Source organism: Podarcis gaigeae, assembly GCF_964106915.1.
Source record: "Podarcis gaigeae genome assembly, chromosome: 3".
Taxonomy (NCBI): domain Eukaryota; kingdom Metazoa; phylum Chordata; class Lepidosauria; order Squamata; family Lacertidae; genus Podarcis; species Podarcis gaigeae.
In genome coordinates, this window is record NC_139680.1 from 6468285 (window position 1) to 6540373 (window position 72089).

Consider the following 72089-nt stretch of genomic DNA (forward strand, 5'->3'; position numbering starts at 1 on the left):
CCCCCTCACTACCAATTGCTGTGGGAGGCAGTTTTTGTCAGGTTTGCAGCTGAAGAGGGAAGGTTAAAATTTTCTTCCCTACATGCCGCAGTCTTGGTGAAAATCACCCACATACTAATAAATGCTGATGCCACTACATGTTACATATTTAACATAACATGAATCTAGGCCCTCGGTTGCAGGCCCATAAGGTTCTCCTGGTGAAGCCTATGGTAAAGGTAAAGAACTCCTGACAGTTAAGTCCAGTCGCAGACGATTCTGGGGTTGCAGCGCTCGTCTCACTTTACAGGCCGAGGGAGCTGGCGTTTGTCTGCAGACAGTTTTTCCGGGTCATGTGGCCAGCATGACTAAGCCGCTTCTGGCGCAACCAGAGCAGCACACTCTATGGTGGACACTTGCTTTTATGGGGGAAAGTGAAAGGGCTGCAATTGAAGGCACAGAAAAGGAGAATCTGTTCTCCCTTCAAATGCACAGCTATTGACTTCTGCAGGAGAAAGACAGAGAGAGTGATTTACTCAAAGGTTCCTCACCTCTCTGGAGTTCTGATGTATGTAAACTTTATACAGAGGATATACTGCTCAGAAAACTCAGCATGATCCTCAGTCTTTCTGTACTCTGCTTTATAAAACCCTAGGCTCTGTACCCAATCTGTACTGTAGAGCCTTCAGGATCCATCAGTCATTTCCACTTGAATCCATTTGTTCGGGTTCTGCCCTCCAGAGCAGGAGAAAACAAGCTTGCTCCATCTTCCACGTGGCAGCCCTTCAGATATTGGAAGATGTTTATCACATCTCCTCTCAGTCTCTTTACATCCCCAATTCCCTCAACCATTCCTCATAAGACTTGGTTTCTAGACCCTTGATCATCTTGGTTGCCCTCCTCTGCACACCTTCCAGCTTGTCAATATCCTTCTTAAATTGTGGTGCTGCTGCATCACACCAAGACCCCTAAATCCTTTTCACATGTACTGCTAGTAAGCCAGGTGCTCCTCATCTTATATTTGTGCATCTGATTCTTCCTGCCTTAGTGCAGAACCTTACATTTGTCCCTACTGAAAGTCATGTTGCTAATTTTGGCCCAGTTCCCCCATCTGTTAAGGTCACCTTGAATCCCGATTCTGGTCACAAAGCAGTATACACAACCATCAATAAAACAAAAGCACAGTGATGTTGCTTTTTTAAAAAATAAAGCCCATCGTAAGTCCAGGCGCAGTACTAAAACAAACATGTAGCTTGTATTTCTGTAAAAATAATTTTAATAAGCTCAGAAGGCTGCTTAGCAGAATTCCATATCAATGGGGGCAAGAGCCCAGGGGTGTGATTTCCTGAAAGAGGAGTGACTAAAGGTGCATTCACAAACAATGAATGGAATGCCGCCCTTTTTGAAATTAACATTGAAAGTTGGTGTGAATTACCGTGGTAACAATACAGGTAAGTGCTGGTGTGACATTCAACGTAATATTTTAGACTGGGTTACTTAGACCACTTTGAACAGACATAGGCAGTATGATCCTTGGAATCCTTTGCAACTCTACAATTCTATGATTCTGTGTACAGCCTAGCAGACAGAGCAGCAAACTAGCAGCTGGTCAGAAATATAATTACTACTACTACTACTAATAGTAGTACTAGTAGTAGTAGTAGTAGTAGTAATAATAATAATAATAATAATAATAATAATAATAATAATAATAGCAAATAGCACAGCCTAGCAGACATAGCAGCAAACTAGCAGCTGGTCAGAAATATAATTACTACTACTACTACTACTACTACTAATAATAATAATAATAATAATAGCAAATAGTACAGCCTAGCAGACATAGCAGCAAACTAGCTGCTGGTCAGAAATATAATTACTAATAATAACAATAATAGCAATAATAATAATAATAGCAAATAGTACAGCCTAGCAGACATAGCAGCAAACTAGCAACTGGTCAGAAATATAATTACTACTACTACTAATAGTAATAATAATAATAATAATAATAGCAAATAGTACAGCCTAGCAGACATAGCAGCAAACTAGCAACTGGTCAGAAATATAATTACTACTACTACTAATAGTAATAATAATAATAATAATAATAATAATAGCAAATAGTACAGCCTAGCAGACATAGCAGCAAACTAGCTGCTGGTCAGGAATATAATTACTAATAATAACAATCATAGCAATAATAATAATAATAATAGCAAACTAGCTGGTCAGAAATATAATTACTAGTGCTGAAGCACTTGGAAATCTACCACTTGCAGCAAGACATTCCACATAAAAACTTTGGCTTGCCAATATTTCTGGGTGGAAAGAAAACCACTTAAGGTCAGAAATAATAGAGATTTTAGAACCTTAAGTACAATGCCAGATGCAACGGGCTGATTCAAGGTTTTTCTTTGTTTTAAGTGCAACACGTAATAGTATTCCCCCTTAGGTTCAATGGGACTTGATCCCATGTATGTGTGTAAATGAGTGCTGCTTGAAAGAGCCTATAGTGTGATTTTAAAGAGTCAAAAAGAAATAAAACCACTTAAAGAAATGAAGAAAACTATAAAGGACTTTGTTGCTAGTAGGAGAATAAAATCAACAATTTAGAAGGCAGGGGCAAATGGAAAAGGGAACCCCTACTGGTATGAATGGGAAAGACCAGCATTGTTCCCCATACACAAATTAAAAATAAATAAATGTGGATGTGGATTTCTGCACACTAAGTCAAATGGATGTGTGTACCTCAATCAACTTATATACAAATGCCTACTAGCTTCTCAAGATCTATGAAGGTAAATGCCACAGTGCTCTTAATCTTCATACTAAAGCCCACGCTATGCCAGACGCAGCCGTTTACCATAGTTCCACTTATTTCAGTGAAATGCAGCCCGATTGATCCACTTCTAAAGAGAATGTTTTATGTGCAGACTGACATCATCCAAGGCAATAAAATATTGCACTGAGGAAAAAATGGCAGAAACTGGTCACAGATTATTCCCCCATCAGCCTCCAACATGGCCATTCCTGGAAGGTGCCGCAGAGAGAAGACAAAGTCTTCCCCTTTGGCAGGCAGTATAAAATCTGTCCTTGTTAGCCTTGCCCATTCCTCCATTGACATCCCAATTTCCAGAGCTTGGCTTTTATTTTTTTAATCATGCCTTGATTAGTTTGCCCCATTGTTCATTGTTTGCATGTGTACTGAACACACAGGATTTTTAATTGACTATCTGAAATGAATTACTGACGGCGATTTGGCTACATTATATTCAGTTCTGTAATCAAACAAATTTTGCTGTCAAACAAAAAAGATCAATGTTATTGTTAATTGTCCTACTTGATGAATTAAATAGAGTATTATTCACCCTTTCTAATTAAACTATCAAGAAAAACATACATAACACTTCAAGAATGGGCTACTCTTTTATTCACAGCTGTTAGCAAACACTGTACATCTGATTTGTGATTAAGATACAAAGAAGGAACAATTATAGTCAGATTAATTAAACAAACAAAAAGGATCTGGGGACAAAGGGTGAAAAAATAAGATGGGCATTGCATTAAAATGCACAAGAGAGAGAATATCATTTCCTATGTATGCCAACCCCTTGCAGAATAAAAATGTTTAGCGCCCAAGTTCTGGAAAAGCCCAAGAAAACTTAAAAGCAATTTCATTGAAGGACTTTTCTTTGTGATCTTTGTAGCTGAGAATGAATATGGACTTAGGTAGCATTTGAAAAGCAAGGACACTGCTCATTATCAGTTTAGCACAGGATAGTCCAGTTCTCTTTTTGTACATAAAGCATTATTTTCTTCTTCTTTCCTTTTTCTAAATTTGCATAAGAAACTTTTGTGGTTTGGAAGATGCATTTGTCATTGTAGAGAAGCTGCATTGCTCACTGTGTGTGCATGCAATGGATATCTGTACTTGAGATAAAGATGGGAGAAAAATGCTAAATTACTGGATGCAACTTGAGTAAAGCACACATATCCAACCAAATGAATATCTAGCATATGGAGAAAACCCCCACAAAGGGTTGGCATTTTCCATTGAGGGTCTTCCTGTTTCAGTACCCATGATGCACATCCCTCATTGCTATGCCTTGACTAGATAGTGTTATGCTCAGGCTGAAGAGTGGCAGAAGCTGCTTTTATTGTGACTGAAAGTTGTATATCCTTTGAGCATTGCAGGAATTATAGCTTAATCCAGGACTGGTAGCAGATCCAGTACTGTTGTTGAATAGAACATCCCTACTTTCATCGAGCAGAGACATCACCTTGCCGACAAAGGTCCGTATAGTTTAATGGTTTTCCCATTAGTGATGTATGGAAGTGAGAACTGGACCATAAAGAAGGCTGATCGCCGAAGAATTGATGCTTTTGAATTATGGTGCTGGAGGAGACTCTTGAGAGTCCCATGGACTGCAAGAAGATCAAACCTATCCATTCTTAAGGAAATCAGGCCTGAATGCTCACTAGAAGGACAGATCCTGAAGCTGAGGCTCCAATATTTTGGCCACCTCATAAGAAGAGAAGACTCCCTGGAAAAGACCCTGATGTTGGGAAAGATTGAGGGCACAAGGAGAAGGGGACGACAAAGGACAAGATGGTTGGACAGTGTTCTCGAAGCTACAAACATGAATCTGACCAAACTGTGGGAGGCAGTGGAAGACAGGAGGGCCTGGCGTGCTCAGGTCCAGGGGGTCACAAAGAGTTGGACACGACTAAACGGCTAAACAACAACAACAAATTTTCATCGAAGAAATGTTGGAGGGTATGCTCTCCCAAAATAGAATATAGGTTTCTGTTTGTGGTTTACTGTGGTTTACTGTGGCTCCTTCAGGCTACACATCTAGGGCAGAGCTGAAAAAGTAAGTTCCTACAGAGATTTAGCTCCAGGAACACAGTGCCTTTGCTGTGCCCTTATTACAGTATGAGCCAGATGCTTTGAAATAAGTGGGTGGTGGTACTTATCTTCTCCTCGCACAGCTGCCTAACTTGTTTCCGTTGTGGAGCCTTCTTTTCCCAGATGGGATGACACTGAAATGCAATCAATACACAAAATACTTAATGAACCAAGAGTTTTACCTTTGGAAAATTATAGTTTGTTCTGTTACCTTAACAGTGCTTAGCACTACAGTATCTCACACAATTTTCAAGTCCATGTTCCGCCGGGTGTGTTTTTCACTTGTAGTGGCTGAGGCTGTTTCCTCTAATGGCTGAAGAAATGGAACATTACACCATTTAACGGTGTGGGTCACATTAATCACAGAGAATTCTTTTAATGTCTCAGAAGTAACTGTCAGACTGGACATACTGAATCTATTTAAACTAAAGCATGCCATTTTTTATCTACAGTGATCTTTAATTCACATAAAAGGGTCAAGAAAATGTGATTAAGTGACAGTTTTAAAATGTACTATAATATTAAATAGCTTGATTAAGTGACAACTATAAAATGTAATACAATATTAAGTATCTGGCTATGTCCCAAAAGAACTTTAAAGTATTTTAAATGGTTTGGGAATTTTCTAACCCATTTGGAGTTACAATAGAATAATTTTCATAAATAAAAACATGTGAAACCTCCCCAAAGGGTGTATATGTACTCAGAACACCACCCTAAACATCAGATCATGTCTTGTCAAGCAACGTCTAAACTAATTTCAAGTATAGCTGCTTATTCCTCATATGCAGCTGAAATGAATTCTAAGTCTGTATCATTTGCAGTGACAAATTCATCCTGTTACCTTTTGCTCTTAATGTACATTCTTGCTTAGCACCTTTGTAGCTCTCTGCTCTTCCCTTGCTTTCTCTGCCCCAGTATTGAAATGTAAGACCTTTGTTTTCTCATTTTTAAACAAGGACACAAACTTTATTCGCATTTTCAGCAGAAATGTTATAAAATGAACTCCTGCTCAGGTTCCTGCTGATGCAGAAGGACTGTGTCTTCTGATTGTAGGACTGCCATTTCAGAAAGGATAAAGGGAATAACTTTCCTCTTTAACCCATGAATCAGACCATGTATGATTATTCTGCAGGAGTTTTTGTATCTTAAAATTTTGCAATGCAAGCTCGAGTAGGCATTCTGTCTTTGCTGTGAATCTCCATCCCCGGCCTTAAAATTGGTTTGCCTCGTGGAGGCATATACTACAATGCAATGACTGCCTTATTTTTCTAGTCTAAATTATGCATGTTACCAGATTGCTGCTGAACAATCGCCCCTTATGGGCATAACATCAAACTGGGGTGCACCTTATATGCACAAGAAGTAGTGAGCCTTGTCCTCTGGTGTGTCTGAAAGATGTCTGGAACTTTTTTTGCTTCCTAATCAGTGTTCATTTCATTAAAAACTTGTAGGGAACGTCAGAAGGACCCTGCTGCACCAGACCACAGTCCCATCTAGTCCAGCGCCCTGTTTTCACAGTGACCAACCCTGTGGGAAGCTCTCAAGCAGTGTTGGAGTGTCACAGCCCTCTTCTCCCTTGCAGTTCCCAGCAATGGGTAAGCAGAGACATACCATTTTTATTTTAGTATGAACGTTGCTTTGTTCGATAAAGGCAGGATCAAATCATGGTTTATGATCTGGGTAGCTAACAAACCATGGTACAAACTAACCAGTTTTCTGAGGAGGAATGTGAGCATGAGGTTTAATAATAATAATAATAAATTTTATTGCTGTTCTTTAAAGCCTTGTGGGCAAATCACCACCACCACCACAACAACAACCTTGTAACAGTAACATAATTTTGTGTACTATCTACTCTTTTCCACATTTATCTCTAGCTATATTGCCAGTTCCTGATCCCCTGCTTGGCATCATAAAACCTTGTTAGTTGCTAAGCCCCCAATATTGCATAACTGGAAAGTGAAGCATCCCCCCAGATACATAGAATTCTGGATAAAAGAGCTATTCATGAGAAGATTGTGTTTTTAAACAGCATAGGAAATTAGCTTCCTTTGATCACACCCAGTCTCCCTTTTAAAAATATTTATTTCTTTATAATGCATGAAAGGGAGATACAGTGGATCCTGGGCACGATATCCATCAGCTGTTCTCTTTCCATGAATTTTTCAATAAAGTTGTCTGTTAAATCAAAAATGTGGAGACAGATGCAAAGTTACCCATCAGTTATCTAATGGAGTGAGAGCATAATTAATCAGATATAACACCTAGGAATAATTGGTGCAGAAATGTATTTCCCAAGGTGGCAACGTTGGTTTCTTCAGGATGTTGAGTCAACTTGTATTAATCACATCATAAAATTAGTGCCAATTTGTCTTCGCAACTTTCGGATTTCTTGCTAGTTACCAGCTTATCATTCAAATGTGCTCTTTCTGATGGGGAGAAGGAGAATATTAGCCCAGAGATCAGAAATCACATAGTCAAACAGACAAACTAGCAGGGCAAGGGGAGGGAAAGAAATTCCATCCCTGATCAAAGACAAATTACTCACATGAATACTGGGATGTAATGTCATTAGAACAGAAAGCATAGGGTCCCCTCAGCAGGTGTGACAGAATTAGTAATGTGGTTCAAGATGAAATTAATGCAAAGCAGTGGTATGAATACGCTGTCATGTTAGTGTGTGATCACAACTTTCCGTTTGGGCCTTGTAAGCATACTAACAGAAATGTGGTTGCTATAATCTCTTTGGTATGGTAGAGTATTTGAAGATTTGGTCTTAACCTAGTTATAACTTTTGTTTGTCTGTTCTCCTCGCAACCTTCTAGTCTTTGTTGAGAAACTTCCTTCAACTGTGCCAAATGGCACCTGGACCCCATGGATTAGCTTGAGGCAGGAGACTGATGGCAGTAAGAAACTACAACTAATCCAGAATGCGGCAGCTAGACTGGTGACTGGGAGCGGCCACCAAGACCATATAACACTGGTCCTGAAAGACCTACGTTGGCTCCAAGTACATTTCCAAGCACAGTTCAAAGTGCTGATGCTGACCTTTAAAGCCCTAAACAGCCTCGGCCGAGTATACGTGAAGGAGCATCTCCACCTCCATTGTTCTGCCCGGACACTGAGGTCCAGCGCCAAGGTCCTTCTGGCGGTTCCCTCACTGCGAGAAGCCAAGTTACAGGGAACAAGGCAGAGGGCCTTCTCGGTAGTGGCACCCGCCCTGTGGAACGCCCTCCCATCAGATGTCAAAGAGAAAAATAACTACCAAACTTTTAGATGACATCTGAAGACAGCCCTGTTTAGGGAAGCTTTTAATGTTTAATAGGTTATTGTATTTTAGTGTTTTGTTGGAAGCCACCCAGAGTGGCTGGGGAAACCCAGCCAGATGGGCGGGGTATAAATAGTAAATTATTATTAATTATTATTATTATTATTATTATTATTATTATTATTATTATTCAGAGGTTTTCAACCTTTCTGAGTCCATGGCTTTCTTGACCAACTGCATTTTTTTCTGTGGCACCCCTTTGACTTGTCTGCAGGCACTACATTTCATCATCATCATCATCATTTTATTTGTATGCTGCCTTTCCATAGTTGAAACTATGCTCATCTGTACATCATTACAGACATAACAGAAGTCATAAACAATAAATAAAAACACATCAAAAAGTACACAACCAGATGGAAACAGTTTCAAGGTAAACCATAAGATCTAAAACGTAAGATACAACAATAATATCAATAACAGCAACAGCTCTCTCAACAATACTTCAGCCCAAGAATCTGTACAACAGCCTTAACTTTTGTAGCTGGAGTCAGTCCGCACTCCACTCTCCCAGGCCAGATGGGAAAGGGCCAGCAAGGCAGGGTGCAGGTCTTCCAGGGCTCACAGCCAAGATGGTCTCATTTAAAACAACACAGATGGAAATTAAAAACAAGTTAAATGCAGCTGCAGTCCTTGTGAAGGCTGTCAAGCCCCACCCCAAGCCAGGTGGAAAGAGGCAAGGGCAGGGTCCTTCAGGCCCTCAGCAGGCCGTCCTCCTCCCGCCAAGCACCCTTTGCAGGTGATGCTACCCTCGCTTTTGCCACAAGTGGCCACTTCCATTAATCTACCGGTAATCTGCACAAACTCATCTATCTGTTAAGAGGAAGGAGGGAAAGAAGGAGGGACAGAGGCTGCTGCTGCTGCCCCCCACCATCATTCAAGGCAGCCCAGCGGACCACAACACATTGGGAGTTACACAGCATTTGGATATTCCGCAAAAAATGAAGGGTATATTTTTTCTACGTCGCGGCGGCAGCAAGAGTTCTTATTTCTGCAAAATGGAAGAGTATTGAAATTCCCTCTATACATGAATGGATCCAAAAGTTGACAGAATATGCTGAATTAGATGGTCTATCAGAAAAAAATAAAGAATAAATCAAAACAGGAATTTGTCTCAAAATGGGAGGTTTTCAAAGAATATTTGAAATAGAAATATAGTAGTTTAAACTCTGTTGCAGCATTCAAGGAACTTCAGTAATAGTTGCGAGTTAGGCATAAGAGTTAAGATATACAGTGGTACCACGGGTTACGCTTCAGGTTACATACGCTTCAGGTTACAGATTCCGCTAACCCAGAAATAATGCTTCAGGTTAAGAACTTTGCTTCAGGATGAGAACAGAAATCGTGCTCTGGTGGCGCGGCGGCAGCGGGAGGCCCTATTAGCTAAAGTGGTACCTCAGGTTAAGAACAGTTTCAGGTTAAGAACGGACCTCCGGAACGAATTAAGTACCTAACCCGAGGTACCACTGTATTAAGAAAAAGTTAAATTATGATAAAAGTGTGTATTGGCAATAAGTAAGATGAAATTGAAATAAGGAATAGACGGGAGGTCGGGTCCATAGTGTTAAGACCAACTTATGTTTTATTGTTTCTTAAGAAAATTTTGTGTTTATTGTTATTCCTCTGTGTAATTCTGTATCTGTGTTTTCTCTTTCTTTTCTTTTCTTGCTCTATCAATAAAAAAAATTTAAAAGGAAAAGAAAAGAAAAAAGAAAACCGCTGTCATAGTATGTACGTTCATCCCATTAGTATCACCATGTTAGGCCAAAGGTTCTCAATGAGCTGGTCTTTTTAACTGATGGCGTTTTTTGAGGGAGGATTAATATTTGAAAGGGCCATAAATTTCTTGTCATTTCTGAAGGCGGGGCAGGGGGTGCAGGGAAGGAATGATATGAAACTCCATAGCCCAGCTTTCAGCAATTGTTTGTCTGTCTTCAGCTAGAACTCCAATAGCAGAAGCATCAAGATCTTGTTTTTTGGTTTTGTCGTCTGGCTCTGCCTTATCGTCAAAGATATACCTGTTCGTTCCTTTACTATGAGAAATCTCTGGCATATACAATTCTGCAAAGAATTCTTTGGCTTCTCCTAGTGAAGCAGCCTAATGATAATTATAAAGCAACCTAATTATTCCTGGCTAAGATTTTAACCAAGGATACCCATGTTCATGGCTTATGCTCTTCAGGGACTTCCAAAGAAACTGCATTCCCCCTGGTATGTTTTCAGAGCAAGTTTTAGGCCACATTTCCAGCGCATTTTCCTTGTTTACGAAAGGAAGCAGGTTTGTTGCTCAAGACCTCCCACAACTTGATGTCTGTGGCATTTATGTTTTGTTTAATATTCAGAAATTTTGAAGTGGTGAGCATAAATGTTAACAAAGAAAAAACATAGAAAGTATAACAATATTTAAAATTCATTATAAAAACAGAAAACTACTGCATAATTTTGGTGAGCAAGATTTCATTTACAGCATTTTGTGCCAGCTTTTGCAAGAGAAACAATCTCTCTCCTTGAAGGCACCTAAGAATGTGTCATTAGTTGAATATGGAAGCAGAAAATAATAAAAATGGCATTTTTTAAAAAAATTGTACAATTTCTCCTTATTTGTGTTTCTTGTGTGCATGGATTGCACGCCCACTTTTGATGAATTACAGTATCCTAGAACATTGGTAGCTGATTAACTGCTTCACGGACAGGAGAGATTATAGCACTTTGAGACAGAGAATTACGCTATATCCAGAAAGGCTACCCCTCCTTGCAAATAAAGCTTAGTATATGGGAGATATGTCCCTGTGTCTCAATGTGAAAAGATGGAGGTTAGTACTAATTTTGCTATTACTTTATGCAAACTAAGAACAAAGCCTGCATTTCTATGGCATTTTCACCCCGTCTTTGTCCCAAGTTCTTTGCAAGAGACTGACCGAAACAAGCAGTTGATGAACAATGTGGGCGATAAACTGCCAGATGTTCTCTCAGCATGCAAACTAGGTTTACGATCTTCTTTTCAATAAATGTATATCTTCCACCTTTACTATATGTGCAACATACTGGTAAGCTATTTAAATCAGGTTTTTATGGGGAGGAAATCTGCATGCTTGCCAGGAGCTTACAACCTATCCAGAAGGGGTCCCCCAGCATTTTTAGGTAGCATGAATATCCTCCTGCACTCTAAATTTCTCCAGTAACACATAAATTCCTACATAAATTCCACAGTGGACACTAGCAGAAAGAGAAGGGGCTCGGCTGTTTTCCACTCTGCCCCCTCCTTTGGTGTTCATGAACACAAGACGATAGTTTTTTGAACTTTCATGAAAGAAATAGAGAAAAGTCTCTTGGGTCGGCTTCGCTTTGTATCTATTGTCTCCTTGTGGCTTCTTTTAAAATGGGAGGATGGACTTTTAAGTCTTCCGCTGTTTGCCTTTCGACAGTGGCATATATGCAAGAGTTCTGTTGAAGGGCTAGCATGCCACAACTAGATACAAAAGTACAAACAGTAAATCTGCCCCATTTTCGTTTAGAATGCAGCACCAATATGAACAAACAGGGAATAAAACTCTCCCTGTGTGTGCTCTTAGTTTTATATAAGAAATTAAACAGTATCTCCTATCTGACCTTAAGGAAATAGTTTCATCATCGCCATTTATTTCAAAGCAATTCCAAACCACTTATTTGTTAAAATAATCTGTAAGCACAAAAATATAAAACATCAATATAAAAACTTAAAACATAAAATATGCATCAATGTACAGTGTCTAGCATTAATGGTCAGGAAAAGCCAGGGCAAAAAAGTAAGTCTGCAACAGAGATCTAAAATTCACCACGGACAATGCATCCCATATAGCAGAGGGAAGGACATTCCAAACAGCAGGCTCAATGTCAGAAAATGCCTGTTTACAGATCATAGCCATATGAGAGTCTGCAGAATATAGTGCCTCCAGTAAAACCTCTCCCTGTAATTTTAATCATCTAACAGGTCTGTAACGGGGAAGATGATCATATATAAATGTAGAAAAATGTAGAAAAATGATATTACATTTGCATTGCTCCAACCACACCTGGTACTCTAGGCTGTGTGGTGGGTTATGTAGTAACACAAACAATTCCTCATACTTTATTGCAGAACTTTTGGGTCCACTGCTCCCTTGACCAACTGCATTCTTTCTGCAGCACCCCTGTGGGGCTCAGGGACCCAGTTGTGTCACCCCTTGCCCGCAGAGCTGGCAGCCCCTCACCCCTTTTGGAACACCCTCCCTTGTGGAGTGTGCCCTCAGCCTCATCTCCCCTCTCTTTGGGAGTCCTATGGGCAGCCACAAGCTGCCGCCCCTGGTCTCTGAGCTGCCCCCCAGCCCCCAAGACAGTCTGACCCGTGTGTCACCACTGAGGTGGGTTAAAAATACCTGGTGGCTCTCACCACGGGGCCTGCAGTGCACCTGTGGTGACTCGGGCCCACACAGGCTCTGCACTGCCCAAACAGTTCGCCCGCTGCCTTCCCCCCAGCTGTAGGTCAGCTGAGTGGGAGGAGGCAGACAGACTCTGGAGGCCCTGCGGTGTGCCCTGCCCCACAGGTGCCCGAGTGGCTTCCTCCACCGCTGGCCTCCTCCCACTGTCCCACAGGGGCTTGGGAAGCACCCCCTGGCCAGCCCAAGAGGCACCATTCACCTGGGGAGCTTGTGGCTAGGGCTGCTGCAACAAATAGCTGTGCAAGCCTTTGGGAGACAGACATTACCTTGCAAAAATTAGGGCGTGCAAAAAAAAAATTTGATGGTGCATTTACAGTCGCCAGCAAATACTTTGAGGGTTTCAAGGTTTTGAAAAATGAGTTGCACATTAGATTTGTTTAAATACGGTAAATTAGTAAGCAGCAGACTTTTTTGCACTTTTCATAGCATCATAGAATTTTGTAGAGTTGACAGGGACCCCGAGGGTCATCTACTGCCAACCAGCCAAAGGAGCTAGTCAAGACTGCAGGCTGGGCAAGTTTTTGCCCTTCCCCCCTTTGTTAAAACACCAAAGTCTAGTTCAGGTGTTTGGGTGCCTCAGCATGGAAAAGTGAAGTTTTCTCCTCTATATCGAATGTTTAAGAGTTAAGGTAAAAGTACTGACTTTAGGTCCAATCGTGGACGACTCTGGGGTTGCACACTCATCTTGCTCTATAGGCCGAAGGAGCCGGCGTTTGTCCACTGACAGCTTCCGGGTCAAGGGGCCAGCATGACTAAGCCGCTTCTGGCGAACCAGAGCAGCACACGGAAACGCCGTTTACCTTCCCGCCGGAGCGGTACCTATTTATCTACTTGCACTTTGATGTGCTTTCGAACTGCTAGGTTGGCAGGAGGTGGGACCAAGCAATGGGAGCTCACCCCATCGCAGAGATTTGAACTGCTGACCTTCTGATCAGCAAGTCCTAGGCTCAGTGGTTTAGACCACAGCGCCACCCGCGTCCCGTTCAAGAGTTAATATTTTCATAAATAATACCTGGGAGAGATGTCCGCTTTAAGAGAGAATATTCTAGTTTATTGGAAAGTATCACCATTTGTTTATCAAATTCTCCCGTCTCATTGGGGGGGGGGGAGTGAGAGATCATCTGCCCGCCACACTTAAATCCCACTGTTCCTCCAGAGACCTCACATATGGTTCCTAAGCAGAAAAGTGATTTGAGATCCTGCATCTAATGCTCTTACAGACACCACCCCTTTAGTTGGCCGTGTGAAGCTAAAGAACATCCAGATTTCTCATTCCCTGCCCCCACTGACATGCCATGTTTTACACATGCTTTTACCTTCCCTGATAGGAGAGCAACAAAGAAAACAGTTTGCCAACCCTAAAAAGAACAAAATACTCTGAGCACACGCGGATTCACATTTTAAACTCACTTGAATCATCATGACTAAAGGAGTAAAATGGAATTTGCAACTGCTGTCCAGATGCTAAGTACATTTGCTTGGGGGTATGCGCAGGTTTGTTGTAGAACAGTATAATATATATATATTATTTAAAAAGAATAAAATGAGCACTGTTGCCATGCGCATTCCTGGCCGACCACCTCCAGACTATGAGAAGAAACAAGCAAACCATGTTGGGGGTTTTCATGTCACAATAAACCACAGCATGGTTTGTTTGAGCCATGCAGGCACTGCTAGTTGGTGGGTGGGTGAAGCTGCGTGGGAGAAGAGAGGCATGATCCTGATTCAACCATGGTTTAAGACAAACTGTGGCTTATCATGTCATACAGAGCACCAGGCCAGTTTCCCAAAATGCTTCCCCAGAATGTGCTGGAACATGCAGTGAGTCTCCTTTGTAAGCGAAAGAGGTGTGTTGGGGTGTGTGTGTACATATCCGCACGTACATATCTATACTTCATGGGAAGACAGTTCCTGAAAACAAGCTCTGATGCCTTTTAGCTTACTGCAGCAGCACAAATCATTTGCTTGCTGGGTGCTTCTTTCAAAACCTGATGAACGTGGTGCTGGTTTTCTCTGTGCATATTGCAATATTCTTGGGGCTGAACCATTTTTAGGTTCATATGGCAGAGCTGTTTTGGGTTCCAATATACTGCCTACAGTAGTCACACATGGCTGGGTTGAGAATCAGAACTGCCTGTGGAGCTGGAACATGCTGGAATATGAAACATGCCAATACTGCTATCAATTAGACAATGACCCAGAAATTCTTGGAAGAATGGTTTTTCAGCTCAATTCAGCCTCCAGGGTATATAGCCCTATCATTGGGTCTCCACTGATTCTATGTTGGAAGCTGGAACAACTGGGGAATGAGCCAGAGGAAGATTTGGGAGGACAAAGAAATTTAATTACTGTCCCTAAGAGAAACAAATCGCTCAGTTAAACAAATGAATAATCAAAGCTCTTGGCCAACTAACTAAGCAGTGATTTCAGTTGAGACACTGGGGTTAGGTTTATTATCTGTTTGTGGGCCAAAGTGTTATCCAGACAGATGTACTAGTAGTTTGGTTTGCATAGTAAAGGTTGTACTTGGGGAAAATATTTTAATGACATCTAGCTACTTTTTCAGGCCTCCATTTCTCCATGTCATAGGACCACTGTTTGTGTCTGTTGACCTTACCAGCCCTTCCTGTCCTTTCTGAGTCTTATGAAGAACATTAAATTTGCAGATGCAATTATTGTATAATAAAGTATTGATTTCCTGAAAAACCCTCTAACATTTTCTTTTTGGAATTAGCATTTAAGAATTAACCACAACCAGCCCTAAAATGAATTATAAGGCCCTTAAATTCTGAAATACGTATCCGTTTCCTCCTACTAAAGCATCCAAAAATAGCAAGTTTGTATCTTGGATCCAGAACACACATTGTTTAATTTCAGTGAAGCCTAAAACAAGAAACATCTATACATAAAGATGGTATGAAATCAATGTTTTCAAAATGCATCTCAATATCTCTCATGCTGTGATTGATGGTTATGTTCATTTACTCAAAGGTTTAGCTATCAGAAGTTTCCCTTTCCTCTGAGAACCTTATACATCCCCCCTCCCAGTAATTTCTATTTTTTGCTGCAGTGTCTCTTAGGAAGGCTAGATGTGGTCAGCTGCAGGCTTTGGAGCAAGTGAGGCATTTGTTGCTCCATTAGATGTTTGTGATTTCAGCAGCGCAAGTCTCATGGGTATGGGCTGGCTTAGCTTTACTCTTCTCCCACAAGCAAAATTTCTCAACAGAATCTATCCTATCAGAAGCACGGTCCTAGTTTCCGGTTGCAGATTTACCGTGCAGCAAGCTTGAGGGTAACACTTTCAAGGGCATCAAAATAAGTGGTACTGATACAATCACATGGAGGAATAATATAGCAGCTGGCACCCCATAAATATGTAAGTGAATATATTGTTGTGAGTTTGATCATTCAATCTCTGTAAACGGTCAGGGATTTAAACCAAAGAGCCTTTGATAGTGGGGGATGTGCTCCTGTAGCCTGAAAAGCAGTTTCTCCAGCCTCTGGAATATAGTACCCATCAGAGTTTAGAGAAATGACAGAGCTATAAGGGCTGGCGGAGAAAGAAACTAGAGTAGGGTTACCAGACATTCCTGGGGACAGTCCCCAGATTCACCAATCTGTCCCCGAACAAAATATGTCCCTGGAATGTCCCCGGATTTTAATTAATGTCCCCTGATTTATGCCTGGGGACTTCCGGTGAGGCAACATGGTGGGTGCCATGGCAGTGAGCTGCACTGGAGGTCCCGGTCATGTCAAAGTTCCAGCCAGCCAATCCGCTGGTAGGGGGGGTATTTAAACCAAGGCGCGAGCCAGACAGCTTCCTTCTTGATCGTTTCCTCGATCAACGCTTGTGGCGATCACACAGGAAAGTGGTGGCAGAGAATCGTCTATTGATCCCTGTGCCACCACTTTATTTCTCGCTGCCACCACCCAGGCCCTACCTGGGACAATACTGAGTCCAGTCAGGGTTAAATTGGAACATAAACTTATGTTTATTTATTGCAGTTTAACAAGCGTGTGGTTTCATAAATGGTATTGGTCCATTACAATCACGGGGTGCCTATCCAGACCTATAACTTCCGCTACCTGCTCTCACTCCCTAAACCACCTCTCAGATATTGACTTGTCTTCCTAGCTCCTAACTGTTCCTGACTCAGCTTATTTCGCTACACTAACTCAACCTCCCCACAGACTCTATCCCAATTCACTCCCACTCCAACCAACCACCCAACTCCCAACAAACTCCTCCCTTCGCCCCTCCCAGAGCTGGTTTTATAGTCCCTCTGACTCCACCCCCTGGGTCCTGATTGGGTAACCTGTTTAACTATTTCACCTCCAGCACTCTCATATGTTAACGTCACAACGCTCGCCCCAAACTCGTGCAGAGCTGCCTGCTCTTCTACTGTGGGCTCTGCGCGCCTGAGTTGAGGGGGGTGAACGAGGTGCTGAGGTGGTAAAGAAGAGGAGGAGAAGCCTAGAAAAGAGCTGTGCCGCGTTGCAAGACAGAGAGAGAGAGAGATGGAGCCTTGTGTGTGTATTTTAATGCGTGTTTTCCCAAGACCAGCAAGCGCCTTTACTCGATCTCGATCTCTCTCCCCACCCCCAACCTCTTTTTTGGGGGTGTTTGTGTGTTTGTAGATGGGCTTCTCCGCCTGCCTTGTGTTGAGGTATGTGTCTGACAACTTTGGGGTCCCCCCCAAAAAAGGTCAAGAACTCTGGGCAACCCTTTCCTAAAATAATAAAGCATGATTTTTTAAAAAAAGAAGGGTCCCCGGATTCCTTGAAAGAAATCTGGTAACCATAAACTAGAGGCAGTTTCACAGCAAGAGTATTTATTATTATTATTATTATTTAGAATTGCGAGATGGCTAGTGGTGCAGGTGGTCAGCAGAATTGTGCCCTTCTGTAAGAGCATGCCTCCAGTATGTTCTGCTTGCGTCTTTGTCAGTAAAGCACATGAGTGACGCTTGCAGTAATAAGGGTGGTGATCTTGCATTGTGGGAGGCTCATGCTCGGATGCTAGCCACCGTTTCCAGGATACTCCATTATATCCCCCTAATTGGGTAGTATCAATGAGTGAAGTTTTTAGAGCAATGACACCCTACATCTTGTCATATTAGGCAGAGGAGAGGGAGAAATGCAGGGTTTTCTCCATGGCACCCAATTGCCCTTGGTTTTCCACCAACACCCAGGACTGTGTATCTATCTGAAGGCTTTTTAAAAACTAGGATCTTGTTTGGTGGTCATTCTGGTGGAAGTCTCTGGGCCAAATGTCGCCATACTTTAAAAAAAAAAAAGTATGCATAACACTACCACTTTTATTTTGAAGGGGAAAGAGCCTGCGGTTTCCATATCCAGTTCAGGCCACCACCAGTGGATTTTTGTACAAAATTAAAGAGGCAGCATTAAACATGCTTTTAAAAAGGCTTGACTAATAGAACATGTAGTTTGGCCGTCTGGCAGCTGTCAAACCCTGTGCCAGCTGTGACTTGGGAGCCCCCGTTCTGGATTATGACTGATGCAGTTCACCATTCCCTGAAATACAACATTTCTGTCACACCAAGTTTAGACTTCCAGAAACTTCTGAGAATAGTTCAGCTCACACCTCCATGACTAAATACTTCTCTTTTGAATTTTGTTTTTTATCAATCAATCAATCAATTAATTAATTAATTAATACATGGGCAAATATTCATATTTGCTGCCTGAGCATTCAGGATCAAAATAACAATTATAGGCTACTTTCAGGATTAACCTTCAATCATTTCACCTCTTCCTGACTTAAACAGATTTAGACTAAACATGTAAAAAAAAACCACCAATCAATTGCCTCTCTTTCATAGGAGCAAGCCCCCATAATGAATATTACATGTTAATTATTGCTTTTAGAGCTAGTCCAGGTTGTCCTATGTTGATGTCATTTCATTCAGAATATTTCTTAAGTTTCCTTCATCAAAAGGTCCTTTGTCTGGAAGGTACCAGAAAGGATGTGCTAGTGAACTACTTTTCTTCATGGCCCAATGAGCAAAGGGAAGCCAACTCTCCTGTTACCTGGGGATATTCAAGAAGGTAATTAGTTGACAAATAATTAAGCAATGCATAATTGAAATGCTGCAGACAAATCACCTGTCTGTAGTATGAGGAGGGCATGTGCAGATTTATTTTGAAAGGCTGCATTTGGAAGGGAAAGCTGGTTGGCCAACAGTTTCAAATCTCTTAAGCTGGGAAAAACATTTGTTCCTGGTAAAATATCCCTGGGCCCAATTCATAATGATGGTTGTTATCTTTAAAGCCTTAACTGGACTGGGACTAGGCTGCTTGTCTTCTTCTTCTTCTTCTTTGGTGATAACTTGTAGCCGAGTAAAATTCTCTTTCATAAACACGGTTTTAACAGTAAGTCCGTAAGTGACTGTGGAGGCCAATTCTGGACCCACTTGTCCTTCCACAGTGGGGACATTGGTTTCCGGGTGGGAGTTGATCACAGTGTGGATTTGCCAAGCATGCCTTCCTCCTAGCACGTTTCTCCCTTGCATCCTGAGTTCGAGTGTCTTCAAAGCCCATGACATCTTTGGTAAAGGCTGTTCTCCAACTGGAGCGCTCACAGGCCAGTGATTCCCAGTTGTCAGTGTTTATACTACATTTTTTTAGATTTGCCTTGAGACAGTCTTTAAACCTCTTTTGGTGACCACCAGCATTACGCTTTCCATTTTTAAGTTTGGAATAGAGTAGTTGTTTTGGAAGACGATTATCAGGCATCCGCACAACACGACCAGTCCAACGAAGCTGATGTTGAAGAATCATTGCTTCAACACTGGTGATCTTTGCTTTTTTCCAGTACACTGGCATTAGTTTACCTGCCTTCCCAAGTGATGTGTAGAAATTTTCAGAGACACCATTGATGGAATCTTTCGAGGAGTTGAAGATGGTGTTTGTAAGTGGTCTATGCTTCACAAGCATACAGTAAGGTTGGTAGTACAATAGCTTTGTAAACTTTTTTGCTTGTAGGGTTGCCTACACTTACTTGAGTCTGCTTGGCCCTTAATATTGGCCATGGAGATTCCATTTGTGAGCCCACCAATAGGCTGTTAGGAATGAAGCAGAATATTTTCAGTGGTAGCCCCAACACTTGGAAGGTTTGCTATTTTTGTCATTCTTACTCTGCTTTTACTAAACCTTAAATGCCAGCCAATTCAGTGATCCTGGTTAAGATGTTCAGGTTCCTTTTTTCTTCTTTCTACATCAGAGCCTCAAGCCTCAGTAACAGTGCTTTTTTCTGGATGGACGCAGGGGTACACATAAACATTTTGTGAATCTAAGTTTGGCCTCATTGAGGGACAATATTTCAATATGAGTAGGAAAATTATTGTACCTCTAAACATTTTTTTTAAAAAAAGCAAAAAAAGCACTGCTCAATAATAATAGTAGACATCCCTTGTTCCAAAATACAACAGTTGCTCATACACTTCATCCATTTGTTCTATATCTTTCTTTTAAAAATAAATAAATAAGCTTTCCCTTATTGGTCAATAGGAAAACATGATTTCTCTATCACCCTTCCATTTTCTGGCCAAACCACTTCTTCCAGTTTGTTCTCAAATCCACTACTTAGTTCTTAAATGAATCTTCTTTGCCCCTCCCCTTTTGTGGTAAACCTTGCATAGACAAAGAAATCCCATAACATCATGATTGAGGCTGCCTAAATTGTAAGGAGCAGCATAAAGGAGATTTATGGCAGGATAGGATTGAGCCCAATCTTCTTTTACTCTTCAAAATGTCTAATTAGTGCTTAATCAATTTTTATAATATAAGATCACCACTCAATAAGACCCAATCCCTTAATTTTCAACTCATGCAAGCATTTCTCTGTCATGTTAGAAACCCTCATATGCCATTTCCTGTTCTCTTTGGGGTGTAGAATCTGACAAGGTTCTTTATCCACCATCTGCTCATTAAAATGTCAAGTGTTTTTAAGTGTGAATGAAAAACTGGTCTCAGGTTCTTAAGTATTCCTCCCTACCAAGTACTGGCTAGTTTTTTTTTATGACAGTGTAATGCAACTGTGCCTTCTATTTAAGAACTGTGTCAGGTTCCTTTGTTTGAGTATATTTGCACCCCACCCTGGGAACATATCCTCATAACATTTAGGTAAGCTACATTGTGCATTCCACCTAACAGGAATAACTCATTGTTGATTCCTCATGCTGACCATATTCTGTTTGGCAGAAATGCAGAAATCTCTCCTCCCTGTCAGGCACAGTTGCTCTGCATGCACACATGTCTACTCCACCTGCCTGCCCTGCCACCCCCCCCCCCAATTACCATTAACCCTAAAGAACAGATACAGACAGGACAGAATACAAAACTCATTAGAATCTAGGAATGTCTCTCAAGATTCTGAAAGCATCTAGCCCTTGAAACTAAAGATGATCAAAAAGACGGCAAAGACTATTAAAAAGACGGCAAAGTGGACTTGTGAAGGATTTCGGCCTAGATGTGGGATCTCCAGGATGACAACAGGCATTGATGGACATTGGGGAACGCAACCAGGAAAGTGGGGAGGGAAATTTGGAATCCAAAGGGTGTTAAATTATACTTTATTCTTTTTTCTATTTTCTTTTATTTTAATCTGTTCTGCATATTAAAGAGGGGAACTCGTGGAAGGGAGCGGGGTCGATTTTAGGGGATGGAAAAACATTTTTAACATTGGGTTAATTATGATAAGTTTAAAATTTGGGGTAAGAACTTGCTGAATCTATTTGAAGGAATTGGAATACAAGAGGGGGTGGGGGGGGGGGAGTCCTGGAAAGATGCTAATGAAAATAAGGTTATAAAATGGATGTTTTATTTCTTTCCTTTTTTCTGTTATATTTGAAAATGTTCAATAAATATTATTTAAAAGAAATGAAAGCATCTAGCCCTTGAGAGTGCAAAACGAAACTAATGAAAGGATGTCAGAATGGTTCAGATGCATAAAAATACAGTCTGGGTCTATTCTGGGGTGATGAAACTGAACATCATCACACTAAGCATCTCAGGCACAATGGCAGAAAATGAGACTCGCTTTAATAAGGTCTCTTGATGACCACGTTCAAGAGAAACAGCTTTGCATATTCTACAGGTTTAGTGTACAAGAGTAGATTCCAGAATGAAGGAAACACCTTGGACGCTACAGAGACTTCTTTGTGTCTTCTATGCCTTATCACAGCCTTTTCAGTAGCCTAAGAACCTCATCTCTATGACCATGAAAGACAGCGCTTGTTACCTCATACTCCAAGATCCTGTTCTCCGGAGGCCTTAGGTATTATAACGCCCTACGGAACCTGTGCCAAATATCTGAAGGATCTACTATTCCCTTCCCATTGAAGAGCCTTTATGCCTGCGAGATTAAGTTTCTTCCCCTTGGCAGTGACCAAAGGTAGATTCTCACATACCCCATATCAAGACTGATTGTGTGTCTGCAACCAAGAAGTATCTGATTCAATGATTCAATGCTCTCTACATAGTAGACCTCGCTAACCGACGCTGAGCAAACTGTTGGACCTCTGGCCTATAACTCTGAGAAGTCAAATGAGACTTCTCTTGGCAGATTGGGGCAACGATATCACTGCTTTAGTAGCTTCCTTTTTAGGTACAATTTTACCCGAAAGGGTTCCCAACGAACCATCCTTTCGGGGAACAGACAGGGCATAGCAGAATATCTAAGTGCACACGGTCACAGTGTGACCCAAAACCCTTGTCCTTTTAATTATCCCAGTGACCTGAAATGTTTTATACTGTGATGCCAATAAAGGTATTTGATTTGATCTCATCTCAATGCTGCCTGATTCATTGTCATGCAGACTTTCCAAAGCTCAAACCTTAAAAGTACCTGAAGGAGCAAGTTTAAGCTAGCACATGTGAGCTGAGGCTCAGCATGCTGAGTTAATTAATTGATTGATTGCATTTCTATCTCCCCTTTTCCCCAAGCATTTCAAGAAGGCCTGCACACTTCTCTCCCTCTCCATTTTATCTTCAAAACAGCCCTGTGAGAGGGGGTGAGGCTGAGAGATAATGGCTGACCCAAAAGCACCCCGTGGGCTGAGTGGCAATCTGAAGCCTAGTCTCTCAGGCCCTAGTATGTCCCTCTCACCACTGCACCACATTGACTCAGTGCACCTGAAAATGTTTTGTAATGTAATATGGTCTTCCCTGCATTGGAACATTATAAGTGCATCTGGAAACAGACAAGACAACCTGTTGGCGGCCTTAGTAAGGTTTCAGTTATTTTGGGTCACCCTTCTCACTTGACCTTTTAATCCAGTCCTCCTAGTAAGTGGTTACTTTTCTGCATTAAAAGTGACGTGATCCATTTTCATATTGAGAATGATGGACAAGATTAGCATTTCCACAGTTTAATATTTTACCAAGTGATCCATCTGCAGGGAGCTTCAGTTTCTGTTTTCTTTACAATGCCTGTCAACTGTTATATCATCTAACATCTCCTCTCTACCCCTGGAGATATTTCCCAATTTTCTGTCTAAGAACTTAGCATTTCAAATGCCCCTTTGTTCTCTAGCCAATGCTATATTCAGCTTGCCAGGTCACAACTTTATTGGCTCCCGGGTTATCATTGCTATATTGAATAAAATTTTGGTTCTTTTCTCTGGGAATGACGGAGCCAAAAAGTGTTTCGTTTAATACCAGGCATTTGCTGTGAACATTTTTTCTATGTTTCTTTTTATGGGGCATCTATATGACACCATCACAGACCCTTCAAGTGTTCCTATTTTCCAGGTACAGTCCCAGACATTTAAAGAACCAACACACGGTGTGAGGAGGTTGTGCCATTGGCAAGTTTCTTCCCATTGCACATTCCAGTGCATGCCTGGAACACGCCTACTTGTATACGAAGCCTCTTCTCTTTTTGCCAGGCCTTTGGCTCTTAATGATCTTAATTGTCTGTGGGTGGGATGTTTTAACAGGATTTTTTTCTTTTTCTTTTTTTTCTTTTATGCTGGTTGAATTACCTAGGCAAAAGGTGGCCAATAAATTTAATAAACAAATAATAGTAAAATATTCAGAAACCCACCTCCACTGGGAAAAGCTTTATACTCAAAATTCTCCACCTTTTCTGCAGGGAACATTTCACCAAAGTTCTCTTTGGGTAGAAATTCTCCAGCAGTTTCTTTGAGATGGGGCTTACCATTAGCAGAAAAACAACATTTTAACTGCCCCCTGCAAAGCTCTGCTTGCTTGTTTTGATTTTTTTTTAAAAAAAACTGTATCAGCAGCCTGGTCACCATTTTGCATCTTCCACAGAGCCACAGATAAAATTCTGCAGGATGGCCTTTTTCTGCAGGGGTGAGAGAAAGAAAACTGTCAGACAAATTCACAGAAAAACAGATTCTGGGAAATTTTGGCTTAGCTTTTGCAGGAATGTTGCAGATGTGCATTTAAATTTGGATCAGAGCCTGCTACAACCGCATCAACAACTCCACATCTTCACTGAATGTGTAGACCCCCAGACAGACTTCTGAAAGGGTCTCATAACCAGTTTCCATTTACTACATAGAAAATGTCTATACGGAGACCTAATCAAGACAGGAATGCCAGGGAAATGAAATAGTAAGCAAGTAGCACGGTGTGCCTGTACTGTGTACTGTGCCTAGGGTATGTTTTGGTTGGAATCAGGTACCCTTCCAAGTAGTTTGGGGGGAAATTGTGGTCATGTGGAAGTACTCTTGGCCCTGTTCCTTTCTTTCTTCGTGTCATTTCAAATCTCATTTGAAAACATATCAGATCCCCTTTTGCTATTACCTTTTAATTTCCCTCCTCTCATTTATTATTCAGCTGCTAACTGTATTATTAAACACCATAAAACATTTGAGGGAAACAGTTAAAATGTGTTATACGAGTCTAAACAGATATTCCTGATGAGCAACGCTGATTTAGATTGGAGCCATGGGTGGGGTCTAGTGACAATAACTTCTACCTTCGTGGGAGAGCTAGAACACTTCAGTGCTAGTGGCGATATCATAATCATCGTCATTTTTTTTTAATTTGTACAGTGGACGCTCGGGTTGCGAACGTGATCCGTGCGGGAAGCACGTTCACAACCCGCAGCGCCGCGTGTGCGCATACATGAGTCGCGATTCGGCACTTCTGTGCGTGCGCAAAGCACAATTTAGTGCTTCTGTGCATGCGCAAGCACCAAAACCTGAAAGTAACCAATTCTGCTACTTCCGGGTTCGGCGCGGTGCGAACCCAAAATCGTACAACCCGAAGCATCTGTAAGCTGAGGTCTGACTGTATACCATTTTTCTATCTTACAATACTCAAGGCAGTTTACAAGCTGAAGAAACAAAAAATGCACATCTTATAACAATCTAATGCAATACAAAAATGTGATAATATGGACTATATGGGGCTGGCAGAAATGACCGGCAGAATCCGAGACCAGGGAAAAGAGTCGGCGGAAGAAGATTGGAAGAAATTTAAAGACTACTTACAGAAATACTGTAAAATTAATGAATGTTAGATTGATGTTGGACAGAAACTAAGTGGTTTCCAGCTGTAATGTTTAAGAGATATATAAAAAAAAGACTTAGAAATAAGTAAAAACTAATGGTGAGGATTTGCTGAACTAACAATATGAATTGGAATACAAGAAAGGGAGGTATGAGGAGGTCTGGAAAATAAGTTAAAAGAAAATAAGTAATGAAAATTTTATTTGTTTTTAATTATTTTTGTATTTTTGTTGTTTTTTATTTTTTATTTTACATTGTATTACTTTGTGAAAACTTTAATAAATATTCTATAAAAAACAAAAAACAAAAATGTGATAATAAAACAAAACTTTAAAATAAGCAACCTACATCAAAAAGTAACATTCAACAATTATTAGAGTAGTATAAAATAAGAATATCAACATATAAAAGTTAAACAGAAATCCACTCGTTACAATAAATAGTTTCTAAACTATAATCAATAAAACAAAGGCAAGCCACAGTACATAAAATAATACAATACAACTTGAGAAGCAGAGACTAGAGGGTGGGGCAAGGCCTTGCCTGGTGGAGTCTCTCCCCTCACAGTATGTTTTAATGTCTGTTTTAATGTTTATCATAAGCACCTGGGGAGGGTGGTTGGGAAGCCTCCAGATTGCTGCAGGCCTCCCTCTCTAACGATTGGGGAAGAGACCCATAATTGGAGGGGAAAGTGCAGTGGCAGCCATAGTTGAATCACCATTGGGGGCAGAGTCAGAGGGACATGTGCAGGAACATGGCAGCAAATGGAAGCAGTGGCGTAGCGTGGGTTGTCAGCACCCGGGGCAAGGCAAGTAATTTGCGCCCCCTAACCCGTGGATTTGCGCCCCCTAACCCTTGGATTTGCGCCCCCTAACCCTAACCCCCAGATGTTGCGCCCGGTGCGGCCGGCCCCCCCTGCACCCCCCATGCTACGCCACTGAATGGAAGGGCAGATAACAAAAATAATGAAACTCTGGCTCCACAAAAAGAAGAAGAAGAAGAAAGGAAGGAAGTCAAACCATGTTTGCAGGCAAATAATAATATTTTTTTTTCAATGGGGGGCTAACAAGAAATTTTCTGCACTGGGTACCACATGACCATTCTACGCCACTGGCTGCAGCCTGCACAAAATAGAGAACAGGTCTTACCTGCTGTTCCCTCAGAGTTATACTAACCAGGAAATGTGGTTTGGTGTCATGGTTAGTGTGTTGGTCTAAGACATGGGTAGGCAAATTAAGCCCCGGGGGCCGGATCTGGCCCAATTGCCTTCTAAATCCAGCCCATGGACGGTCTGGGAATCAGCGTGTTTTTACATGAGTAAAATGTGCCCTTTTATTTAAAATGCATCTCTGGGTTATTTGTGGGGCATAGGAATTCTTTCATTATTTCCCCCCAAAAATATAGTCCGGCCCCCCACAAGGTCTGAGGGACAGTGGACCGGCCCCCTGCTGAAAAAGTTTGCTGACCCCTGGTGTAGGACCTGAGAGACCAGGGTTAGAATCCTCACACAACCATAAAGCTTGTTGAAAGACCTTGGGCCAGTCGTCATCTCTTAGCCTAACCTAAGTACCAAAAGGACTTGGAGAACTGGCCCAGGCACAAGATTGTGTAATATTTGCACATGCTATTTGATATGTATCACCACTTCTGAGACATTAAGCTGGTGGGTGGGGGTCTCACCGGTGCTGCACTTGGAAGTGCACCAAGGCATTTTAGAAACAATGTCAATGTCAATGTCAAACAGGGGCAAGGGATCCAGGGACCACCACAAAAGACCACCCACTCATCTGATATGTTAGGAGAACAGGCCACTCTGCAATTTCAGAAGAAGGAACGAGAAGGTACAGAAACTGCAAAGGAGGGCTCTGCTATGCAATCTCCTTATGCCTTCATCATCCAGCATTAAGTATGGACATCTGCAGAAGTGAAGCCTTCAGGTGTAGACCTCTGTGTGCATAGGTTTCCAGAGGAGAGGAAAGCCTGCAGAATTTGCATTCGCAATTTGGTGGAACTCTGTGTATACTAAATTGTCTCTTGCAGACATGCACACCCAACATGTAGAGATCAAGCGGAAGGGAGGCATGCAGTTTCTGCAGCAGGGCCAGTGGTGCTACTCGTGTAGAACACATTAAAGAGGCTAGGGAGCGCCACAGTCCTGGCCAATTCCTACTACAGATCAGGCACTAAGTGTCCCAGCCATTGTTTCCTTGATTGCTTCATGTGTGTGTTATTGTTTGTTTGGCATCATGAAGGATGGGCTATTAGTCAAGAGCTTCTGTTTGCACAGCCTGCTGAGTCACTGGAGATGACATTAATTTACACTCCTCTGGTGGGAGGAGATGGTGTTAGGAACACAGGAACCTGTCTTATACTGAGTCAGACCATCGATCTATCTCTCTCAGTATTGCACATACTGGGTGGCAGTAGCTTTCCAAGGTTTCGGGCAAGGAACACTTCCAGCCCTACCCTGCCAGGGATCAAACTTAGGACCGTTTGCAGGCAGAGCTGCAACAAACTCATGTAGCATCTAGGCTGCTTTTGAACATTTTCTCCATTCCTGGTGATCAGCCTGTTGAGGTGCATTTTTTGTGGTTCCTTCAGCCCCATAAGACATATGAGTGCTTCTTGTGGAGCCTTTTCCTCCAAGCTTCATTAAATAAAATTTAGATATAGACCTTCAAGTCCAACAAAAAATCCTATTTTTTGGATAGGACTTTCTGGTATCCCAGTCACTTTCTTTTTTTATGAAAGACTGGAAACCACTAAAATCTATGCTAGAAATGCTCTGGATATGGAGAAGATGGAGTTCATTTGCTCTTTAAAAAAAAAAGGACATTTGCTAGGGCAAATAATTGTTAGGGTATAGATCTGCAAGAATTTCATTACCCAGAACGGCACCTACCTGATTCACAGGTCCTGAAATAATATACAAACTGTAACACAGCTAGCTGTTTTTTGAAATTTGCGCTTCTCTTGTTTAGTTTCCTAACTAAATAATCTATGTATATTTTACAAGAAAGTGTGCATAAAAGTGCATATATTGGTGAAAATAACATACAAGAATGCATTATGTTAGGAGAAAATGATTGCAAAAATGTGTCTATTGGACAGAATTGCATACAAAATGTTTATATCAGGAGAAATATGTGCTAAAATGCCAATGAATTTTCATGAGGACTTTTTAAAAATTTTTTTAAAAAGTTCATGAGAAGTTTTTTTTAAAAAAACAACAACTAACTAGCTGCAAACTGATGTCAAAATGTGGAGAACTGAAATAAAAATCTGCTGATTCAACTACCCCTACTCCAAGGGGGACTTCCAAGGAAGACAATAGGACTGTAGGGAGCCTGAAGAGCTTGCTGTCATAGTTGAATCAGCAAAAGTTACCAAGCCCTAAAGATTTTTTGCCTGATCTCCTGACAGCCCCACACATTTCACTTGGACCCAAGATTCTTCCCCTTCACCTCCACCCCCAGAGTGGAGACAGTATTAGGTGTCCAGAGACAGCAGAGAAGTGCTCTCAGGTCTTCACTACTGGAGGACAGAGGAACTAGAGAAGGTCCAGGTGTGCATTGGGACCCAGCAAATGACCAGGAAGAGGAGGAGCCACCTTTGACAGCGTCTCCTGGGTCTTTGCTGGGATGTCTGTTCCCTGTTGGACTTGAATAGGCAGTGCAAGTGTCCCTTGCCTCAGTCCTTATTTACTCCACTCCCAGATTAATGGCATACCTTTTCCTTAGGCAGCAGTAGTAGGCCTATGATGCAACTCCTCACTCCTTTGTTACTTTCAGTGAAGTTCTGTATGGTTTGGTGATATAGAGTTAGATTTGAACATGTCCCTGCTTATGCCCTGAACTTACCAACTATATTTGCACAAAATGCTAAGCCAAGGTTTGTTTTAAATAAGTTTGTTCAATAAACCATATCAGAGATGATAAAACAAATAATGGCTTGTTTCTCCAAAGCTGGCCTTGTTTCCAGCTGCTCTTGCCTTTTTCCTTTATAGCTTGGTGAGTGTCTGGGATTGGGTAGCTACATAAACCATGATTATGCAAGAGTGTTAGGATCAGACATGATAACATACTTACTGTTGTTAGCTGCTCTGAGCCCAGCTTCGGCTGGGGAGGGCGGGATATAAATAAATTATTATTATTATTATTATTATTATTATTATTATTATTATTATTATACTATAGTTAAAACAAGCCATGGTTCATAGGCCAGCAGCAAACAGGGATTGGCATTGTCATTTGTTGGCAGAGAAAAATCCCTGGTTGGTTGCTGAGTGAGTTCACATGTTCAATGAAGCCATAGTTAAGTTAAACAAACCACGGCCATTGTGTGGCCTCAGACAAATTCAACTTCCATTTAATGTGGGGAAATGGTGCCTCATGACCAATTTGGTGTGAAATATAAAGTCAATCTGTAAATATTTAGAAAGGAAATCTCCTTCAAAATCCAGTTGGTGGGTATTTTTTAAAAGGACCAAACTCTTGGCTTTCCTTTTTTATCTACAGAAGATGCATTAAGAAGAGTCAGGGACAAACATGAATCACCATTCATGCAGTTAGCAATTGTGTGAATGGTTTTAAGGAAGTAAACAGCCGCTTGGAGGTAGAAGGCAGTCCATATCAGGGGCCCCTGCGCCTGCTATTTGTATTGGAAGAAACACAACAATATGTGCTGTTTCAGGCATGGCAGGCCTGATCTGGACTGGGAATGCCTGAATGGCATCTTACCTAATTTGGCCCTCAGTTTCATTTGCTGGAGAAAGAACAGATATTATGGGTCCTCACTAAAGGAGAGTAGGAAAAAGTGGGATTTCTGTTTTGGAGATCATATGATAGGTGTTTTCTGGAAGGAAGGAAGGAAGGAAGGAAGGAAGGAAGGAAGGAAGGAAGGAAGGAAGGAAGTCGGTCCAAGTTGGTTCCCTTTTCCTGAACAGATGCCACAACATTCTTAGCTAAGTGGCTTCTCTCCCCACCCCTATTGAACACTGAGTGCAAAACTATACACATCAAACTCAGGCTTCCTTCTGAGGAGACATGTAAAGGAGTGCATTGATTGCTATATAAATGAACAGGAATTTTGACTAAGGAAAAGATCCAATGCATGTGCAATGGGAGAACTGCATACGAGCTAAAACTTTGTTAACTTTTCTTTCTTTCTTTGCCTGCAGCAATATCCACTGCAGAAGAGACAGGCCCCAGTTTTAAATGGAATACAGGGGCTCGTCACTTTAGCAGGGAACCCTGGTTAGCCAGAAATATTGAGTAAAGCTTGAGCTGCAAGAGGAGTTCCCTACCTGCACAGATGTTTTTTCTCTGGATCACAGACGGTTGTACAGTCCCACTATGTGTAGCTGATGTCTGTTGCGTGTCCATTTATGACATATTGAACAGCCTAAATTATTGCTACTCAATTTCATAGTGAACTACAGAAGGAAAAACTGCAGGCTCCACTTTTGTGGGCTTAGAATATACCACGATTGCGTGATTTACCCCACCCCACTCAGTCTTTTCTTGCTTTCGTTAAGGTGGAAACTCTAGTGCCATGAGTTACTTCTTTCTTTTCTTTCCTCTTGGGCTTTGGCAACCTTGAGAACAGTCTTAAATCTGACATCACGGAAGGTTCCTTACCAGTCCAGAAACCTGAGACACAGCTGTCCCGGCATTAAACTGAAATGGCCTTGCTCAGGGATGATGTAAGGAGTGGTGTATGTTACATGTGCATAACTTACATACTGGAATTGATGGGGTTTAAGCAATACAAGCACCAGAAACCAACCTGTTTATTCCTGGCCCTTTTCAGCATAGATCTGAGGTTTCTTGCTGGTGGCTAATGTGTGGCTCAGCGTTGCATAGAAGTCGTTGTAGAACTGCCACTGCAAGGACTGAGAAATCTGCCTTAGCTGCTTCTATTCCAGAATGGAGCCAAACATTTATGCCCATTTCCCCTTGAAATATGAGAGTAATTAGTAACTGGTTAAAGTGAGATTTCGACTGACAGGCAACATGTTCAAATGGTACCTTGTCCTATCTGCTGTTGTGCCTCTGCCAGTACAAAACGTTCCGTGCACTGACTCCACCAATGCAAACACATCTGCCTAAGTCATTTGTGGGTCAAAGACAGAATAACTCAAATATCATTCGCTGGGGATATTTTGAATTTAGAACGAGAGTAGCATATTCAGTCCTGTTCGGCTTTTGTGTTCATTTTCTTAACCATAGTTGAAAAGCATCCAAAATACCGGACCAGATAGTGCTCTGAAAGCCTCGCCAGACTGACCTGCTATAAGCCCAAGTCACAGTTGATGCAAAGGACTTTATCCCCAGTGTGATTTGCAGACAGGTCACAGAGGACCACTGTGAACTCCACCTTCTCTCCAGGACCAGAATGAAAAAAGGCTGTGCTGGGCAACACTGAGAAGATGCAGTGAAGGTGGTGAAAAGTCTTCTTTGCTGTATTACTGCCATTGAGTAGGCTTGAAAATGAGCATGTACTAGTGTTCAGTTGCATTCAGTGGTAGTTTTCCTCCACTTGCACTGAAGCCACCTCTCAACTTGCTCTTATGACTCTAAACCCCAGGACATATCATGGAGCATCTTAGATTCTTCTCAGAGACAGACGGTGCTCAAGAGTGCTTGTGTTACCCACCAGGGTCATCTCCATATGCCACAGATTGTCCAGTGCTTTGACAGGACACCAGCCAAATTAGCCAGAAAAACCCCTCAAAACACCTGGAAACCTTCAGGGTCCATCAGTCTCCAGAGATAGTTTTCCCACCTGTGGAACACTCCAAACCCCCATATAATCCCATTAAAATGCTAGTAATTATATCAATGTCCCCTGGTTTTTTATAAAGAGAATTTTATTAAATTTTTGTAGAAGTATATTAGAAGGTTCCACTGAATACCAAAGAACAAATGTATATATGAAACCATAACCAAAACAAAGAAGTATGGGAAAAGAAGTTTGCTGAATAAAATAAATTGTCAGTAAACATAAGCATTCTACTGCTGTTGTCCTCATTATTGAAGGTAGACACTACACTGATGTTTGGGAATTTGAGATTTATTAATATAACTAATAAATGGAAACCATGTAATATTAAAATTAGCCCATTTCACTTTACCTTCAATGACTTACCTAACTTGGGTCAAATGTTCAGATAGTGCAGTGTCCAAAAGAATTTTTATACCATCCCTCCTTTGTGGGTACAGAATCCCCTCCCCTTCCAATTATACATAATGAGAAAAGAATCTGAAGGCATATGTACACCACAAGTGTGAATTGATTTAACAGCCATTGTGTCATCACAGCAAATCCTGGGAATCATAATTAGGAGAAGGGTTCTCAGACACAAAGCACCTTGCTGAACACTCTTCTCAGTGCACAGAATTCAGTGTTAAAACCTGTTTGGCCCCCAACATTTATGTGACTATTAATAAACATTTGAATGGACAGCTAAAGGATATTTCCCCAGGAATCTAGAAGGTGGAGGGTCCATACTCTCTCTGCTCCCATAAACTATTGAACGGACTTTTGCTGTTTTCTTTCATGTGGGGCTACTTTTGCAAATAGTTCAGGAGCTGCAGCTGGTGCAAAAACTCAGTGGTCTGCCTTTTAACAGGCAGGTCACAGAGATCATATTATGCCAACACTAGCTCAGTTGAACTGGTTGGTTCAACCGTGCTGATCAGACCTTCATATGAGAGGGGCACATAATCCTATAGTTCATGAATGGGGAGCCTGTGGCCCTACAGTAGAGTTCCCATCACCTCTTGATTATTGGCCATGCTAGCTGGAGCTGACAGAAATTGGTAATAGTGGGACTCATTGTCAGCAGGAAAAGGGGAGGAGAAGGGGGTAAAATAAGCTGAGTCAGGAACAGTTAGGAGCTAGGAAGACAAGTAAATATCTGAGAGGTGGTTTAGTGAGGGAGAGCAGGAAGCGGAAGTTATAGGTCTGGATAGGCACCCCATGATTGTAATGGACTGATACCGTTTATGAAACCACACGCTAAACTGCAATAAATAAACAGAAGTTTATGTTCCAATTTAACCCTGACTGGACTCAGTATTTTCCCAGGTAGGGCCTGGGTGGTGGTAGTGAGAAATAAAGTGGTGGCACAGGGATCAATAGATAGTGAAATGTCTGAGGACCCTGTGTGATCACCACACAGTGTCACTTACAGCTGTTGACTGCCGCACAGCATTTTGTCACCCCCCTCAGAGGTGGCACCCACGGCGCAGCGTACCCACCGCACAACGCCTCTGACTGATGGACGTCAGCTGACAGGAAAAGGCTTTATGTATCCGCCCCAATGGCATCAACCATCATGAACACACAACAAAAAGAATGTCTGGAGGAGTCCCGAGACTACTGTTTTTAAAAGCCCTGTTATTACCGGCATGTGGGGTTGAGATATCCCGAGGGTCTCAAATCTAGAAGGCAAATTGATAGAAACTTAGAATCAAAAGATTGTGCATCAGGAATTCTGTACCTCAGGGGGTAATCTCCTGTGATGCCAATGATTTGCACCGGCCCAGAGGATGTGGTGAAGTGGAATCCCAGGGGGACACTTTAAACTGAACCTTGTCTCCTTGAAGGCAGAACTAAATGCTGCAGCAATGCAATGCGACTGAGGGTAGCTCATCTCTCTCTCTTTTTTAAAGAAAGAAAAGAAAGAAAGGGGTGAAAACATACACTGCATATTTACATAGAATTCCCTCAAGAGTATCTGTCATGCCAGAGATTAAACTGAATGTCTCTCCCCAGTTTAATGTTATGCCTCGAGGCAGTATGCGCCCAGTAGGTTTCCTTACTCTGCTCCAGATTGGAGATTATGAACACAGACAGTTTAAAATCTTGCCCTTATTTTCCATAAGGTAACCAATGCAGACCCCTCCCCCTCACAGGCCGGGAGAGGGGTCTTCCTGTGCTGCCCTTCCCTCTCCTACATCAGTTTTTCTACTCTTCCCTACAAAAGGGTTTTTTCCTCATGCATTCACTTCCCAATGCATGAATAATTGTTATTGAGTCTTTAAGAATACATGGAGCCCAATCCAGAATCCCACTTCATTCAGCAGTGCTTATTTCCAATGAATTGTGCAGAGGGCTTCAGCATTAAAGAACGGATTTGAATGCTAATCCACTGGTTTATTTTGCACTTCCCATTAATGTTTCTAGTTCTGTATGTTTCAGATCAGGCTCACCTTGTTAATCCTTTGATTTCAGCCTCTAAATTTGGCAGGCCAACATGGCTTAGAACATATCTTGCTGAAACTTTTCCAAATGAGCCACCTATAGTCATTTTTACCAACTCAACTGCCTATTCTGTCATCGTTTCCCCCATAGTATAGGGCAGCGTGTATGTCATCAAGCAAGGCTGGTGTTTGCTAGGAATCTTAAAACACTTCATTAGCTGCCTAAGAGCTTTCAGGGCTCTTAACAGCTTCTCCATTAAACACATACATTTCTCCATAAATGCCCTTTATATTTGAATCCCACACAGTATAACTAACTATTGCGTCATCAAAGAATGAAATATTTGGCCTGTCAAATGCACCAGGACTCAGGAGTGAAGGAAGATGAAGCTCCTTTTGGCCTGATAAAGATGGTTATCATTATGTCCCAAATTTCCCACTGTGTTTTCAAGGTGTTGCTGTTGTTTAGTGGTTTTATCTTGTCTGACTCTTCGTGACCCCCTGGACCAGAGCACGCCAGGCACTCCTGTCTTCCACTGCCTCCCGCACTTTGGTCAAACTCATGCTGGTAGCTTCGAGAACACTGTCCAACCATATTGGCCTCTGTCGTCCCCTTCTCCTTGCGCCCTCCATCTTTCCCAATATCAGGGTCTTTTCCAGGGATTCTTCTCTTCTCATGAGGTGGCCAAAGTATTGGAGCCTCAGCTTCACGATCTGTCCTTCCAGTGAGCATTCAGGCCTGATTTCCTTAAGAATGGATAGGTTTGATCTTCTTGCAGTCCATGGGACTCTCAAGAGTCTCCTCCAACACCATAATTCAAAAGCATCAATTCTTCGGCGATCAGCCTTCTTTATGGTCCAGCTCTCACTTCCATACATCACTACTGGGAAAACCATAGCTTTAACTATACGGACCTTTGTTGGCAAGGTGATGTCTCTACTTTTTAAGATGCTGTCTAGGTTTGTCATTGCTTTTCTCCCTAGAAGCAGGCGTCTTTTAATTTCGTGACTGCTGTCACTATCTGCAGTGATAATGGAGCCCAAGAAAGTAAAATCTCTCACTGCCTCCATTTCTTCCCATTCTATTTGCCAGGAGGTGATGGGACCAGTGGCCATGATTTTCCTTTTTTTGATGTTGAGCATCAGACCATATTTTGCACTCTCCTCTTTCACCCTCAATAAAAGGTTCTTTAATTCCTCCTCACTTTCTGCCATCAAGGTTGTGTCATCTGCATATCTGAGGTTGTTGATATTTCTTCCGGCAATCTTAATTCCGGCTTGGGATTCATCCAGCCCAGCCTTTCGCATGATAAATTCTGCATATAAGTTAAATAAGCAGGGAGACAATATACAGCCTTGTCGTACTCCTTTCCCAATTTTGAACCAATCAGTTGTTCCATATCCAGTTCTAACTGTAGCTTCTTGTCCCACATAGAGATTTCTCAGGAGACAAATGAGGTGATCAGGCACTCCCATTTCTTTAAGAAGATCTTGTAAGCAGAAAAGCTTCTGTGCTCTTTAAGAATTCCCTAGATCAGGGCAACAGAGTGCTGTGGTATCTTAGGGTAACATGCCCAGCAACACCCCCCATACATTTGGTGCACTTGAGAAGAAGCTCTGTCCTGTATACCTGAAGGAGCATCTCCATGCCCATCGCTCAGCCCGGACACTGAGATCCAGCGCCGAGGGCCTTCTTGCCATTCCCTCATTGCGAGAAGTGAGGTTACAGGGAACCAGGCAGAGGGCCTTCTCGGTAGTGGCGCCTGCCCTGTGGAACGCCCTCCCATCAGATGTCAAGGAAATAAGCAGCTATCCTATTTTTAAAAGACGTCTGAAGGAAGCCCTGTTTAGGGAATTTTTAAATATTTAATGCTGTATTGTTTTTAACACTTGATTGGGAGCCGCCCAGAGTGGCTGGGGAAACTCAGCCAGGTGGGCGGGATATACCATATTTTTTGCTCTATAAGACTCACTTTTTCCCTCCTAAAGTAAGGGGAAATGTGTGTGCATCTTATGGAGCGAATGCAGGCTGCGCAGCTATCCCAGGAGCCAGAACAGCAAGAGGGATTGCTGCTTTCACTGCTCAGTGATCCCACTTGCTGTTCTGGCTTCTGAGATTCAGAATATTTTTTTTCTTGTTTTCCTCTTCCAAAAACTAGGTGCGTCTTGTGATCTGGTGCATCTTATAAATTATTATTATTACATTATTAGTAGTAGTAGTACTAGCAGTAATATGCATAAGGTGCATCACTCCTCTGCTCAAGGTGTGGGTACCCTAATGGTCTAGCAGGGTTTTGGTTGATCTCCAGTTGCCATAGACACCTCCCTTCTCATGCGCGCGGAATACACAGTTGGCAGGGAATGTGACTAGCACATGCATTGGCAGCAGAGGGAGTCGCTTCCCAGTGCAATCACACTCCTGGGATGTTCTTGGGCAGTTATTATTCCCATTTACAGGTGCGGGGGGGGGGGGGCAGAGACCGATTCAGTGTAGCGTGATCATTTCTGCTGCCCTGGGCACTGAGTCTAGGGGAGGCCTCAGGGTGTCATAATGTATTGAATTGAATAAAATGGAAGGCGAGAGGCAGAGAAGCGCTGAATTTTGGCCTCGCAGAGGGCGACACTAAAATTTGAAAGACCAAAGTCTGCCTCTGGTTGGAGGGGGGGTGTTGAACAGGCCAAAAGAGAGTTGCTTGTCTAAGGGTAACTAGTGAGTTTGAGGCAGGGCCAATGTTCAAATGAGGGATTTCCTTAACCTATTGCTCAGTCTCTTAGTCCTCAGGCTGCCTAAGCTCTTGCCTCAATGTGTGTGCACAGTGTTGTGGATCCAGCAACTTCTCTGAAACCAAGGGATCAGCTTGGGCACATGACTATGCTTGATTGATTGTTACTGTGACAGCGATGCTCATACATCAAGGGAAGAGAGCCCCTCCTTTCCCACCTAACAGAAGAGCTCTTTAAGAGTGGAGATCTGTTAGGACAGGCATGAAGACTTCTGTCTAGATTGCTTGAAGTCTCCAACTTTTCTGATGGATGGACTGGCATTCAGGGGTTAGAAAGCTGTACTTGGCTGTGCATAATCACAGCCAGGTGGCAAAGGTAGGCTTAACTGCAAAGCAGCTCAACTTAAAACCCATGTTGTACTACATTTAAATGGTCACATGACAGCTGTGTATCCACATTACGGTGGAAATCTAACAAGGCATTTGAACAGAGGGAGATCAAAAGGAAGACAGCTAAAATTCCTGCCTTGGTCCACCTTGCTAAAAATGGGCTGAAAGGATGTATGTAAATATTTTACATGCTTCAGAAGAAGTCCCTGGAAACCCGTCTTTCAATTTTCCCTGCTTCTTATACACCCTGCATTTTACGAACCAGCTATATTTGCATGGGTGTTAATTACATCAGATTGTTTAATAACTCAGAAAGCCATTAAAAATGGCTTGCCCACTAGCAGCTATTTAAACCCATGGGGTTACATCATCTGCTGATGTAAGTGGGCAAAATTGCTACAAGGAGGTTACTCTGACAAATGCCAACAGGCCCTCTTGTTTTCTACCATGACTTTAAATAATGTGTGTATGCCATTTAGTGGGGAGGCCTTTTCCATTAGGTCCATTGAAATGAATGAGATTGGAGCAGGAAGGAGATTGTACCCAAGCTGTTCACAACTAGCCATTGTGAGCTGTGATGCAAATGGGCAGAGTCTGCTTGTTGGCCAACGCATTAGGCATACAAATGGGCTCATTTCAGATTTCAGTAAGTGAGAAAGGCAAATAGATTTTTAATGGGGGAGGGTCAGGATAAACCAAAACACAAGCACCTCTTGAAATTCTCCAAGTTTTGTAGCTCTCCAAGTTTTGCAATGTGATTCTGCAGCTGGGTAACGTGTACAAAAATGGTTATACTAGGGTAAAATGTGCATTAAATATATTAGCAAAAAGAACATGCCCAAATGCATTAAATTAGGAGAAATGCTTTGCAAAAATGTGCATATAAGGAGACATTTTCAGGAAAATGCTGATCAATTTTCACGATGCCCCTTTTTAAAAATGCAAACTGATATGGAAATTTGAAGAACTTAAGATTGGAAAAATGAATTAAAGATAGGAAAAATGAGAAACTTTTTTTTAAAAAAAGCACTGAATGAACCAGTTTGTCTCTGCTCCTGCCAACCTAGCAGTTCAAAAGCACGAAGTGCAAGTAGAGAAATAGGTAAAACAAAAAAAAATCCTTCCAGTAGCACCTTAAAGACCAACTAAGTTAGTTCTTGGTATGAGCTTTCGTGTGCATGCACACTTCTTCAGATACACTGAAACAGAAGTTACCAGACCCTTCTATATAGTGAGAAGGTGGGGAGGGGTATTACTCAGAAGGGTGGTGGGAATGGGTGATTGGCAGATAGCTGTGATGAGCCTGTTGACGACTCTTAACGACTGCAATAGGTCTTACAGGAAAAAGCAAGGGGTGAGAAGGTGAAAAATGGCTTTGTCATGTATAATGAGATAAGAATCCAATGTCTTTGTTCAGACCAGGTCTCTCCATGGTTTTAAGTTTGGTGATAAGTTGCAATTCAGCAGCTTCTCTTTCCAGTCTATTTCTGAAATTTCTTTGTGGTAAAACAGCTACTTTGAGATCTTGTATAGAATGTCCTGGGAGATTGAAGTGTTCTCCTACTGGTTTCTCTGTCTTGTGATTCCTGATGTCAGATTTATGTCCGTTTATTCTTTGGCGTAAGGTCTGGCCTGTTTGTCCAATATAGAGAGCTGAAGGACACTTTTGGCATTTGAGAAACCAGTAGGTGCTACTGGAAGGAATTTTTTTTGTTTTGACTATGGCAGACCAACACGGCTACCTATCTGTAACTAGATAAATAGGTACCGCTCCAGCAGGAAGGTAAATGGCATTTCCGTGCACTGCTCTGGTTTCGCCAGAGGTGGCTTAGTCATGATGGTCACATGCCCCAGAAAACTGTCTGCGGAAGTGGACAAATGCCGGCTCCCTTGGCCAGTAAAGTGAGATGAACACCGCAACCCCAGAGTCATCCACGATTGGACCTAACGGTCAGGGGTCCCTTTACCTTTACCTTTTAGACAGACCAAAGTCCCATCTGAATGATGCATCACACAGCAGTTTCGGCTTTGGCATATGTTTCTGGTACAGGTTCATTTGATTGCAAGGTCCAGTATAGCTGCTGCCCTTGCCCAGTTACCAAAGTTATAGGGATAGAGCTAATAATTGCATGTCATCTGAAGCGCAGTGGAGATCCTCTTTTCCCTCTGTGCTGCCAAAGTGGTGCTCGCTGGATTGCTCCCAGAGACTTCACAATCTGGCCTTTAATTTGTATTGTGAATGCCACTGGACAACCCTATGCTGTTGAATAGACGGGATCATCTTACAATAAATAATCAGAACGCACTGATTAGGTTTTCCAGGCTAGGGCTGAAAGAAATAAACATACTTAGGCAGGGGAGAGAGGGTGAGGGGGGTGAGGGGAGAATGCTTTTAATGTATTACACCTCCTTGTCCCTGAACAGGCATTTCTTTTAAGTACTCAGCTGTACAAAGCAGCAGAATTGAAGACATAATTTCAGTTTCAACAAGTCATCAAACATTGTAAAAGTCAATTATATAAACATTTGGATTTTCTGACATCTGATGCCAGGGCTGCTTGGGCAGCCTGAGTTCACAGTGGAGGTTTCTAAACAGGCAATTCAGTTTTCCAGGTAATTAAAAATGTTTGTATAGGCTAGTAGATTTATCTTCTGAAACCATTTTAGCACTACTGCTCTCTAGAGTGGTATCAGTTGACAGAGCGCATAATCTAGAACAGACTAATTGCTGCATGATTTCTAATTTTTCTGCAGCCATGTAAATGAGCTGAAGTCTGCACAGGTGGAACCTATTAGAGTGAATGATTTTGCTCTCATGTTGCTATCTTCATTTGCCGTTGTCTTATCAACTCAAAGGAGGAAGTCTGCTGTCATGAAAAGCAGGCAGGGGAACAATGTCTGACTGAAAAGTCGTGTTTCATTACTTTTTAATTCATACAGTACTACCTGCCTAATGCAGTTTTCTGATTATCATGCCAGGCAGACCAGCAATGTGGTTTTATTCAAATAAGGAAGCAGTGCTTTAATTTAAGCCAAGAAATCATCCGCATTTCTTACGAGGCAACAAGAATTGTGATTCAATAATACATGAATTTAATAATGCATCATGATAGACTTTGCAGGTACTAAATAGCAGTATCGGAATGAATTAGTATACTGCGTTATTCTGGGGAAAGTGTGTGTGTGTGTGTGTGTGTTTTCCCCTCTTCCAATCTCTCCCTTCATCTGGCCCTTTCCTCCGTCCTCGGTTATACTCCGCATAGGTGAAATAAACAAATTAAGCTTGCATTCCAAGAGCACTTCCCTCAGAAAACCTTTTGGCTGCACCGCAAGACCCCGCTGTCAGCTATAATGCAATATTTAGAATGGTGGGCTGTGTAGGTAAAGGAAAATAAACATAATTCTCTCCAGCAGATTTATCCTTTCCTGGTGGGGTCATTGCCTTGACTAGTTGTACCACCAGCAGGGATGTACCTTCTTCAGTGCCACCCCCTCACAGAAATCCACTTTAAAAAATGGCACTCGATACTGCGCTCCAGATTTACCGTGCAACATTTTCTTTTCTTTTTTAAAATAATATTTATTACTTTTAAAACTTACAAGAAAAAAAGAGAAGAAAAAAGACAAGAAGAAAAAACAAAAGAAAGAAAAACAAAGACAATACAATACAATATAAACAATACAAAACACAACCTTAACACACTAAATTAAACAAAACAAAACAACAACATTTTAAAAAAACATGCATCATACCATTTCATTACTCTATCTTTCATTCCCTTGTTTCATCGACCTCCTCTCACCTCCCTTTTTGTATTCCACTTCTATTAATTGTTTCAGCAAATCCTTTCCATCTTTCTCTATTTTTTGTCATATAAATATCTTAACATATTTTTAACCTTATTTTCCATTAATGCTAAAATACTTATTTATGCTTAACTCCTTATAACATTTCTACTAAAGCCATAAAATTTCATTCCAACAATTTTTCTAACATTCATTAATTATACAGTATTTCTATATATAAACTTTAAACTTTTCCAATCTTCTTCCACCATCTCTTCTCCCTGGTCTCGGATTCTGCCAGTCATTTCTGTCCATTCCATATAGTTCATCAACCTGGAGATCTTCTGTCCGAGGCTCTTAACTCTTTTCCAAGTCCCTTCTGCAGTACCGTGCAACATTTTCATCTGTTTTGTGCATATTTCTTTCATCTGCTTGAACTACATTTTATCCTTTCATTTAGAATACTCAGTAACTCTGCCCAACACAGGAAAGAATCACATGTCTTCAGCATATATGTTTTTCATTGATGAACAAACTGGTGAAGATTTCATGCAGAGCTATCAGAACCAGTAAAATATTAGTAGTAGTATTCATTTAAAGAAAAGAAAATCTTAAGGTGGTTTGCAACACATTAAAACATCAAATTAAAAAATCAATAATAAAACATTACTGAAGAAAGTCAAATATAGAGTCTGCATCCAGAGCAACACAATTAACAGGAAGCTAAAATATTATCCTGAAGATTTCAAAATAAAATGTTACAGAGGAGGTCAACTATAGAATGCACATTTAACACAGGATAATTAACAGGAGAATAAAATATTATCATAAGCATAGAAGACCAATAAATCAAATTATAAACATAAACCAAGATTTCATTCTAAACCTTTTGAGCCCTCTTCAGAGACTATTGTTTAGTAAGTGATTAAACACTATCCAATGTGTGCTCTTCCTGTCCTCAGGCAAGTATTAGGATTGGTTTGTTCCAGCAGTCCTAAATCTGTTCTGTCAATGGCCAGTTCACTGACACTCACAACACAACTTTTACAGTATTTGACAGTAGCACCAGAATCCAGTTGTTGTTTTTTTAAAGAAATATTTGTTTGTTTAAGGTTATATGATGCTTTTCGGTGAACAGAGAAAGATCCACAGGGCAGCATAAAAGAACTTTAAAAGTGGCCATAAAAACCTAACAGCATAAAAATGGCGTAGCATCTAGGGATGCTTGAGGAATTTGATTTCTGTGAGGTCTCATGAAAACTGACCTGATCTATGCATCCCAGAATAATATGTGGATCGGATTGTAATTACCCTTCAGATATCACACATCTCTGAAACTAAAATAACTAAAATAAACATACCACAAGGCCATTTTAATGCATGTTTTGGGATAAGCCAATTCTGCACTGTATACATTAAAACAAGATACTTATTTAAATATGATTTTTGTGCATCTTTTTTTTAAAAAAAAATAATAATTGCCGAATAATGCAGAAATGGGATGGAACGTATTTATTCTACATTTAGAATTGCATTTATGAATGAACATGTGCAAAACTGCTACAGATCAGAAATAGCTGCCTCTGTCTATCCCTAGTAGCTTTTGCTGCTTGCTGCTTTTTTAACAGCCTGATGTTTATTGCTTGCTGCTATCTGCAATTTTGAAAACTACAAAAAGGATTAGTCTTCATCCACTGCCTAAAATTTACAAAGGCTGACGCTTTGCCGATGTCCTTGAGGAAGAAAGTTTGAAACCTGATCAGCAGTGAAGAGAAGTCCCTGTCTCATGTAAAGACCTCGGAAGAGGGGAGTCTATATGGCATTGGGCCTCTGAACATTGCCTGAGGATCATTTTGGGTGGGGGGAGAAGGCACAGCCTGGCCCCTGATCATAATTGCCATGTTGAATTGGTAGTGACAGAATACATTTCAGACTAAGCACTTTTCGAAATCACACAAAAGGGCTTAGAGTTCACTCCTATGCATGTCTACTCAGAAATAGGCTCCACTGAAGTCAATGGGACTTAGGAAAGTGGGCATTTGATATGGCGTCTAAAAGGTGCTAGTAACTTCATATAAGAGCAGATTTCTCGGTGGCTATATCCTGATTCTTGCACAGTTGGTTTCATTTCAAAAGTACATAGCAGAAGTCAGGCTGCAGCAGACAAAACTGGCATCCATGATAATAAAGCTTTGTGGAGAAAGAATGGGTTTGCCATCTTTCTCCACAAAGCTTTATTATCACGGATGCCAGTTTTGTGCCCAAATTATGGGAGTCTTCTCCAGTAGTGAAGACTCACGTTTCCACGAGTTCAGCTCAGTTGCGTGTCGAGGTCTCCCAAACCACCCCTAAATAATTCACAATTCACACATAATTTTTGTTTAAGGTGGCATAATTTTGGCCACAACTTTATTAAAATACATAAATGTGAGTGGTTGCTTAGGCATTGGTTATGATTATCTGTCCCCTGCCTGGGGACAGAACTGACTTCCGGATTCCAGCGAAAGCCAGTAAGGGAAAACAATATTGGAGAGAGCGTGGAGCCGGGCAGCAGACCCTCACCCCTGCCCGCATGCTCCCAGGGGCTTGGGCAGCCCTAAGCCCCATTCATAGGTACGGATAGAAGCATGGCGAGCCCCCAAATTCCTTTAATGGAATTCCCTCACAGCAGCAGCATTGGAGGGGCAGGCACCGCAAATCCTTACCCCTCCACCAACCAATTTTTTAACCAATGCCTAACTGTAGCCTTACAAGTTGTGATGATCTGCTACACAGTAGGCAAAAACCAAATGGCACCAGCCAATCAGCCAATTGGACAAAATTCCTACCGGGCCCCTGCCCCAAAAGCAGACGACCCCATGATAGGCATAGCAAGGTCAACGCAAAGCCCTAGATTAGGGAGGGTGGGCGGGTGATCCGATGCATGCAGCAAAAGAGCCCAGTTAGTGCTCCGTGACTTGATTTTATAACCTTTGGTCTGTCCCCCTAAATGGCAACACCAAAATTTGCCCAGTAACCCAACCGCCCAATCACTGCGGATGGTCATCCATGCTAACCCACCCAGCAACAGAGGGGTGGCCTGGCAGACCCCACCGCAACACGTGCTCTCTATGGAAGAGAACACGCTTTCTTATATTCTAGCATGTGCTTCCTATAATCTTTCAAAACTACATGTTCTACCTCCATCGCATGTCCTGAGATCCTGGGCAAAGTTACCCTTTCTCTGCAGATGGGAGGAGGTGCCTAATTCCCCTTTTCCTGCCTTCAGTTCCTTTCCTAACAGTTTTTTCAGGAGCCAGGATCCCACACTCATGTTTACAAATGCAACTCCTTGGCTCCTATGTGGGAGCCCCCGTTGGAGAACAAGCAGCTAAGGCAGGCATAAGCCAACTCGACCGTCCAGATGTTTTGGCACTACAACTCCCATCATCCCTAGCTAATAGAACCAGTGGTCAGGAATGATGGGAATTGTAGTCCCAAAACATCTGGAGGGCCGAGTTTGCCTATGCCTGATCTAAGGCATATTTATGAGGGGGAAGTTGCATGCAAAAGAAGTATCCTTCGCTACTGCAGGTTTTCTTCCAAAATATAATGCATTCCTGACATTTGGTTGCAGAGGAGAAACAGCATCTGGGGTTTTTTAAATGTGCATTAGAGGCAAAAAAAAGTGTAGTTGCATCGCTGATCATCTTTCACATGCTTACACAGAAAACATCTTTAACAGCCTAGGACTCTCCCGATGTTGAGGAAGGCTAGCTCAGGCTGATAGGAATTGTAGTCCAAAAGATCTGAAGGCCACTAGGTTGGGGAAGACTGACCCGTTCCGGTCTGAGATCTGTTGGTCATTCAGTGCTTCATTCACACACAGGGGGAAGCTTCTCTAAATATATTCATTCATCTTACATCCAGTATTTATTATCAAGGTGGGAAACAGCTGGTGAATCCCAATTTTCTTCATTAACATCCACTGAAATGGTAGCACCTTGTGGTCTTAACTGCTAGATCAATATCAGATGAAACTATTTTTTCTTTTTATTGCGTCTTTTTACCATTTGAGGGGGGCTCATTTTGGCCCCCAATATCTTGGGCATGCAATGTTTTATCTTCGTTTGCTCCCTTTAATTATGACCTAGCTTACTGTAGAAATTAGTTGAAATTTCAGTGTTTGGGCGTCAAGACCCCGGCGCACCCACAAGGATAAATAAATACACACTGACACAGAATTTTAGTTTAAAGGTTAATAGGCAAAAATTTAGGCCACAACTTTATTGATTACAGCAATGTGAGTGGTATTGGCTTAGGCATTGGCAATAACTATATCTGACTCCTGCCCACCTTGCAGGAAGTCCGGAAGAGTAAACCACCAACAGAGGGAGCTCCATCGATGGGTTCCCGCTGGGTCCTGGCATGGTCCTAGCCTCCCAAGCTGACTTCGGACGAGATCCAGACCCGCGGATTCCTTTAACAGAATACCCTTGTACCTGGAGGGGCAGTGATGGCCGCACCTCCCCACCCCCACATCACAATAACCCAATGCCTAACCGCCAAACCTTACAAAACTTGTGACGATTGCTAAGAGGTAGGCGAAAACCCAATGGCCAGTGCAAATTTGCCAAATGGGAAAAAAATCCTACCCAGCCCCTGTTCCAAAACAGGCGACCAACCAAAGTCCAGAGCAAGGCCAAAGCAAGCACCTAAAATAAAGGGTGGGTGGGTGTTTGGCGGCGCGAAGCCAGGTGAAGCCCCAGCAATGCACCGTCCCCTTTTATATGCCCCCACAATCATGCCACCAATCTCTGATTGGCCAAAAGGCTGTGGTGTGACCGTGTGGCTATTGCATGGGCCGGGCTCAATCCCATACCCCCTCAAGGATAGTGGGGGGGGTACCTTGGGCCCGCACGTTACGCGGACCCTCAATTAGGAGGATCTGATTTAACAAACAAGCAAGCTAGCAAAAACAAAGACCTAAGCAGGGGTTGGAACACCATGGAACAAGAGAATAACTGGAGTAGGGAATTGTGCAGGTTGGGTGGGAAAGTTTTGCATATTTGTCTTTTTGAGGTTGGTTACTTACAACCCCAGATGTGTGGGGTGGTTAATATAAAGCCTATTAGAAGTACAGTGAAGCAGAATAACCAGCTTAATTCCCTGCCCCCAGTGAAAATGCCCAAAATGTTAAAGCCTACATTCCTACTGCATATGTCCTCCTCATGTGCTGATCTCTAGAGGGTAGTGGTCATTCTTCATACGGGATGAATTAACCAAGCAGAGCTCTTGGAAAGTTGGTGAGATTCTCTGAATTGCATAGTCTTGTGGTTTAAAATGGGGCTTTCTTGTAACTAGGCCAGGTTTTGCTAGTGTGGTTTCAGGTTGTTCTTTGTCACATTCTAACACCAACCTACAAGTCCCAAGCAATCCTGCGTCTGCTCAACAAAATTATCCTCAGTTTTCGGCATGGAAAGCCTGCAATCATTCAAAAGCATTTCAGGTTTGAAAAACAAACAGAAGTAACTGCTGTTGTTTATGACATTCTTTTTTTTCCCCCAGTGAGAATCTCCCTCTTTGACATTCCCTATGAGAAAAGAAGGTTCCATGACATTTAGGTATAATAGCAAAATGCACCAGCGCCAAGGGCTTTGGGGAGCCATAAAGGCAGCAATACGGCTGCTTTAAGGTATGTGCCTGGTTGCCTGGCCAACTATAGCTTAGTCAAAGCTGAACGATCCCAAGGGAACTGTCAATTAGGAGCTGGGTTCCTATAGCCAAAGGGACAAGCAGGAGAGACATAAACAGACTTTTCTCAGTCTCCAGTAACTAGTGCTTTGATGTAAACAAATGGTTTGGATTTTAGAGCATGTGAGTTTGTTGTCTGGACTTGGCTCTAACCTTCTAGCCTTCTTTACTGGGGCCTCAGGTGTGAATTTCCCTTTCCCTTTGCCACTACTAGAAACAGGCTTAAAGGGCACTTTTCATCAAGTTCCACAATTCTTTCCACTGCTGTTTTCTGCGTGTTAAAATACAAGGTAGCTCAGGCTGCACCCAAGTAAAAGTGGGGCATGAATTTGGACTCTGGACAAGGGGTGGTGGAGAAATTCAATTCAGTTCGCAATTAGAGGTGAATTTTCCAAATCTACATCATTTGAAACAATAAGAGCAATGTGTAAACTTATCCTTTGAAATTTACACTTCTCCAGATTTTACAATGTAGTTCTCCAGTCATGTCATGTTTACAAAGCTGCATATGCTTTGCAAAAGTCTGCATTTAAATGCATGCATTACTAAAAAGTAATGCATTTTGAGCAGGCGTTTGTCTGCTCAGAATCCCTCCCCAACCACTTTCCTGCTCACCAGGGAAAAGATACAGGGTTCTGTTTCCAAGGAGCTCTGCCTCATTACTATCCTAAGTATACCCTAAGTATACAGGGGGTGGGCGGGGGTGGAGGACTCCCTGGTCCTGAATGGGGTAACTGTGCCTCTGAAGGACCAGGTGCACAGCCTGGGAGTCATTTTGGACTCACAGCTGTCCATGGAGGCGCAGGTCAATTCCATGTCCAGGGAAGCTATCTACCAGCTCCATCTAGTACACAGGCTGAGACCCAACCTGCCCGCAGACTGTCTTGCCAGAGTGGTGCATGCTCTAGTTATCTCTTGCTTCAACTATTGCAATGCACTCTACATGGGGCTACCTTTGAAGGTGACCCAGAAACTACAACTAATCCAGAATGTGGCAGCTAGATTGGTGACTGGGAGCGGCCACCGAAACCATATAACACCAGTCCTGAAAGACCTACATTGGCTCCCAGTATGTCTCCGAGCACAATTCAAAGTGTTTGTGCTGACCTTTATAGCCCTAAACGGCCTCGGCCCAGTATACCTGAAGGAGTGTCTCCACCCCCATTGTTCTGCCCGGACGCTGAGGTCCAGCGCCAAGGGCCTTCTGACGGTTCCCTCAATGTGAGAAGCGAAGTTACAGGGAACCAGGCAGAGGGCCTTCTCGGTAGTGGCGCCTGCCCTGTGGAACGCCCTCCCATCAGATGTCAAAGAGATAAACAACTACCTGACATTTAGAAGACATTTGAAGGCAGCTCTGTTTAGGAAAGTTTTCCATGTGTGACATTTTAATGTATTTTTAATCTTTGTTGGAAGCCGCCCAGAGTGGCTGGGGAAAACCAGCCAGATGGGTGGGGTACAAATAACAAATTATTATTATTATTATTATTATTATTATTATTATTATTATTATTCCCTGTAGCACAGGGTGAATAAGCTTTTTCACCTTAAGTTCCACATCCTCTTGTGATTAATTTCCAGGGTTCACATGTCAATGGTGGGCAGGGCAAAGCCAAACATGGTTGGGGACAATGCCACATCTTCTTCTTGTTGTCCTCCATCTGCCTCGAGATGCAATGATGCGCGTCTCCAGTGGTGAAGCCAAACTGCTGGAGAATCTCAGTGCCTGCTGTGGTTGCAGAGACCAGTAACTCATAACTGCTGCCTTCAACATAGTTTTTGCTGAGTTGTCAGCACCCAAGTGACCTCCCCAGGGCACAAGGCTGGGCAGTGGGGCTGCCCACATGGCAAGATCCCTTCTTGCCCTCGCTGATGTGGTTCAAAGGAAAAACTTTCAGACAGCAGGAGCTGTTTGGCAGTGGAACGGTCTCCCCCAGGAGGTTGTGGACTCTCCTTCCTTGGAGGTTTTTAAGCAGAGGTTGGGTGTCCAACTGTCATGGATGCTTTAGCTGAGATTCCTTACACAACCACCGTCAAACCGATAGTTACATAAATTCAACTAACAAATATACGCACAACGTAACTGGCTGTGTTTAACAATATAAATTCTTTATACATCATGTAAACATAACTCTTTTCACATTATCTGATTAAGTAGAAGCAATTAAGGACCAACATTAAGAAGAAGAAGAAGAAGAAGAAGAAGAAGAAGAAGAAGAAGAAGAAGAAGAGGAGTTTGGATTTGATATCCCGCCTTTCACTCCCCTTCAGGAGTCTCAAAGCGGCTAACAACCTCCTTTCCCTTCCTCCCCCACAACAAACACTCTGTGAGGTGAGTGGGGCTGAGAGACTTCAGAGAAGTGTGACTGGCCCAAGGTCACCCAGCAGCTGCATGTGGAGGAGCGGAGACACGAACCCGGTTCCCCAGATTATGTGACTGCCGCTCTTAACCACTACACCACACTGGCTCTAGAACAGGAAATACAAATAGATCAGTTCTTCTATACGTGATGTCCAAATAGAAGCTTTTGTGTGTCTTAGCGAATACAAGTGTCAAACGTAACAACTTTCAGGAGCAGTGCTTGCAAAAGATGAACTTTTCTTTGTAATGTTCCACATCCGCCTATGCAAAGTATGGTTGTTGTATGCAGCTTTTATTTTATGTTGGTACTTAATTGCTTCTACTCAGTTAGATAATGTGAAAAGAGTTATGTTTATATGATGTATAAAGAAATTATAAACACAGCCAGTTACGTTGTGGGTATATTTGTTAGTTGAGATTCTGGCATTGCAGGAGGTTGGAATAGTTGGTTGCTGAGGTCCCGACCAACTCTGATTCCATGAAATGATTAAGCAGCCCCACTGCACCGCTGCCCCTCTTCCAGTCCTCTGGTCAAGATTTCCATAGGTACCGGTTCTTTTCCTTGGAATGTGGGGGGTGGGGGATATAAGGGAAAAGAATCTTTAAAAGCCTGCACTTTATTACATACCCAAATCCCAGCAGCCAAAGCAATGCTCCCATCAAGGGTGAAGATGCTTTTGTCCACTCCAGCTGCAGCTTAATCAAGCTAATGGGGAGAATTAACTTTATTGCCAGAGATACATACTTGGGGAAAGGTTGTCATGTTTGTTGCTACAAGAGAGAGAAGTGTAGGAGCAGTTGCAGCAGAACGTTGCCTGATCCTTCTCCAGATGTGTTTCCAGGCTCAAGATCTGGAGTTCCTGTCTCAGGTTTATTATCCTGTCCGGAGACAACAAAAGCTTGAGAACACAAGGTATTCCAGGGTTTTGGGGGTGGGGTGGGTTTTCTGGGAGTCACGTCTTCATGCTCATTATTCCTGGAAAATTCACTGGCTATTATTTGGGTTTTTTCTTCTCCTATATAGAGAGAATCTATCTAAGAGATATATAGACACCACAGCTCTTGTTTTGCATGATAATGTATCTAGCAAGGAGAAGTGAATCAAAAGCTGTCTTGCTGAACATAGTTGCTTTTCACTATCTAATTAGAAGTTCAGGTAGGCTCATGAGTTTTCTTACAATTACTTTTTGTGTAAGCCTAGAATAGCTTGTGTAGCAAATCACACACTTTTGATATGCATACTTGAAGGCATGCAGAAAGCTCTAGCATAGAGCAAGACAATGGTTTAATTGAGCTTTATTCAAGCACATCCATGCATTTCATTGCTTGATCCAATACAATTTTCAATAACATTATTATTATTATTATTATTATTATTATTATTATTATTCTAAGGCTTCAGTGGTGGGGTGGGGGAAGAAAGGCTTGATGATGAAGGATGATGAGTTACAGAGCCGCAGAGATTAAAGGGACCAAGTTTTACCAGCAATCACAGCAAATATCCAACTTGCTTAAGTGAAGCCAATTATAGTATTATTGCCTCCTTTTGCACTATGCACAGTAGGGATGTCACTGGATAATGGTTTGCATGTAGAGTTAATCACTTTGATGCATTTCTGACTGATCCCAGCAAATTATGTTTTGGTTCCACTATATTAAACACAAGAGCAGGGGATTATCATTAATAAATCTAAGGCACAGCATGCATAAATCTTGAATAAATCAAATATCAATTACATAAGCAGTATATGCTGACATCTGCTTTCATCAAATAATATATTTCAAATAGGTTTTATTCTACTTTGCTGGAGTCAAAGGATTGTGCGCCCAGACCCTGAGCTCCAAAGAGTTGGGCTTATATGGGGATTGTCTTGCACACAACCTCCTTTGATTGCCATTTATTTTTGTATATAATATAAATGGGACACTGGTTTCACCTGGTGGCTCGCATGACCAACAATTTATACTGTGTGAGGAAAGCACCGGGTGTGTGCCATTTCTCTGGGCATCTCTGTGCAAGCAGGCTCCTTCCCTTTTAAAAGTAATTTATGGCTTTGGCTCCTGTGAAAGATGCCTTTCCACAGGGGGGCTGTTGGGTAGGGTGGAGCTGCTTTGGGATTTAGTGGTGGTTGTGACAGCAGGTGAAGAAGGGCAAGTTTAATCAATGACTGATTCCGAGGGAATTGTGGAGTGGAAGGATTAAAAATGGGCAGATCCTGTGAACAGAAGGGTGCAGAGAGGCCTGTGGGCAGGGTGAGTATTTAACTCTAAGCGCATCACCTTGCCTGCCGCAAAAGGGTTGGGTATTTCACTGCCTCCTCTGCTAGTATGAACATGCCCTGAAGGAGTCTAGTGGAGCAGAAAGCCAACATTCTGCCTCTTGCCAACTCTGCCGTTCCCGTGATAATTTGCTTGTATTTTTCCCCCTTCGGAAATACCCAAGGGTTTAGATTTGCCAAATACTGGTCAAAATAGGGCCTTCTGACACTTAGAAGGAGAAATGGTACCAATTCAAAACTGCCAAGGTCAGTTCACGGATTCACTCAGTGTTCCCCAACCTTGGGCCTCCAGCTGTTTTTGGACTACAATTCCCATCATCCTTGACCACTGGTCTTGCTAGCGAGGGATGATGGGAGTTGTAGTCCAAAAACAGCTGGAGGCCCAAGGTTGGGGAACACTGACTTAACTAACAGAACTATTCATCCAGCACTCCGCTCATCAGGTTCATAAGGGATGTGTTCATGACTGCGATCTCATGATATGAATTAGGCCAAAGTTAGATGGTCCTCCATGGGCAGAGTTGTCCTTGTCAATGATTTATTTTGGAAAAATTGTATCCCACCTTTTGGCCATAAAAGGGCACCAAAGCAGCTTCCGCATTAAGAGAGAAGCAAGAGTGGAAAGTGAAAAGAATGGGTCAGTTTGAAAACACTACTACAGTACGAAGTTTAAAGGATCAGCCTATTGGCACCTTCCTAAAACTCAGACTGTGTACACACTGCACCTTTTGCTCAAAAACAATCTGGGCACTGCCGCTTTTAGCCCTAGCGAGTTACAAGTCTCAGCAGCCCTCAAGAAACTGCAGCACCCAGAATTCTTGGAAGTTATAGTGTGCACACAGCTTTGAGGGGACGAAATGAGCCTGTCTGCACTATAACTTTATAGCAGTATTACACTGCTTTAAACAGTGTGAGGCTCACCCTCCATCCAAGCATCCTGAGAACTGTAGTTTGATAAAAGTGCGGAGAGTTGTTTGGAGACCCCTATTGCCCTCACAGAGATACAATTCCCAGAGTTCCCTAGAAAGAGTTATTGATTGTTAGACATCTCCCTCAGGAAACGGTAGCTGTGTGAGAGAAATGGGGGTGGGGAGAGTCTCAACAACTCTTGGTGCCCTTAATCAACTAAAACTTTATAAAATAAACTTTGGGCTTTCCCCAAAGTTGTCTTTGGCGAAAGTCATGATGGTTAAAGAAGCGTAATACAGTGGAGATGGGGCCTGACCAGGCATAGGCCAACTCAGCCCTCCAGATGTTTTGGGACTACAATTCCCATCATCCCTGACCACTGGTCCTGTTAGCTAGGGATGATGGGAGTTGTAGTCCCAAAACATCTGGAGCGCCGAGTTGGCCTATGCCTGGGCCTGACTCTCTTAAGGGAGGGGTTCCCTAATCAGGATGTTGCTTTATGATTTATCACCCTCCTTTGTAAATACAAACAGTGATCTCATTCTCTGAGCATGGATCCTTACGTTGTAAAAACAGCACAAAACCACACCCAAGAGGGAGGTATCAACTTGCTTAGAGGAATCTCAAGCTTTGTAGAAGTACACCTCCCCACAAAAAATAACCTTTGGGGAGAAAGTGGGCAAAAACCCCCAAGCCCTGACTGAGCATGCTTTGTGGCCACTGACCACAGAGTAATTGTTGGGGGGGGGGACAGTTTGTTGGCCAGTTTCACACACTGCTGCAAACAGAAGAATGTTGGTTGAGAGGCTCAACAGAGTGTTGTATTTCAGATCAGGGGAAATCTCTCCTTCAACCCTTTATATTAGCTATCAACTTGCTTTCTCTTTTGGCTCCTAGTTGGACTCACCTGCTTGATCTGGCTGGATTCTAACACTGTTGCTTCCTGCACGTGTTCTTCTCAGCAGCCTGCATTTGCGTGTTAAGATCCCAAGACCTCCCCTAATAAATAAAGACACAATTGACACATAATTTAGTTTAAGGTTATTGGCATAATTTTGGCTACAGCTTTATTGATTACAGATTGTGAGTAGTTTGCTTAGGCATTGGTTCCCGACTAGCTGCACCTGACCTTGGCAGGGCAACACTGACAACTGGACTCCAGCAGAGGTTAGAACAGGTAAACATCCTGGGGGAGCACTGAACCAGGCTCAGACTCAAGCTCACCCCAAATGCTCCCAGGGCTCTGGCGAGGCCCTAAGCCCTGGAAGGGGATCGGACAAAAGCAGGGCGAGCCCCTGGATTCCTTTAACGGAATACGCTTTCGTTCATTGGAGGGGTGGGTGTGACAACCTGCCCTCCCCTCCACCTTGAACCAATGCCTAACTGCCAAACCTTACAAAGTTGTGACGATTTGCTACGCGGCAGGCGAAACCCAAGTGGAACCAACCAAATGGGAAAATTCCTACCGGACCCCTGTCCCCAAAACAGATGACCCATGATGGCATAGCAAGGTCATAGCAGGACCCTAAATATAGGGAGGGAGGGAGGGAGGGAGGGAGGGAGGGAGGGAGGGTGATCCGGTGCACAAGGCGAAAAAGAGGAAGCTCAACACAATGTGTAGCAGTAGATACAGGTCCCTCGGTTAATGTATGAAACGATCCCATTGGCCAGAATTACCCCAACATCCGAGGGACCACCAATTGGGTTGTTGTGACTATCCAATCGTTCCCGCCCACAACAGTAGTGAGGTCAATCTTGATTATCTCACTGCAACGTGTGTTCTCTGGGAGGAGGACACGATTTCAGGGTAAACTGATGAACAGGTGGCCTTGCAGACAGAGAGGTGGCCTAGAAATGGGCTTTTGTACTAACTCTGTGATTCTGCTGTGGTGGTTCATTCAAATGAGCTGCTGGTTCCTTTGCTCCTTGGTCTACCAGAGCCCTTTTCTTGGAATAAATAACAATAATGTAAGCAAAAAAAAAAAAAAAAGGTGCTGGCAATGATAGAATATGAAAAATAACAGTGTAATCAACAGTACTTCAAATTGCTTGTTCTCACCCCTAACCCTTCTAATCACATCTTTCTACCTCTACCCTATTTTTCTCAGTATTATTCTGATTAAGTATAATTAGCATAAAGCATATAGGAAATTATAGCAGAAGAGTGGGTTTTTTCCCCTAAGTATGGCAAAACTGTGGGTTTTTTTTGTTTTGTTTTGTTTTAAAGCTCCCTAGATAAATGGAATCCTTGTCTGTATAGTCTTGTTGTACAAACTTGGTGAATCTCATTCATGGATGGAATCCAAAAAGCCCACATTATGAGCTCTACAACCAGACTTTTGACAAGCCCAGACCTTGAGAGTTCTTGGTATGCCCCTAATGGCAGGACATGAGCTCTGATCCATAGAAGTTTTTGAATCTTTCCATTCACAATACCATGTGCAACCTGGATTATGCTGGGCAAAGTGCTTTTCTTCTCGCTACTTTGCTGCTAAACCACAGGCCATTTTTCCAGGGAGCCTAATAGCCAACTTATGACCCTTTGCCCAGATGGGATGGGATAATGTACCAGGGCAACGATGCACACCATACTATTTTAATTTTTAAGAACCTGCTTTAGAAGTGACTGGGGCAGACACATTAAAAAAACAATGGATACCACACGTGTGCATCAGCTCTGTGTTCCCCAAATTACAAGAAAAACCAGAGTGCTTTCTGGAAGATGCTCACTTTTCAGAGTCAGAATGCTCTATTGAAAAGGTATCTCAAGGTGGATCAAGCACTCCCTCAGCTGCTTTGGCAGCTTCAGGTCTCCATAAAATATATGCATGGCTTTGTGTGACCCTCTGCCCTAAATAAACAAAACTAAGATGAATGGGAAAATGTCTGGAACTCAAGAGGGAAGGGAGTAAAGAAGTCATTTTAATCATAGTGAATTATTGCCGAAGGCCACACCAAACACAGTCATGATGGGGAAGTATGTTGAAGTACAGTAATGGGTGTTCCTTCTCCAGATTTTGGCTTTAAGAGCAGGAAGTAAGCAGCAGAGTTAGGCTACTGGAGTGGGCCTGCTTCTTTTCCAATAGTTCTTCTTTCCCCTAACAGATAAAATTCCTAGGTTTATCTCTTTATTCTCCTTTGAGGCCTCTTCAAGGAAGGAAAGGTGTGGTGAGAAAAAGCAGAATTTTCCCATTTTTTTATAACAAAGGTAAAATCTCTTAGCACAATAGCCTCTTACTGAGGGGCACATCCCTCACACCACTAGTTTTCAAACTGATTCCACATTTAAGAAAACTATGGGAGGGAACATTATTTATATTTTCCCACCCCAAAATGGTGGTTGTAGAGGAAGCCCTGCAGCCGCCCTTCTGAATTTTTTCCAGGCTTCATTCCCTCAGAAAGGGGCAAGTGTGTCTGCACCGCACATCAGATTTTGAGGGAGCAGGGCATGAAATCCTACTGCCTAAAAGTTGGCAGTAGTTGGCATTCTTAAGGGGCTCGCTTGATTGCAAATTTCAAATACTCACATGAAAAGGGGGAAAGTGATATGCCATCCCTTTGTAGTGTATACACCTGGAGGAAATATCCCGAAGCAGATTACGTATATATGAGCAGTTCAACTCGTGTAGGTGTAACTGTCCCCCTATGTTCATCTGACATGGCCCAATGAATTTAGGAATAAGTGTATTATTAATAATAATAATAATAATAATAATAATAATAATAATAATAATAATAATAAATTTTATTTATATCCCGCCCTCCCCAGCCGAAGCCGGGCTCAGGGCGGCTAACAATAATCAAATAATCAAACAATCAAATAATCACACATTCTAAAAATATTTCATTATAAAAATTAATTAAAATCAAATTAATGGCAACCGATTAAGCAAGATTCTGTGCAGGTTGCCAGAGGAGGGAGTCAGGCTGCGTCCTGGCCAAAGGCCTGGTGGAACAACTCTGTCTTGCAGGCCCTGCGGAAAGATGTCAGGTCCTGCAGGGCCCTAGTTTCTTGTGGCAGAGCGTTCCACCAGATTGGAGCTGCAGCCGAGAAGGCCCTGGCTCTAGTTGAGGCCAGCCTAACCTCTCTGTGGCCTGGGACCTTCAAGATGTTTTTATTTGCAGACAGTAGGTTCCTCTGTGGGGCATACCAGGAGAGGCGGTCCCGTAGGTACGAGGGTCCTAGGCCGTATAGGGCTTTGAAGGTTAAAACCAGCACCTTAAACCTGATCCTATACTCCACCGGGAGCCAGTGCAGCTGGTATAGCACCAGATGAATGTGATCTCGCAGTGAGGACCCCGGAAGGAGTCTCGCTGTGGCATTCTGCACCCGCTGGAGTTTCTGGGTCAGTCTTAAGGGCAACCCCACGTAGAGCAAGTTACAATAATCCAGTCTGGAGGTGACCATCGCGTGGATCACAGTGGCTAGGACAGGGCAAGAGAGATAAGGAGCCAACTGCTTAGCTTGGCGGAGATGAAAAAATGCCGCCTTTGTTATAGCTGCAATCTGCGCCTCCATGGAGAGGGAGGTATCGAAGATTATACCCAAACTCTTAACGGATGGTGCTGGCACAAATTGCACCCCCGCAAGAGATGAGAGTTGCCCTCTCAATCCCATATCGTCCCGTCCCAGCCAGAGGAAAAAATGCCGCCTTTGTTATAGCTGTAATCTGCGCCTCCATAGAGAGGGAGGTATCGAAGATTACACCCAAACTCTTAACGGATGGTAATAAGTGAACTAATAAGAGATCTGGAGGGTGGCAACATAAGAACGGGCCTCTTCAGGGAGGCTCACTTGGTGCCTTCATTGCAGATCTTTAGGCGCCAGGTGAAAACGTTTCTCTACAACCAGTTCTTTGGCTGATTAACCTTCTGTGACCTTTTAAATAGGTTTGTGAGAGGAGGATATTTTGTGTATTTTGTGTTCTCATTTTGTGTTGTAAACTGCCCTGGGATCGAAGGGCAGTATACAAATTTAATTAACATCAACAACACTACATATGTAGAATCAATTTCTTGCACCTTATTTCATCATTGGCAAGGAATGCCCCATAGATCATTCTTTCTTCTGACTGTTTTGAAACTTTACACATATATTTTGGTCATTGACCAGTAAGAACAAAGCACATAAAAACACAATAAAATTTTATCAAAGCATTTCAAAAGAACATACAACTATTGATATAAATAGCCCCCTTTATTCCCATTTCTCTAGTAAAAAAAAAAAAAAGCTTTTCCATATTCCCTCTTGTCTTTTTCTTTTTTTACCACAAGCTTAGGTGAACTTACATTTAGCCAATATCAAAATCTCATTCCTTCCTCAAACACAGTTAATTGGTACTTGAAAATGACAGTGTTCTGGTCTTGGATAGATAGATATATAAAATTCCCATTAACATCGACAGCTGTTATATCCATAAGACTGAAAGCAGATTTTGGTGAATGGTTTTCTGCGGTTAATGATACACAGTTGGCTTTCTCTGTTACACCTGTGCAAACATAGGTGTAGATAACTGAGAGTTTGCAGGGATTTAGCTTTCACATAAATTCAGGAGTGGTATTTCATTCATAAGTAAATGAGACATTGAAGCGAGTTTATCTCACATAACACAGTCCAGCCTATTAAAGCCAGTGAGGGGTTTTGCCACAGATTCTAGAGCAACCCCATATGGCACAATGCAAAGTTCTAGAAGCATGTAGTTATAAAAGTTTGAGGAGCACCCCAACTAAACAGGATTTATGGCTATATGGAGCAATACTGCAAAATTTAAATTATCACCTGTAAAACTGAAACCGTATTTTGGTTCAGGCGACTGAGTGACTGATGCTGAATTTAAAGCAAATTTACTTTGTAGCTCAACTTGTAACTTTGATTATATATTACAGTAATATGAATAATCAACTTCCCAGTACTTAGAACTTTTTAATGTTTGACATTTTATTATGTTTTCATATGTGCTGGAAGTCACCCAGAATGGCTGGGGAAACCCAGCCAGATGGGCGGAGTATAAATTATTATTATTAGACTTCTATCCAAAGCAGTGGTAAGTTTCTCATCCTGTTAGCACAACCTGTTATCCACACTCGATGGACCTTTGCCCCTTCCAAACACCCTAAATAAGTTCTGGGGGGGTTTCCCCAACCCTCTGGAACAGGGGAGGGTGCAGGCCACTTACATGAGGAGGTTTGTTGCAGAAGCATGAATCCTTGTGCTAACAGAATGAGGAGATTGGATACTGCTGTGACGTTAACATATGAGAGTGCTGGAGTTGTGTACACAACACCAGTGCAGTTAGGGGAAATGTACAAAACTAGTTCAAATATATGTTGGGAGTGTAAGGAAAAGGAGGGGACATTTTATCATATGTGGTGGGATTATATTTTTTTTAAAATAATATTTATTAAAGTATTAAAGGTTACAGAAAGAAAAAATAAAAATACCACATTAAACAAAAACAAAACAACACATCACAATATGAAAAAAAGAGAAATAAAATCCATTAAACAAAAATGAAAAAAACAAAGAAAAATACAGCAAATCTTCTCATTACTTATCTTTCATTAGCTTATTTCCTTGACCTCCTCACACCTCCTTTTTTTGTATTCTAGATCAATTATCCATTTCAGCAAATCCTTTCCCTCTTTTAAAATTTTAGTCCTGTAATTTATCTTAATATAATGTAACTTTACTTTTGCTCCTTTCACCAATTAACAGTCAGTTATTCCCAAATCCTTTATATCATTCCTGCTAAAATCATATAATATCATTCCAACATCCTTCTAACAGTTATTAATTTTACAATGTTTCTGTAAATAGTCTTTAAATTTCTTCCAATCTTTCTCCATTGACTCTTCTCCCTGGTCTCGGATTCTGCCAGTCATTTCCGCCAGTTCCATGCATATGTGGTGGGATTGTAAGGTAATTTAAAAAATTTGGGAAATGATATACAACGAATTGAAGAAAATGTTCCATTTAACATTTGTTTAAAAACCCGAGGCATTTTTGTTGGGGAATATAGGGAAAGACCTGCCAAAAAAGTTGAAAAACATCTTCATGTATGCGACAATGGCCGCGAGAGTTCTGGTAGCACAAGGATGGAAGACTGAAGAAACCCCAACTAAAGAATCATGGCAAGAAAAATTGATGGACTACGCAGAACTGGCAAAACTGACATATAAGCTATGGGACAAGGATAACTGTGACTTTAAGGATGAATGGGAACCCTTTACAAAGTATCTGAAGACGCAACAAAGCGAACTGGACTTCTTGGCAGGTTTTGAATAAACATTTTTATTGATAATAATCAGCTAAATAGTTTGAGGATTATACAACTTTGTAACATGCAGAAAACAGCATTCTTAGAGAAACCAAAGATTGGAACTGAGGAAAGTCGGGGGTGGGGTGGGTTTTGTGTGGGAGGAGGGGAGGGAGGAAAAATGGGGGGGGGGAACAAGGATGATATGTTTTTGGATAATATGTCTTGTTATAATTTTGAATTAAAAAAAAGAGAGATAGAGTGCTGGAGGTGAAATAGTTAAACAGGTTACCCAATCAGATCCCAGGGGGGTGGAGTCACAGGGACTATAAGACCAGCTCTGGGAGGGTCGAAGGGAGGAGTTCATTGGGAGGTTGGTTGGAGTGGGAGTAAATTGGGATAGAGTCTGGGGGTAGGTTGAGTTACTGTAGCGAAATAAGCTGAGTCAGGAACAGTTAGGAGCTAGGAAGACAAGTAATATCTGAGAGGTGGTTTAGTGAGGGAGAGCAGGTGGCGGACGTTATAGATCTGGATAGGCACCCCATGATTGTAATTGACCAAGACCATTTATGAAATCACACGCTTGTTAAACTGCAATAAATAAACAGAGGTTTATGTTCCAACTTAACCCTGACTGGACTCAGTATTTTACCAGGTAGGGCCTGGGTGGTGGCAGCGAGAAATAAAGTGGTGGCACAGGGATCAATAGATGGTGAAACATCTGGGGACCCTGTGTGATTGCCACAACTGCCCTTAGAATTTACAGGAAAATGACTCTCCATTGCAAATGCACACTTAAATAGCTACAACAGAGGGAGGGAGGGAGGGAGGGAGGGGAGGCCCTCCAATACGTTACTAGGCTCCTGCTCCCATCATCCCTGACCACCGGCCATGTTGGCTGGGGTTGATGGGAGTTGGAGTTCAACAACATCTGGAGAACTACAACTTCTCCACCTCTGGGCTACTATTTGTGAAGTTTCAAGGATCATACCTTTACTGTTCTGAAAGTAATCTTATAAATCATCCATCTGAAATGCCAGTGCTGAACTAGGATTTTCTGTCTTGAAAATGTTCCAATAAAGGTTAATGTCCTGACATCCTAAACATGCTAATTCTACAGGTCTTCTTCTTCTTCTTCTTCTTCTTTGGCGATCACTCGTAGCCGAGTAAGATTGTCTTCCATAAACACGGTTTTAACAATGAGTCCGTAAGTGACTGTGGAGGCCAATTCTGGAACCACATGTCCTTCCACAGTGGGGACATTGGTTTCCGGGTGGGAATTGATCATGGTGTGGATTTGCCAAGCGTGCCTTCCTCTTAGAACCTTTCTCCGTTGAGTCCTGAGTTTGAGTGTCTTCAAAGCCCATGACACCTTTGGTAAAGGCTGTTCTCCAATTGGAGCGCTCACAGGCCAATGTTTCCCAGTTGTCAGTGTTTATACTACATTTTTTAAGATTTGCCTTGAGACAGTCTTTAAACCCCTTTTGTTGACCACCACATTGCGCTTTCCATTTTTAAGTTCAGAATAGAGTACTTGCTTTGATAGACGGTCATCAGGCATCTGTACAACATGACCCATCCAACAAAGTTGATGTTGAAGAATCATTGCTTCAACACTGGTGATCTTTGCTTCTTCCAGTACACTGATATTAGTTCACTTGTCTTCCCAAGTGATGTGTAAATTTTTTCGGAGACACCATTGATGGAATCTTTTGAGGAGTTGGAGATGGCATTTATAAGTGGTTCATGTTTCACAAGCATATAGTAAGGTTGGTAGTACAATAGCTTTGTAAACAAGAATTTTGGTTTCCCTGCAAATCTCCTGGTCCTCAAACACTCTGAACTTCAATCGGGAGAAAGCCGCACTCGTAGAGCTCAGGCGATGCTGGATTTCAGCATCAATGTTGACCCTTGTGGAAAGATAAATCTAGGTAGGAGAAGTTGTTATGTACTGAAGTTCTCACCTGGGCCAGCAGGGGGATACTGTAGATAGTTATGCAAATGAAGGATCGAAAGTGACATTCAGTGACTGGATGGTTTTAGAAAGTTGCAACAGTTGTGTTGTTCTGGAGCTCTATATAGGCAGGCTGACTGAGCTCCTCGGTTCAGTTCTGTTCTGCCTCTGAATAAACAAGAGCTGTTTGAAGAATCGCTGTGTCGTCTGATATGTTCGCCCACAACTTAACAGAAGTGATCAACATTTTCCAACGTTACACCACTGAGTTGGATTTGTGGTGCTGCACAGGGGTTATTTTGTACTTGTTGGTGCAGCACTTTGGTTTTTTGGATGTTGAGTGATAGGCCAAGCTTTTCATAAGCTTCTGCAAATATATTTAGGATGGTTTGGAGGTACTGCAGCAGTGTTGAGAACAGATACGCCAGTACAAATGCTTAGGTTCAAAGGCCAAGTTGCAGTACCCAGAAAGTCTTATTGCCATTTGCACCCAAAGTTTCATCTGGGAACAAGTGGCAGTAAAGGAGCAGGTGACTATGTTCCTAATGTGTTTAGCATCTGTATGTTTCCTTTTGAGTATATATTTGGAGGTGGGGAATTATTGGAAAGTATATATTTGAAAGGGTGGGACGCGGGTGGCGCTGTGGGTTAAAGCCTCAGCGCCTAGGACTTGCCGATCGAAAGGTCGGCGGTTCGAATCCCTGTGGCGGGGTGCGCTTCCGCTGCTCGGTCCCAGCGCCTGCCAACCTAGCAGTTCGAAAGCACCCCCGGGTGCAAGTAGATAAATAGGGACCGCTTACCAGCGGGAAGGTAAACGGCGTTTCCGTGTGCAGCTCTGGCTCGCCAGAGCAGCGATGTCACGCTGGCCACGTGACCCGGAAGTGTCTCCGGACAGCGCTGGCCCCTGGCCTCTTAAGTGAGATGGGCGCACAACCCCAGAGTCTGGCAAGACTGGCCCGTACGGGCAGGGGTACCTTTACCTTTACCTTTATATATTTGAAAAGTTGAGGGCATAATCTATTTATTCATCGTATATTCCCTTTCAAGAAAGGACTTCAAAAATTGAGGGAACAAACAGTTTATTCACTATATATTTTCTTTTGACTAAAAAACTTCAAAACTTGGGGACATAATCAGCTTTTTCACTATATGATTTGGGGGGTTTTCTTCAGTGTCAAAGTCAAGATGTGAGCAATATATTTATTTTTTGGGATACAGCTTTTCAACTAAAATGTTATCAAGAATGCAAGAATGCAAGACAGTTTACATATGCGTTTAAATAGGATTATTATTGCTTACTTACTTACTTACTTACTTACTTACTTATAGCCAGCCCAGCCACTCTGGGCAACTTTCAACATAAAAAAACACAGTGAGACATCAAATATTAAACAGCTTCCTGAAACAGGGCTGCCTTGTGATGTCTTTGGAAAGTTGTGTAATTGTTTCTTTCTTTGACATCTAATGGGAGGGTGTTCCACAGGTTGGGCACCACTACTGAGAAGTCTCTGTCTGCCTGGTTCCCTGTAACTTCACTTCTCACAGTGAGGGAACTGCCAGAAGGCCCTCGGAGCTGGACCTCAGTGTCTGGGCTGAGCGATGAGGGTGGTGATGCTCCTTCAGGTCTACAGGGCTGAGTCTCAGTGGAGGTGGGCTTCTATGTGTCCTCTCATCCCTATGAGTTTGGCTCTCTTGGCTAACCCTGCCCAAAAGCATCGCACAGCAGCACAGACCAGATTGAGGGCAGTGATGTAACAATATCCAAGAGACAGCAAACAGTTCACTTTTTTTGCAGACAGCTGGCCAGATAACAGCCAGTGTCCTAACATGAAGAGACTAGGGTTGCTCTCCTCCCTCATCCATTTCTGTTGGCATTCTGATGCCTTTGGTTTATGTACCATTTTAAAACCCCAATATCATTCAATTTATTTTATTTTTAAAAAACTAGATGGAAACCAAACATCATGTCACAATTAAAACTGAGTAGTGTGCAGAAGAGGGACGCGGGTGGCGCTGTGGGTAAAAGCCTCAGCGCCTAGGGCTTGCCAATCGAAAGGTCGGCGGTTCGAATCCCCGCGGCGGGGTGCGCTCCCGTTGCTCGGTCCCAGCGCCTGCCAACCTAGCAGTTCGAAAGCACCTCCGGGTGCAAGTAGATAAATAGGGACCGCTTACTAGCGGGAAGGTAAACGGCGTTTCCGTGTGCAGCTCTGGCTCGCCAGAGCAGCGATGTCACGCTGGCCACGTGACCCGGAAGTGTCTCCGGACAGTGCTGGCCCCTGGCCTCTTAAGTGAGATGGGCGCACAACCCCAGAGTCTGGCAAGACTGGCCCGTACGGGCAGGGTTACCTTTACCTTTACCTTTAGTGTGCAGAAGATAGAATTAAATATTTAGAGTCTGAGTCCAAGAAAGCTTTGGTAATTCTGTGTTTCAAAGAGGTGGCTCACTGCCACATGGATTGCCTGAGAGAAGGCATGGGGGGGTGGATGCATCACCAAATGACTATCTGTTGCTCATGGAATGACCAGGAGGGTCTCCTCAGAAAAGCTTCAAAGATCAGCTTGGTCTGTACCAATAGAGGTGGCCTGCTAGGTATTCTGGCCCCAAGTTGTTTAGGGATTTAAATGTCAACAACAAAACCTTGAACTTGGTTTAGTAACTACACATGAGGCAATGGTGCAATACAACCTTATGCAAATTAATTGAAACAAAGCATGTTTTCTACCTTTCTCGTAATCCTGTACTCAAAACAAACATGAAAAGTCAGTTGATCATTATGGTGTCAGAAGCCTGCAGCCAATAGAAGGAATGATGCGCTTGCCACAATATATTGAGGTTCTACGAAAGAGAGTTATTCCAGAGCTGGAAAAGAGGAGTCCTGACAGTACTAGAATATTGCAGCAGGACCTAGCCCCCTGTCACACATCGAAAGTGGTGAAGAAATTCATGACAGAGCAGCGAATACAGGTACTTGATTGGCCAGGGAGTTCCCCGGACGTAAATCCCATTGAGAATTTGTGGGCTATATGCAAAAGTCGCCTCCGTGCTGTAGACTGTTTGACCATGGAGAAGTTCATTCAGGCGCTGATTCAAGTGTGGTCCAGGGATCCGGAAATCAACAGTGACTGTTCAAAACTAGTAGGCTCCATGCCAAACCATGTTCAAATGCTGTTCAAATATGTGAGTTTTGCACATGTATATGTGAGTTTTGTAGAATAAACTACATTGTTTGTTTCAATTAATTTGCACAAGGGTGTATGTGTGAAGAGGAGTGTCACACAAAGCAGCAGCTTCAGAATCCACCACAAAGATAACTCCACATAAAACGTATTATAATAGTCTAACCACAGGGTTACCAATGTATGGTAAGGTTATCTCTGAACAATTGCACAATTTGAAGTTGATAATGGGCACTCAGGGCCACTGAGTTTACGTGGGCTTCTAGTGACAGTGGTAGATCTAGGAGCATCCCTAAACTACAAATCTGTTCCTTCAGGGAAAGTGCAACTTTATTTAGAGCTAGTGCACAACCCAGTTCCAGGATCTGAATCTACCCATCCATAGGGTCTCCATCTTCAGTCGCTGCTTATTAACCCTTATCAAACCCATGACTGTTTCCAGGCACCAGTTTAGAACATGCATAGCCTCTCCTGATTCAGGCATTACAGAGAAATAGGCCTGGGTGTCATCAGCATCTGAGTATAGGAGATTCGAAATCGAAATGCCATATAAGCCTGGTTCTAAGTTTCATTTGGCTAGCGTGATGAGAACAGGGCTATGCAAAGCCTTGGGCAATCCTGATAGATTAATCTTTCGTTCTCCTAAGGTTTAAATTCTTACTACTTAGAAATGTGTGATAATCAGCCTGAAGCACACCACCTGGAGTGTAGTGTTGCTATTATTAAATGGAATGTATGCCTAAAAATAAAGAGCAAGTGAGACTCATTTACTGGGCATTACATGCATAGGAATGACATCACTGAAAGCCAATCAGAAAGCTCACATTCTCTCCAGCATTCTAAAGCCATTGATGTCATCATTTTGTGGAAAAAAATATTTGATATCAAAGCTGTGTTCTCTCAGATGTGATCTCACCCATGACCCTAAGTGGCACTTTTAGGAACAGCTTGCTCAGATTTACTTGTTTCAGATTATATATTTTAAAACAGAAACAACCCAAACCCACCCACCTACCTACCTGTCCCCATCACTCAATTTATTTTGACAAAGTTACGTTTGTCACTGGAAATCTGAAAAGTCTGTCTCCCCCGCAGGAGAATAATAGATATGAAACTTTGCTTTAGTAGCTCAAAAGCAGCACTTAGAAAGGAGGGGTTTGTTTTTGTAAAGGTATAATATTCTCCCTCAGCCACTAGGTGAAAAGTAATTTTAAAATAGCACTGGAGTATAAGAACACTCTGGGAATGGGAACAAGAAGGATGCTCATAATTTTACTGACTGGCCTATAGCTCTCTTTATTGACCTAGACTTTCCACAGACAGACCAATCATCCCATTTGACAGCACAGGGACTGCCTGCCCTGGTGGTGCTTGGGAGATTATAAAGATTGCACCCTGTCTTTAGAAAAGTAAAAAAAAATAAAAAATGGTAAAGGACCCCTGACAATTAAGTCTACTTGTGAACGACTCTGGGGTTGTGGTGCTCAGCCGGTGTTTGTCCGCAGTCAGTTTTTCCGGGTCATGTGGCCAGCATGACTAAGCCACTTCTGGCAAAACCAGAGCAGCACACGGAAACGCCATTTACCTTCCCACCAGAGCGGTACCTATTTATCTACTTGAACTTTTTGGCATGCTTTCGAACTGCTAGGTTGGCAGGAGCTGGGACCGAACAATGGAAGCTCACCTCATCGTGGGGATTCAAACCACTGACCTTACAATCGGCAAGCCCTAGGCTCAGTGGTTTAGACCACAGCACCACCCATGCCCTCTTCTTTTAAAAAGTAGTTTCTGTTAATTAAGGACCAGGGGCTAATAAGGGCAACTGCTTTCCTGATCTCCATTGAGCCAAATGGCTGAACTGCTTCAGGGCCACTGTGGAGATGAAGACCCAAACATGGCTGGCTTCCTTGTATAACAGCCACTTGCTTGTGTCAAAATTTATTCTAGGTGTTCACTCAAGGAATCTTTTGCAAACCAGGAGGAGTTAGTTTTTCCTCAGTGCCTTCCAGGCTATTTAATTTGTCACAAATGACTTGCTAATATCCTTGCACAGGCTAGTAAAATTTATCATTTAGCGTTGGATCCTTGTTTGTGCAAGACATTGCCGTCTCTTACATGTCACAGAATGTATTCCACTCACTCTTGCACAACAGTCCATGGAACATATGGCACTGGAGTTATTTCTTCCGCTGTGGTGTAGTGGTTAAGAGCGGTGGACTCATAATCTGGGGGACCGGGTTCGCGCCTCTGCTCCTCCACATGCAGCTGCTGGGTGACCTTGGGCCAGTCACACTTCTCTCAGCCTCACTCACCTCACAGAGTGTTTGTTGTGGAGAGGAAGGGAAAGGAGAATGTTAGCCGCTTTGAGACTCCTTCGGGTAGTGATAAAGCGGGATATCAAATCCAAACTCCTCCTCCTCCTCCTCCTCCTCCTCCTCCTCCTTCTTCTTCTTCTTCTTCTTCTTCTTCTTCTGGCCATCCAATTCTGACTGTGGGGAACTGTGTATCTGAAGAAGTGTGCATGCACACGAAAGCTCATACCAAGTACTGACTTAGTTGGTCTTTAAGGTGCTACTGGAAGGAATTTTTTTTTTTTTGTGGGGAACTCCACACAAAAGCAAAGCTTTCACTTTCCCAGCCCACTTTTCATACTCATGTTTGAACGCTGAAGCAAGCCCTAATTGAAAGTGGGGGAAACTAAGGTATTTTGTGCCGTAAAGCTTATAAAAAGGTATTGAAGATAATATTCTGCTAACCATTCTACTATGCTCCATTGCACTTTTCATTACACACACATGGTATGGTGGTTCCTATGTTTTGGCTGCTGTCCTTTGCACGCTTGCTTGAGAGTAAGTCCCGTTGATCAGAGTGGTACTTACTTCTGAATAAACATGTGCTGTCTGTTGCTGATCTGGCTTAGTGTCTTATAAAATATGTAAGGGGTTTCCACTCCATTTTCTTTAGTACCTAGAAGATGAAGAGACGTTAATGTGAATGGTATTGATCTGAATCAATTGATCATTGGAGGAGTATAAAAGACAGGATCATCACTGCTGTCAGGTACTAAGTACATATAGAGATCCTTTTTAGGAAGATGCAACATCAATAGTACTATTTTATGCAATTTCATAGACTCCTACATTATGCTAAAATAGTACCATTAGGAAGTGCAACTGCAACTTTTTCTTCCATTTAAACATTAATTGCTTTCGCATTCAAATAGCTACTCAAGAATCAGCCAGTTTGAGCAAAACGAAAGATTGGATCTACCACGACTTCTTACTGGATTTGAATAAATACTGAATTGCTCTCTTCTTTGTTTCATCCAGTAAAGAAGTAACATATGTAATGTTGACTTGGAGTATATTTACTCAAAAGTAAGCCCCTCTCTGTTCAACTGAGCTTACTCTCAATAAAAGTGTGCATAGCACTGTAGCCTCCCAGCTTCAACCCAGCACAAACTTACTTAGCAATGACTTCCGTTGAACTCAGCAAGACTTAGTTCTGAATAAGCTTCATTAGGATCAGGCCGTATAAAAATGAATCTTGGGGGAATCATTGGGAAATGGCCATACGCATCTGTAATATCAGAAAGGTCAGATCCACATACAAGCAGCATGAACTCCGAATAAGGTTTGGTTCTAGAAGTTTGCTGGGTGAGAACCTCGTATTCATACTTGACCTTGAAGTATTACAAATACATGGTTATTTGACTGCTTGGTGGTGATGGTGGTGCAATATTAGAAGAACGCTCACTGTCTGTTCAGAAGTAAGACCCACGGAGTTCAAGGGGACTTATGACTAGGCAAGTAGGTAGAGGGTTGCCTCCCGACTGTCAGTTGCCTTCAAAATAGGGATCCTACAAACAAGGAGGAGGAATATTTGAGGCATGGGGGCAGATTAACGTGACTTTCCATTGCAATATTCCATATTCAATGTTAGATTAGTGTGAAATGCCAGCATCTTTCTTTCTTTCTTTCTTTCTTTCTTTCTTTCTTTCTTTCTTTCTTTTTAAATTTCCACACAATTTTGAGGCCATTTCAAAATGCATTTGGCTGCAGTCCTGAACTCGGTCACATGTGTGTGAAGTTGAATTCATTCCAGTTGCTGTTCTGAATGTAACAGGGTGCAGCTTGCAGTATCTGAAAGTGTGTTCAGTAACTCACTGCATCTACATCGTTCTGTCAAAATTGCCAAGCCTTCTCTCAAATCAGAACCTGGGAAATAATTTCTTCTGCACTCTCCCTGAAAGGCACACTCTGTACTAACAAATTATCATATCCTGAATGGGGTAACTCTGCCTCTGAAGGACCAGGTGTGCAGCATGGGAGTCATTTTGGACTCACAGCTGTCTGTGGAGGCACAGTTCCATTCTGTGTCCAGGGCAGCTGTCTACCAGCTCCATCTGGTACGCACGCTGAGGCCCTACCTGCCCACAGACTGTCTTGCCAGAGTGGTGCATGCTCTATTTATCTCCCGCTTGGACTGCAATGCTCTCTACATGGGGCTACCTTTGAAGGTAACCTGGAAACTACAATTAAACCAGAATGTGGCTGCCAGAGTGGTGACTGGGAGTGGCCACTGGGACCATATAACACCGGTCCTAAAGGATCTACACAGGCACCCAGTACATTTCCGAGTACAATTCAAAGTGTTAGTGCTTACCTTTAAAGCCCTAAATGGCCCAGTATACCTGAAGGAGCATCTCCCACCCCATTATTCAGCTTTGAGGTCCAGCCTTCTAGCAGTTCCCTCACTGCAAGATGTGAAGTTACAGGGAACCAGGAAGAGGGCCTTCTTGGCAGTGGCACCCTCCCTGTTGAATGCCGTCCCATCAGCTGTCAAGGAGCTAAAGAACTACATAACTTTTAGAAGACATCTGAAAGCAGCCCTGTATTGGGAAGTTTTTAATGTTTGATGTTTTATTAATTATTAATATAATATAATATATAATTAACTTTTTTATTATGTGTTGAAAACCACCCAGAGTGGGCAGGATATAAATAATAAAATTATTATTATTATTATTATTATTATTGACACCAAGATATTTGAGCCTCACTAATTATCAAATTGATTAGAGTACTTCCACAAAAGAGAGAACATAAGATATATATGATTTAGATCACTAGGAAACTCTTAAACCCAAGCCTTTTTTACCTCTCATTCAAAACCTGGAACATGAACACTACTTTGTAACAGCTACTAGGACCAGAGAACTGGCCCAACGACACCCATAACGGATTAGATGGGTCTGGGAATTTTCCTTCACAAAATTAAACCAGGTTTAGATTAGATGAACTGCATTGTCAAGCAGGAATGTGCATACACTTGTAGAACACAAAGTATAATTATACATAAATATCAGGATGCTGGGCTTAACGCAAACTTGTGAACCAAGCTTAAATTTGTGAACCAGATTTAGATTTCTGTCTATGGTGGTGTTACCTTAACAGTTTCGATACACTCATTAGTAACACCACCACAGACAGAAACCTAAATCTGGTTCACACATTGTCCAGATTGTTAGAAAAGTATGGTAATTGGACTTTACAAGGAGCACGAAGTATATTTCATAATGGCAGCCATTACCTCAGCAGAGAGTAAATGAAACCACACATATGATGGATCAGACTGGATGGATCACATATAATGGATCAGACACAGACTGGGGGAAGGCAAATTTACAGTGCCAATATAGGTCTGATTGTGGAATAAGCATCACATAGGACATGGGTAAGTGTGTCTGTTTTCATGCACTTTAAAAATTGTCAGACTGGCAGTTTCCAGTGGCAGCTAGGGATGTACACATCCTTGCAGAAGTCTGGCTGTATTGACTAGTTTCCAATGTGCTGTCATTGGAACATGGACTGGTCTGGTGAACTCCTAAAACCACAGCAGAAAGCTGCATCCTGTATTAAGTTAGCTGCACGCTTTTTGCCAAAGCCATGGTGATGTTTTCAGCGTCAAAAATACACTCCAACAGACCTGGTGCTTTAATATACAGTGGTACCTCAGGTTAAGTACTTAATTTGTTCCGGAGGTCCGTTCTTAACCTGAAACTGTTCTTAACCTGAAGCACCACTTTAGCTAATAGGGCCTCCCACTGCCGCCGCGCTGCCGCTGCACGATTTCTGTTCTCATCCTGAAGCAAAGTTCTTAACCCGAGGTACTATTTCTGGGTTAGCGAAGTCTGTAACCTGAAGCGTATGTAACCTGAAGCGTATGTAACTTGAAGTGTATGTAACCTGAGGTAAAAGGTAAAGGTAAAGGGACCCCTGACCATTAGGTCCAGTCGTGACTGACTCTGGGGTTGCGGCCCTCATCTCGCTTTACTGGCCAAGGGAGCCGGTGTTCAGCTTCCGGGTCATGTGGCCAGCATGACTAAGCCGCTTCTGGCGAACCAGAGCAGTGCACGGAAACGCCGTTTACCTTCCCACCGGAGTGGTACCTATTTATCTACTTGCACTTTGAGGTGCTTTCTAACTGCTAGGTTGGCAGGAGCAGGGACTGAGCAACGGGAGCTCACCCCGTCGCGGGGATTTGAACTGCCGACCTTCTGATCGGCAAGCCCTAGGCTCTGTGGTTTAACCCACAGTGCAACCCGCGAGGCACCACTGTATATATATGGCTGAGCTCCAGACATTGTCCCTCAACTCCACATACACACCTAGGGATCCCTTTGCCATCTATATAAGACGAAGTGCCGTGAGTACATGTTGCATTGTCTGCAGCCATTGCTGACAAGTTAGAACAAGGAGATCCCTGTTTGTATATGCAGCTCTCCATCCCTGAATTATGAGCCTTCAGCATTACATTTCAAGAAGCCCATGGAACCATTGGCTCTGGCTTGCATCCTTGGAGGCTGACTTCCAAAGCAGCAAAGGGGCATTGACTCATCTCATGCTGTGTTTTCTGGAATGGGTCCACAGCTTCCAAAAAAAGCTGTGCATTATGAGTCTGCTCTGAAAATTGTTCTGCCTCAATAGCAATTCTGTTTTTGGTTTTTCACACACAAAAAGAGGAGCAGCAACAACGTGGTTTTACTATTAAATCTTATTTCAACCATGTTGTGATTGAAAAACTTATTTAGAAATTGAACAGATAGCATTCAAGAAGAAGAGGAGAA